This window comes from Budorcas taxicolor, chromosome 10 (assembly GCF_023091745.1).
Source record: "Budorcas taxicolor isolate Tak-1 chromosome 10, Takin1.1, whole genome shotgun sequence".
NCBI lineage: Eukaryota > Metazoa > Chordata > Mammalia > Artiodactyla > Bovidae > Budorcas > Budorcas taxicolor.
This window is the reverse complement of record NC_068919.1, coordinates 23168832-23240920: the sequence shown is the minus strand read 5'-3', so window position 1 is coordinate 23240920 and position 72089 is coordinate 23168832. Positions and strand designations below refer to the sequence as shown.

The 72089-nt window shown below is 39.5% G+C and overlaps 5 gene segments (V, D, J or C); all 5 read left to right on the top strand.

Annotated features, from left to right (window-relative positions):
• The first annotated feature begins 1311 nt into the window (after positions 1 to 1311).
• LOC128054694 (T cell receptor delta variable 1-like) lies at positions 1312 to 1919 on the top strand. The segment is given in 2 exon segments: positions 1312 to 1360; positions 1576 to 1919. Coding segments are annotated over 2 exon segments (393 nt in total).
• Positions 1920 to 16279: 14360 nt separating this feature from the next.
• Positions 16280 to 16902, top strand: LOC128054692 (T cell receptor delta variable 1-like). The segment is given in 2 exon segments: positions 16280 to 16328; positions 16547 to 16902. Coding segments are annotated over 2 exon segments (405 nt in total).
• A 16559-nt stretch (positions 16903 to 33461) lies between these two features.
• On the top strand, positions 33462 to 34654 carry LOC128054691 (T cell receptor alpha variable 26-1-like). The segment is given in 2 exon segments: positions 33462 to 33501; positions 34275 to 34654. Coding segments are annotated over 2 exon segments (420 nt in total).
• Positions 34655 to 45742: 11088 nt separating this feature from the next.
• On the top strand, positions 45743 to 46431 carry LOC128054690 (T cell receptor delta variable 1-like). The segment is given in 2 exon segments: positions 45743 to 45791; positions 45908 to 46431. Coding segments are annotated over 2 exon segments (573 nt in total).
• A 12100-nt stretch (positions 46432 to 58531) lies between these two features.
• Positions 58532 to 59375, top strand: LOC128054689 (T cell receptor delta variable 1-like). The segment is given in 2 exon segments: positions 58532 to 58580; positions 58798 to 59375. Coding segments are annotated over 2 exon segments (627 nt in total).
• Positions 59376 to 72089: the final 12714 nt, after the last annotated feature.

Sequence of the window (72089 nt, the reverse complement as noted above, 5' to 3'; positions counted from 1 at the left end):
TACAAATAATTTCAAGCCCAGGCATTAGCTACCTGCCAGCACTCAGAAGTCAAATGGGACAGAAGAGTAGATGTCCCAGATAAATACAAACTCATCTCCCTGCTTCACTCATTCATGAGTCATTTTGATCTTAAATTCCATGAACTGGCACTGTTTTAGACCTTGCCTGTATGTTTCTTTTCTACTTGTCTATTTGCCTTTGGTTCTTTTACATTAATTCATCCATTACAACATTGAAACCAAATGGAAGATGGACAGCTACATTCCACATGAACATGAAACAGCGCACAGAGCTTCAGTCACCAACTTCTGTGGTATTGACAGGTACTAAGTGCCTGCAGTCTGTAGATACTGAGTTTTGTAGAAGTGCATTATAGCAGTACATCAGAGAAAGATCTGGCATGTTTATCTTAACTTTATTTTACAAAGAGAAATAATAATGAGTGACTGAGAAGTTAGACTGAATACTCTGGACCAATGAGATAAAAAATGTGACATTTGGATGATTCTAGTACACATGATCTAATAAGTACAATTCTACATTTAGAGGCAACAGGATTGAATAGCCTGATTTCCCTCAAAGTCTAATACATAAGACTCAATATCAGATTTCAAAAGAATGATATTTTATTCCAGTTATAATTTCATTTAAATATAAACCATCGAATAGACTCTGAAATTCAGATGAACTAATGTTTTTAAATCATTTCATGTTGAAGTAGTTTTATTTATTGAAAAATCTAAGTAGAGTCCTAGAATTCAGTATATATATAAAAAAAAGATGAGACATTAATTACTTTGGTTAAGATTGCTTTTCACTCAGAAGGCCTAAGATCTGTGAAAGTTTTAAAATAGTCACTAGATTCTGGATGGAGGAAAGTAAGTATAGGCTAAATGAATGACCAATCAGTCAATTACAAGAATGTTTCAGAGGCTATACTAAGTTATATCTTAAACAAGATGGAAAAAATTATTTTACTGAATAAATACCAATGTATGTCAACTTGTTTAACCTTCAGTTTCCCTCAGTTTAAACCTTTAACATTAATTGCTTTCTTCATGCCCCTTTTCAGGATCTGCCAAACTTAATGACCAGGGAAAGACAAGTGGACAAAGTAAAGGTTTGTAGTGAGCCAGACTTTTTCCCATCTGGGTACAGACAAGCTGGTCTATGAACATGACAAACCCCACTTCCTGTCTGGGGGAGGAGCCACACAGGAGCCAGGTGCCGTGTATATGTGCTGTGAGGCACTTAAAGAATTCTTAGCTTGAGGCAGAATTAAACACATTTATGTACAGAATCCGTGCCTCATGCCGCTCTCTAGTCTGCTCTGGGTGTTCCTGGCCTTCACCTTCTCTGGTAGGGATGCTTCCAAACATGGGTGTGCGTGTTCAGGGTGAAAGGACTGCACACAGGCATGTGGAGATTCACAGGGACTTGGGGAGGAAAGGAGAAGTGGGGAAAAGCAGCATCTTATGATTTAAGTTTGGGTTATATATATTTGAGTAGGTCCAAAATTAATTTCTGCATTATTTTGTTCCTATTTCAGCTCTGTTTTCTCACATTTTCCACAGGATCTTGTGTGGCCCAGAAAGTTACTCAAGAACAGTCAGACATAATCAGGCAAGTGGGGCAGTCAGTCATTTTTGACTGTCAGTATGGAATAGGTTGGTTCACCTACTACTACTCCATTTATTGGTATAAGCAGCTTCCCAGGGGACAGATGACTCTCCTTATTCATCAACATTCAGAACACGGGAATGCAGCGAATGGCCGCTACTCTGTAAACTTCCAGAAAGCATATAAATCCATCAGCCTCACCATTTCAGCCTTACAGCTGGAAGACTCTGCAAAGTACTTCTGTGCTCTAAGGGAGCTCTCAAGTACACGTACAAAAAGAGACTATCACAACACTTGAAGTAATGGGAAAAGCTGTACAAAAACCCCAGAGCTTAATAAGAGAGCTCCGCTGCTGCAGGACCCCAGCTGAAATGCACACCTGCAGACCCCAGACAAGAAGTGCTAATCATGTGATTGCTTAATGTGTGGTCTGAATCAGAGAATTTAATTCTAAATTAAAGCTTCTTCTATGTCCAGAGAAACTTTCTACTGTTTACATTCTCCTCTTGAATTTTTGACTAAATTAATCATACAGAACATGTGTAAAATTGTCTAAACTTTTTCCAAAGTTAATTAAAAGTGACAGTTTCACTAAAATACACTAACATCACAAATCTGGGTATAGTTATCTGGAATCGTCATGAAAATAATTTCCTTAGTCCTTTCGTCTTAGACTTGTGTCACTTAAGGTACCATCAGATAAGCAGATCACCAGTGGTGTCAAATAAGAAATTAGTGATGAAGATTAGAACTCAGGCAATTGCTAGATCTGGTGGAAGAGTGTATACAAAGCTGTTATCTTTGTATCTGGTGTTGAGACTGAATTCATTGTTAATCAGCTAGAGAAAAGTTAGGGAGAGACTGAAGCATAGACAAACTGTGACTCATAAGGACATACTAGAACCATGAGGGTAATGGAACCCACGTAGACACACTAAAACATCTATGTCTCACCTCCTTCAGTCTCACAGTAGAGGGTGAGCTTAGGAGAAGTGGGTGTCATTTGGCATACATACGCACTTACTTGGCTACATACATACTTGGCCCAAGACAAACAGAAGATGAGGAGGAGGTCTCGTGGGAAGTGGAGGGGTTGTGAGTCAACAATGAGCTATCAGATCAGGAGGAACACCTGTGAGTAACCATAGTCCCTGGAGCCCCGCACCAACCCAAACATAAAAACTGTGGCTGCTTCATCACAACGACCTTCCTCATGTCACACAAACTTCTTTTGTGGCCAACCCTGCTGCTGCTGCTGCTGCTGCTAAGTCACTTCAGTCGTGTCCAACTCTGTGTGACCCCATAGATGGCAGCCCGCCAGGCTCCCCCATCCCTGGGATTCTCCAGGCAAGAATACGGGAGTGGGTTGCCATTTCCTTCTCCAATGCATGAAAGTGAAAAGGGAAAGTGAAGTCACTCAGTCATGTCAGACTCTTAGAGACCCCATGGACTGCAGCCCACCAGGCTCCTCCATCCATGGGATTTTCCAGGCAAGAGTACTGGAGTGGGGTGCCATTGCCTTATGGGAAGCATATTCTGGGAAAGATACTTCCAGTTAGTTAAGACAGATCAAAGCTGCTACAATGCCCTTTTTGTTAACTTGGCACCCCTCTGTTCCCTCTAACAGCTTTTTAATAAAGACCACAGCAAAACTATGCTTCTTGCTAATGTTGTTGTTGCTGTTCAGTCACTAAATCGTGTCTGATTTTTTGTGATCGCATGGACTGCAGCACACTATCCTGCAGCTCCTCTAGGACTGCGGCTCCTCTATCCTGCCAGGCATGGAAACAGAGAATAACTATAACTGAGGATGAAGGATAATTTATTAAAATTATTAAACTGGAATTTCAAAATGGATGAACTTTATGGAATGTCAGTTATACCTCAGTAGAGTTGCTCAAAATAAAAAAGACTGTTCTGTCTTACCGGTGTCACAGTCCAGGAATAGTGTTATTCAATAAGCACATATTTATTTAAACAGTGCTTCTGTACCCACAGTTTCCCTCAGTTCAGTTTAGTCACTCAGTTGTGTCCAACTCTTTGAGACACCGTGGACTGCAGAACATGAAGCCTCCCTATCCATCATGAACTCATGGAGCTTACTCCAACTCATGAGTTGGTGATGCCATCCAATCTGTCATCCATTTCTGGATGGATGACAGATGTCCATCCATTTCTGTCATCCTCTTCTCCCCTCAGCTTCAATCTTTCCCAGCTTCAGGGTCTTTTCAAATGAGTCAGTAGTTCGCATCAGGCAGCCAAAGTATTGGAGTTTCAGCTTCAGCATCAGTCCTTCCAATGAATATTCAAGACTGATTTCCTTTAGCATGGACTGGTTGGATCTCCTGGCAGTCCAAGGGACTCTCAAGAGTCTTCTCCTACACCAAAATACAAAAGTATCAATTCTTCAGTGCTCAGTTTTCTTTGTAGTCCAACTCTCCCATACATACATGACTACTGTAAAAATCATATCTTTGACTAGACAGACCTTTGTGGGCAAAGGAATGTCTCTGGTTTTTAATAAGCTGTCTAGGTTGGTCATAACTTTTCTTTCAAGAAGCAAGTGTCTTTTAATTTCCTGGCTGCAGTGACCATCTGCAGTGATTTTGGAGTCAAAAAAATAAATAAATAAATAAAGTCAGCCACTGTTTCCACTATTTCCCCATTTATTTTCCATGAAGTGATGGGACCAGATGCCATGATTTTAGTTTTCTGAATGTTGAGCTTTAAGCCAACTTTTTTACTCTCCCTTTTCACCTTCATCAAGAGGCTCTTTAGTTCCTCTTCACTTTCTGCAATAAAGGTGTTGTCATCTGCATATCTGAGGTTATTGATATTTCTCCAAGCAATCTTGATTTCAGCTTGCACTTCTTCCAGTCCAGCATTTCTCATGATGTACTCTGCATATAAGTTAATAAGCAGGGTGACAATAGACAGCCTTGACATACTCCTTTCCCAATTTGGAACCAGTCTATTGTTCCATGTCCAGTTCTAACTGTTGTATCTTGACCTGCATACAGATTTCTCAGGAGGCAGGTCAGCTGGTCTGGTATTCCCATCTCTTTAAGAATTTTCCACAGTTTGTTGTGATCTACACAGTCAAAGGCTTTGGCAGAGTCAATAAAGCAGAAGTAGATGTTTTTCTGGAACTTCTTGGTTTTTCAGTGATCCAGAGGATGTTGGCAATTTGACCTCTGGTTCCTCTGTTTTTTCTAAATCCAGCTTGAGCATCTGGAAGTTCATGGTTCATGTACTGTTGAAGCTTGGCTTTGAGAATTATGAGCAATACTTTGCTAGCATGTGAGATGAGTGCAATTGTGCAGTAGTTTGAACATTCTTTGGCATTGCCTTTCTTTGGGATTGGAATGAAAACTGAGCTTTTCCAGTCCTGTGGCCACTGCTGAGTTTTCCAAATTGCTGGCATATTGAGCACAACACTTTCACAACATCATCTTTTAGGATTTGAAATAGCTCAACTGTAATTCCATCACCTCCATGAGCTTTGTTCGTAGTGATGCTTTCTAAGGCCCACTTGACTTCTCATTCCAGGATGTCTGCCCCTAGGTGAGTGATCACACCATCGTGGTTATCTGGGTTGTGAAGATCATTTTTGTATAGTTCTTCTGTGTATTCTTGCCACCTCTTCTTAATATCTTCTGCTTCTGTTAGGTCCATACCATTTCTGTCATTTATTGCACCCATCTTTGCATGAAATTTTCCCTTGGTATCTCTAATTTTCTTGAAGAGATCTCTAATCTTTCCCATTCTATTGTTTTCCTCTATTTCTTTGCATTGATCACTGAGAAAGGCTTTCTTATCTATCCCTGCTAGTCTTTGAATCTCTGCATTAAATGGGTATATTTTTCCTTTTTTCCTTTGCCTTTCACTTTTCTTCTTTTCATAGCTATTTGTAAGGCCTCCTCAGACATCCATTTTGCTTTTTTGCATTTCTTTTTCTTGGGAATGGTCTTGATTCCTGTCTCCTGTACAATGTCACGAACCTCCATCCATAGTTCATCAGGCACTCTGTCTGTCAGCTCTGATCCCTTGAATCTATTTGTCACTTCCACTGTATAGTCATAAGGGATTTAATTTAGGCCATACTTGAATGGTCTTGTGATTTTTCCTACTTTCTTCAATTTAAGTCTGAATTTGGCAACAAGGAGTTCATGATCTGAGCCACAGTCAGCTCCCAGTCTTGTTTTTGCTGACTGTATAGAGCTCCTCCATCTTTGGCTGCAAAGAATATAATTAGTCTGATTTTGGTATTTACCGTCTGGTGATGTCCATGTGTAGAGTCCTCTCTTGTGTTGTTGGAAGAGATTGTTTGCTATGACCGGTGAGTTCTCGTGGCAAAACTCTGTTAGCCTTTGCCCTGCTTCATTCTGTACTCCAAGGCAAAGTTTGCCTGTTACTCCAGGTATTTCTTGACTTCCTACGTTTGCATTCCAGTCTCCTATAATGGAAAGCACATCTTCTTTGGGTTTTAGTTCTAGAGGGTCTTGTAGGTCTTCATAGAACCATTCAACTTCAGCTTCTTTAGCACTATTGGTCAGGTTGAATGGTTTGTCTTGGATCAAAACAGAGATCATTCTGTCGTTTTTGAAATTGCATCTGAGTACTGCATTTCAGACTCTTTGGTTGACTATGATGGCTACTCCATCTTTCAATACTCACAAAGTGACAAAAAAATCACTCTTTATGTAGGTTCAGTATATATATATATATATATATATATATATATATATATAATTTCAAAGTAAAGTTGTTTAATACTGCAAAATGTTTCAGGCAAGACTGTTGTGAATAGTGTGTTGATTTGTGAGCACCCTTCAGAATCACAGGTGAGTGCATAAGAGATGGGAAAAAAAAAGATCCTGAAAACTCTTGGGAAATATTTCATTTTGCAAAAATCTCTTGCATCCACGCCAGCTAAACAATTAGTTTTTGTTTTTTCTTCCCTAAAATCCTCCACAAATTCCAAATCAGAGTCTGCCTTCTTTGCAATGTTCTTAAAACATGCCCCTCAAGTCCTAACATAATGACCTTTCTATTTCCCACTTTCACTCCACTCCTCTCCAGTCCATTCTGAATTGGTTGAGGTGGGAGGGTGGGACTTCCTGTCACAAAGTAAGGAAGCTGGGTGAGCTGATTGGCTGTAGGAGCAAGAATATTTCTGCATGGACTTATGACATTCACCCCCTCAGGGTTTAGTGAAGTATTTTACAGTGGAAATGTCTCAGTAAGAAGAGGAAGCATCATGAAGAGGCTAGCAGGCACTGTGCTGGGGCTTTTGTTTGCCCAGGTTTGCTGTGAGTTGGGGCTAACCCGCAGGGGACTCTGAAGGATTGACCAGCTTCTGCGTTTTTAAGGGAGAGAGAGGGGCTGACAAGTCCTGCAGACTTTCTATCCTTTTCATCATCTATGGGGATTGGGGAGGGCAGTGCAGTTTCAGGGTTTTGTAGGAGCTAGGATGACCCTCACCTGTGACTACTTCTCTTTCCTCATCAGGTGTGTGAGAAGTGGATGTTGAGCAGAGTCCCCCAGCCCTGAATCTCCAGGAGGGAGTCAACTCCACATATTGGTGTAATTTTTCCACTTCCCCACAGAGTGTGAATTGGTAATAAGAACCCTGGGGGCTGCCTCATTCATCTGGTTTACTTTCCTTTAGGGACAAAACAGGACGGAAGATTAAAGGCCACCACAGTCCCTAGAGAACACCGCAACTCACTGCACATTTTCTCTTCACAGACCACAGACTCAGGCTCTTACTTCTGTGCTGTGCAGCACAGCGCTCCCCAGGCACCTGCAGCGGGTATACACACCCTTCGGGGGCTCAACCCTCCTCCAGCCACAGTCACACCATGAGGCCTCCGTGAGGTCACCATAAGGCATTTGCAAGACTTAGTATTTCTTACCCACATTGGTATAGTTATAACCACAAACACTTTTTAGCCCTACAGATTTGGGATTTGGTCTTTTCCTTCCCAATCTGTATCTCCTTCTGCACTAGAACCTCTAACTTGTAACTAAAAGAATAGCTGATAAGAGGATAGAATTAAAATAAATATTTTCCAAGTATGCTGGACTCCAAAACAGTAAACATTGAAAGCAACTAAAAGAAGAGAGAACTCTCTCCAGTAAATATATTATCCAGCTTGTTTGGGTGTCTCAAGAATGTTCAGGTCTTTCTCACCACGATGTGTCCCATCCTGTGAGTGCAGCAAAGTGAACAGAAAATATTTGCTCAATGTTTAATATGAACTTGATCACTTACAAAATATCTTATAGTTCTGGATGCAAGAAATCTAAAATCTGTTTTGCTGTCTACAGTCAAGGTCTTGGCAGGGTTGTTTCCTTCCAGATTCTCTGAGGAAGAATCTGTTTCCTTTCACTCTGTAGTTTCTGGAAGCCACTTGGATTCTATGGCTCAAGACTCCTTAAATCACTCCAACATCTTACTTCCACCACCATGGCTCCCTCCTCTTACAGAGTCAAATATTTTTCTGACTCTCTCCTATAAAGTACAAAAATTTAATGCACAGGAATCTCAATTAAATAGAGCTGGCAGAAGAGGGGGAGCTCTCCTGACCTGTGGACATCACAGAGGGCAAAGAGAAGATGAAAGAAGCCCCTTCTTCCCTGGTCAGGATGCAGTCAATAGAAAGTTAAGGGCACTCTACTATCACTGTCCCAATTTCCATATCTTCTCTATAAAAGCATTTTCTTTCCTTGTCCAGTGGAGACCTGCATATGGCTCCTCATTGTTCCTGATCTGGAACTTCAGTCCTTTGGTGATCTCAAAAAACTCATCTTTTATGGGGAAAGACCTTGCAGTCTATCATTTGTTCCCTGTTCCTGTGATTCTGCTTTTGTCCTATTTGTTCCTTTGTTTTGCTTTGTTTTTATATATGATATAAAAATTTAAAAAACAGTATTTTTCTTTCTCTGTCTGACTTATTTCACTAAGTTTAACACACTTCATACCTATCCATGTTGTTCCATTTGGCATGATTACTTTCTTTTTTATATTTGATTAATATTCCATTGTGGTGTGTGTGTGTGTGTGTGTGTGTGTCTGTCTGTCTGTGTGTGTGTGTGTGTCTGTGTCTGTGTCTGTGTCTGTGTCTGTGTCTGTGTGTGTATAGATAGATAGTTAGATGAAAGGTCAGTATTTTATCTATCCATTCATCTCTGAATGAACACTTAGCTTGGTTCTGGATCTTGGTTATTGTAAATAATGCTGCTATAAACATTTGGGTGCAGATACCGCTTACTCCTTGGAAGAAAAATTATGACCAACCTAGATAGTATACTCAAAAGCGGAGACATTACTTTGCTGACTAAGGTCCGTCTAGTCAAGGCTATGGTTTTTCCTGTGGTCATGTATGGATGTGAGAGTTGGACTGTGAAGAAGGCTGAGCGCCCAAGAATTGATGCTTTTGAACTGTGGTGTTGGAGAAGACTCTTGAGAGTCCCTTGGACTGCAAGGAGATCCAACCAGTCCATTCTGAAGGAGATCAGCCCTGGGTGTTCATTGGAAGGAATGATGCTAAAGCTGAAACTCCAGTACTTTGGCCACCTCATGCGAAGAGTTGATTCGTTGGAAAAGACTCCGATGCTGGGAGGGATTGGGGGCAGGAGGAGAAGGGGACGACCGAGGATGAGATGGCTGGATGGCATCACTGACTCGATGGATGTGAGTCTGAGTGAACTCCGGGAGTTGGTGATGGACAGGGAGGCCTGGCGTGCTGTGAGTCATGGGGTCACAAAGAGTCGGACACGACTGAGCAACTGAAATGAACTGAACTGAACTGAACCATTTTGAAGAGTTTTTGTTTTCTTTGGATAAATGCCCAGGAGTGGAATTGCTGGATTATATGGTAGTTATATTTTTAGTGTTTTGAGAGGACTCTCCATAATGTTTTCCATAGTAGCTGCAGCAATTTCCAACCCAGCAGCAGTGCACTAGGGTTTCCTCTCCTCTGCCTCCTCACCACACTTGTTATTTTTTTTTCTTTTGATGATAACCAAACTGATAGATGTGAGGTTACACCTCATTTTGACATAGATTTGCTCTTTTTCTGAATATTAGAGACTTTGGGTATCTTCTCATGTACCTGTTGGCTATCTCTTTGGAAAAATGGCTACTCAGGGCCTATGCCCATTCTTCAATCAGACTGTGTTTTTGATATTGAGGTATATGATGTCTTTGTATTTTGGATACTAACCCCTTATTAAAAACATCTACTCCCATTCAGTAGTTTGCCTTTTATTTTTGTTGATGGTTTCTTTGCTGTGCACTAGATTTTAGTTTGATTTGGTCCCGTTTATTTATTTTTGCTTTTGTTGCCCTTGCCTTTGAGACAGAAAAAATTATTGCAAAGAGGAACATCAATGGGCTTACTGTCTATATTTTCTTTTGCGAGTTTTAAGGTTTCAGGTCTTACATTTCAGTCTTTAATACATTTTCAGTTTATATTTGTATATGTTGTGAGAAAATGTTCTAGTTTTGGTCTTTTCCTTGTAGGTGTTCAGTATGGTCAACACCACTTACTGAAGAAACTTGTCTTTTCCCCATTTTAAGAAGCTGGATAAAGTAATTCAGAGTAATATCTCTGTATGGCCACAGAGGGGCAACGCTGCTTCAGAGAAGATTGACTTTTGTCTCACATACACAGCGAAGAAGGCAATGGCGCCCCACTCCCGTACTCTTGCCTGGAAAATCCCATGGACAGAGGAGCCTGGTAGGCTGCAGTCCATGGGGTCGCTAAGAGTCGGACACGACTAAGCGACTTCACTTTCCCTTTTCACTTTCATGCACTGGAGAAGGAAATGGCAGCCCACTCCAGTGTTCTTGTCTGGAGAATCCCAGGGACAGAGGAGCCTGGTGGGCTGCCGTATATGAAGTTGCACAGAGTCGGACACGACTGAAGTGACTTAGCAGCACATACACAAATTCTTCAAGGAGCCAGAAAGGATCCTTTAAATATCAAATGTTTATCTCCAAATTTGCTTCAGTTTACATCTCTCAATCCTGTATGTATGTAGGTATCCATCCATCCACCTAAATAGTATCTGTGTATATTTTATTCTAACAGTCTGAAAATATGTTTCTGAAAATTAATATTTCTTTAAACAATATGTTTTGTCCTCTCAGATTAAGGCTACATTAGTTTCTCTAATATAAATTTATAATATTTTCAGCCAGATACATCCCAAATCATACTGAGTTAATCAGTGCCAGAATTCCCTTACCCTATTCTTTACTAAGAAATCTAGTGGTGGCATAAGTTCCAGTTCAAGCAGCTCCTCCATCAGAACTACTCTCTGACTGAGCCCAGAAGTGAGGCCATTATCATTTTCTTGGATGCATCATATAGAAACACATTTCTCTTTAGTGGGTTTTATCTGAATGTACTTGAGTATTGGGAGTGGGTAGGCTGAAGATTGCTACTTCTGTCTCTTTCTGGAGTGAGACCCAAGTATGACCATTTAGTAGGCACGAGTAAATATATATTGAAGACATGCATGAATGAGTGAATAAATGAAAGAGAAAACATACCAAAAATTCAACAAACAATAAAACTTCCCCTTAGAGAGCTGGAGTAGATGGGATTAGATTGAGGAGTGGGAATGGTTATCATTGTCTCCTTTTGAACCGTGATTATGTTTTTCTTTAATAGTGTCTGAGATGACATCAAATACAGAGACCACAAACTCTTCTTTGTGCTTAAAAAAAAATGAGCTCCTTAATTTCTGTCTCTATCCCCTGATACGTTGACATCAGAAGCCAAATTGACTCTTCACATTTTTGAATTTTGCCTGTGAGGATAATGTGTAACTCAGGATGAGAACTACCAAAAATATTTCTTTACTGAATGATCATAGTCTCATATTGTCTGCATTCTGCAGAATTATCCTAGCCAGTCTTATCCATTTGGAGATCAAATGTCTTCCAGAACAGATTATTCCAATGCTCCTCAGTTTATTTTCTCCATGCATATTCTTGGAAACATTTTATTTGCCTGATTTATATTTTAGAAGAAATATAAATTGAAATTGATCTAATTATATTTTATTAATTCTTAGGATCATGTAAAGTGTGGAAACATTGAGTGACCGTGTTAAAATTTAAGTTCCATCAGGGCAAAACGACTATGTATCATTATGTTCTGCTCCATAAGCTTTGCTTGAATGATACATTATGCCCCTTGTGTATTTGCAATAGACTTTAATTAGTATTTGTAATAAAAAAGAAATACCCTGTAATGCTAATCTTGTGAAATCATGGGAGGCCCTCTCTTCCCTATTGTAGACTAATCCTATTCCTATTAAAACATCAAACTCTCCTGATATATGATTTTTAACCTTCTAGGAGGTGTGAGGAAAAGGAAGAAGGAGATAGAGTGAGAGAAATTCTAACCTGGTCTTCATGCTTGTAAGGGGGGCATTTCTGATTCCCAATTAATTTGAATTTTGGTGATTCTAAATTAGCACTGAATGAGAACTAGTACTTTTGAGAGAGATAGGTTTGAGGAAAGCACTAATGAAAGGGTGGGACCTGCTGAAAGAATAAAAATAGGTGTTAGCGTAAAGTTAGAGTTCTAACTGGCTGAGAAGAGAAGAGGACCTGGAGTTGCCACTGAGCACTGGGGCCAGAAACAATGGACAAGACACTGGGAGCATCACTTTTGGTTTTGTGGCTTCAACTTCATTTTGATTCTGTGAGTTGTGAAGGAGAAAACCTAGGATATCTCATTAATTAGGAGGACTGAGAAAATGGGGTTACAAATAAATTCATGCAGATATTCTTAACAAAGAAATATATTTTATGGAATTAATGGCTTTTATCTCTTTAAGCAGGGGTAAATGGACAACAGAAGGAAAAAAGTGACCAACAGCAGGTGAAACAGAGCCCTCGATCTCTGACAGTCCAGGAAGGAGAGATTTCCATTCTGAACTGTGATTATGAGAACAGTTTGTTTGACTACTTCCCGTGGTACTGACAATATCCTGGTAAAGGCCCTGCATTCTTGATAGCCATACGTTCAGTTGTGAATGAAATGGAAGATGGAAGACACAGTTTTCCTCAATAAGAGTGCCAAACATCTCTCATTGCACATCACAACTTCCCAGCCTGGAGACTCAGCCACCTACTTCTGTGCAGCAAGTGCACAGTGCTCCCCAGACACCTGGAGCCTGTACCCAGATCTGCAGCCAAGGCTCCAGACACACCCTGCAGTGCAGATGAAATACATACACAGACACACAATTTGTTTGTGCATAAAAAGTCTTAATATATTTAGGAAAACTGACATTATATAGAATTTATTTTTTGACCCAAATGGAAATGATATGGAAAATTAAGTGCAAAGAGACGTCTCTAGAAACTCCCAATATGTATTTGATATATATTTAAAACCTATAACTTTAAAACAACCCTAGGTTAAAGAAACAATTACACTCTGTATAATAGGCTCCAGTTTCATCCGCCTCATTAGAACTGATTCAAACGCGTTCTTTTTAATAGCTGAGAAATATTCCATTGTGTATATGTACCACAATTTTTCTTATCCATTCATCTGCCAATGGACATCTAGGTTGCTTCCATGTCCTAGCTATTGTAAACAGTGCTGCGATGAACATTGGGGTACACATGTCTCTTTCAATTCTGGAGCTCATAGTTTTATGAGCAAATGAGATTAGGACAATTGGATATTCTTGGGAAACAATTGAAACTTGACCTAAATATCACACCTTGTACAAAATTTGAGTATAGTCTCAAAGTGAACCATACATCCAAGTATAAAATGTAACATTACAAATCTTTTAGGAAAAACATAGAAGAATATCTTCATGACCTATGTCTGGACAAAAAGACTTTTGACATGACACCAAAAGCACAATCCATTAAAAAAACTATTTCATCAAAATTAAAAATGTTTGCTCTGTAAAAGACATTATTAAGAGAAAGGAAAAGATAAATCACAGAATGGCAGGAAATATTTGTAAATACATTTTCATCAAAAGACCGCATTCAGAATTCAATGAACTCTCTGAACTCAGCAAGAAGAAAGCAAACAGTCCAGTTGAAACCTGGACAAAAGATTCACACAGACACTTTACCAAAAAGCTATCTGGTAATGAAATAAGAATATAAAGAGATGGTTAGCATTATTAGTAATTAGGGAAATGCAAATTAAGCCACAAAGAGATAACACATCACATTTCTCACAGGCTAAAATTAAAACTACTAACAATGCCAAGTTCTGGCAAAACTGCAGAGAAATTGGATCACTCATACATTGCTGGTGGGTGAATGGTCCAGCCATTCTGGAAAAAAGTTCAGCAGTTTCACCTGAACTTAAATATGCACTTACCTTATAGCTCAGCAATGACACTCCTGGGTATTTATGCTTGAAAATGAAAAACTTATATTCATACAAAATTTGTACATGAATATTCATAGCAGCTCTATTTCTGATTATCAAAAACTGGAAACCAGCCAAGTGTTCTTCACTGGGTGAATAGACAAACAAATCCACTGTAATACATCTGTACAATGACATATTATGTATAGATTTTTTTCAACTTGCAGTAGAGTTGTGTCTCAATAAACCAATTTCAGTTGAGAGGATCATAAATTGAAAATGCATTTAATATACCTAACCCACTGAATTGAGTCTAACTTAAAGGTGCTCCACACTGACATTAACCTACAGCTGGGAGAAATCATCTAACACAAAGTCTATTTTATATTAAAGTGTTGAAAATCTCATATCATTTATTGAGTACTGTACTGAAAGCGGGGCTTCCCAGGTGGCTCTAATGGATAAAGAACCTGCCTGCTAAAGCAGGAGACATAAGAGATGCAGGTTAAATCCCTGGATCAGGAAGATCCCCTGGAGGAGGGCACAGCACCACACTTCAGTATTCTTGCCTGGAGAATCCCATGGACAGAGGAACCTGGTGGGCTACAGTCCATACAATCTCAAAGAGTCGGACACAACTGCAGGAACACACACACACTAAAAGTAAAAAACGAATGGTTGTATGAGTACAGAGTGAATGTAAGTATGTCAGTTGTTTACTCTCATGATCTCAGGGCTGGCCAGGAGCTCAGCTCACTGCTGTTGCCCAGAATCACCAGGAAATATTATACCACATGTTGCTAGCATTGGGAAAGCTCATATTTAAAAATTCAAAGTATGGTTTCTACTTTCTACTGAAAGTTCATCACTTTCTTGCCACTGTAAGGTAAAAAAATCCAAAGTCAACTCATCATAAGATAGTGACAGTCTTTAGTGGTTAAAAGAATCAGACTACTGATACATACAATAGCCTAGATGGGGGGTCCTTGGTGGCTCAGTGGTAAAAATCCGCCAACCAAGCAGGAGACATGGGTTTGATCTCTGGGTCAAGAAGATGCCCTGGAGAAGGAAAAGGCAACTCACTCCAATATTCATGCCTGGGAAATTCCATAGACAGAGGAGCCTGGTGGGCTACAGTACATGGGGTCACAAAAGAGTCAGAAAGGACTTAGAGATTAAACAACAATAGCCTAGATGGAGGTCAGGACGTTATGCTGAATGAAAAAGTAGTCAATCTCAGAGGCCACGTGGTTTATGATTACACTTATTGGATTGTTATGATGCTTACATAGTGTGATTTTGCTTAAACAACATTCTCAAAGGCACAAAATATAAAGATGAAAAGGAGATGAGTAGCTAGCAGGGTTATAAAGAGTTGCAGGAATGGGGAGGTTATTCAAAGAGGATTTCTTTAGAGAGATGAAACAATTTTGTGTCATGATTTCAGTGGTGATACAAGAACTTATACATGTGATAAAATTTCTTAGAGCGATGTATGAAAACATAAGAGAGTATATCAAAATTGATGTATAAGGTTATGATATTTTGCTAAAATTGTATTAATATCAATTTCTTGATACATATGAAATCAATATCAGATTTCAAAAGAATAATATTTTATTCTGGTTATAATTTCATTTAAATATAAACCACTGAACAGGCTCTGAAATTCAGATGGGCTGATTTTCTTAAATCATTTCATGTTGCAGTAATTTTATTTATTGAAAAATCTAAGTATAGCCTTGGAACTCAGTAAAAAAAAACAAGAGACACATTCATTATTTTGGATAAGATTGTTTTTCTTCCAGAAGGCCTAAGATCTGTGAATGTTTTAAAACAGTTAGTAGATTCTGGTCAGAGAAAAGTTAGTATAGGCTAAATGAATGACCAATCAGTAAATTTCAAGAAAGTTTCGTAGGCTATATAAAATTACATTTTAAACAGGATGGCAAATAATTTTAATAATTACCAATGTATGTCAACTTGTTTAATCTTTAGTTCCCCTCAATTCAAATCTTTAATATTAATTGCCTTTTTCAAGCCCTGCCAAATTTAATGACTAGGAAAACACGAGTAGACAAAGTAAAAGTTTGTGGTGAGCCAAACTTTTTTCCATCTGAGCACAGACCAGCTGGTCTAGGAACATGACAAATGGCACTTCCTGCCTGGGGGAGGAGCCACACAGGAACCAGGTACTGTGTATATGTGCTGCCAGGCACTTACAGACACTGAAATCTTAGCTTGAGGCAGAATAAGACACATTTGTGCAGGGAATCCATGCCTCATGCTGCTCTCCAGTCTGCTCTGGGTGTTCCTGGCCTTCACCTTCTCTGGTAGGGATGCTTCCAAACATGGGTGCACGTGTTCAGGGTGAAAGTCCTGCACACAGACGCGTGGTGCTTCACAGGGACTTGGGGAGGAAAGGAAGACTGGGGAAAAGCAAGCGTCTTAGGATTTCAGTTTGGTTTGTAAATATTTAGGTCCAAAATAGGTCTAATTTCTACATTATTTTGTTCACTATTTCAGCTCTGTTTTCTTCTTTTTTCCACAGGATCTGGTGTGGCCCAGAGTGTTACTCAAGACCAGCCAGACATACTCAGTGAAGTGGGGAAAACAGTCACCCTGAACTGTCGGTATGAAACAAGTTGGGACATGTTCCACTACTACATTTTTTGGTACAAGCAGCTTCCCAGTGGACAGATGACTTATCTTATTCGTCAGCATTCAGATGATGGGAATGCAAGGGACGGCCGCTACTCTGTAAACTTCCAGAAAGCTCATAAGTCCATCAGCCTCACCATTTCAGCCTTAGAGCTGGAAGATTCTGCAAAGTACTTCTGTGTTCTCAGAGTATCACAGTGCTTGAAGTATTATGAAAGGCTGAACAAAAACCCCAGAACTAAATAAAAGAGAGACGCCCTGCTGCAGGACCCCAGCTGAAATGCACACCTGCAGACCCAGACAAGAAATGGTAGTCCTGCAGTTGCTTCATCTGTAGTCTGGATCAGAAGATTTAATTATAAATAAAAGCTTCTTTGATTTCATTTGGAAGCAGGTGTCCAGAGTGACTGTCGACTAATATGTTCTCCTCTTGAATTCTTGACTTTAACTCAATCATACAGAAGATGTGTAAAGTTGTCTAAAGCTGTAAACTTGCTCCATAATAAAGTGACAGTTTCACTAAAATACACTCTCATCACAAATCTGGGTATAGTTCTCATGAATCATCAAGAAAATCATTTCCTTAGTCCTTTCTTCTTAGACTTGTGTCACTTAAGGTACAGTCAGAGAAGCAGAACCACTAGTGGTGTCTGTTGAATAAGAAATTAGTTATCAAGATTAGAATTCAGGCAATTGCTAGGTCTGGTAGAAGAGTGTATACAAAGCTGTTATCTTTGTATCTGGTGTTGAGACTGAATTTAGTGTTAGTTGGTTGGAGTAACATTTGTAGAAGAACATTGGATAGAGACTGAAGCGTGGACGAACTGTGACTCACAATGACATACTAGAACCATGAAGATGATGGAGCCCACAATGATACACTAAAACTTGTCTATGTCTCACCTCCTCCGTTTCACAGTAGTGGGTGACCTTAGGAGAGGTAGGTGTCATATGGCATCATGCTTACATACATACTTGGACAAAGACAAAGAGAAGATGAGGAGGAGATTTGGTTGGAAGTGAAGGAGTTCTGAGTCAACAATAAAATGAGCTATCAGATCAGCAGTAACACGTGTGAGTAACCATAGTCCCTGGAGCCCTGCACCAAATGCCCAAACACAAAAACTATGGCTGCTTCATCACAACTATCTTCCAAATGTTAGGCAAGTTCCTTTGGTGGCCAACCCTAAGTCAGAACAATATGGGAAGCACATTCTGGGAAAGATGTTTCAGTTAGTTAAGATAGATCAAAGCTGCTATTTGGCAACTTGTCATCCATCTGTACACTTTGAACCACTTTTGAATAAGGACAATTGGAAAGCTATGCCTCTTGCTCATGTTGTTGTTGCTGTTCAGTCACTAAGTCGTGTCTGACTGTGACTCCATGGACTGCAGTTCACCAGGCTTCTCTATCTTCCACTATCTCCCAGAGTGTGCTCAAATTCAAGTCCATTGATTTGGTGGTACCATACAATCGTCTCATCCTCTGCTGCCCTCTTCTTTTTTGCCTTCAGTCTTTCCCAGCATCAGGCTTGGTCTTCTCCAATGAGTTGGCTTTTCTCACTGAGTGGGCTAAAGTATTGGAGTTTCAGCTTCAGCATCAGTCCTTCAAATGAATATTCAGAGTTGATTTCCTTCGGGATTGACTACTTTGATCTCCTTGCAGTCCAAGGGACTCTCAAAAGTCTTCTCCAGCACCACACTTCTTGCAATTATGATGCAGTAATTCCTCACTCAATCCAAAATTTTCTAGCCATATCCTTCAAAGATTAGAGCAAGTTCATTTATCCATTTGTAGGTGATGTTACTTTATCTTCTAGCTAGTCACACTCTCCCGCTGAATCCTGTATCTTCACTACTGAGATAAAATAAGATATAAGATTGAGTTATGTTAACATTCCTTTCTTATGTTACTACATGCAGGAAAATAGGAGAGGGGAGTTAAAATTGGTTAATTAGTTCTTAGTTCAGTCGCTCAGTCGTGTCCGACTCTTTATGACCTATGGACTGTAGTCCTCCAGGCTCCTCCATCCATGGGAGTTTTCAGGCAAGAATACTGGAGTGGGTTGCCATTTCCTTCTCCAGGGGATCTTCCTGACCCAGGGATAGAACCGGGGTCTCCCGCATTACAAGGAGACTCTTTACCGTCTGAGCCAACCAGGGAATCCCAGGGAATAGACTATTTAGCCAAATAGATATATATTGCGGTTCTTACTATGCTACCTACCATATGTGTGACCTCAAGTTAGTTGCTCGATCTCTTTCAGCTTTAGTTTTCTTATTTGTAAGTTGGAAATAATATCTCTATTGCATATCTTTTCTATTAGAATAGTGTGCAGAAAGATAATTTAACACACAGCATTTGTGCACATTTATAAATTGGTGATTTGAAAGTTTATAAATTTTATTGAAATTTTATATAAAAGATTCCTAACCAAAGTGTGCTTCCTGCTTCATTTGCAATCCCAATCTCTCTCAAGTTGAATAACAGCAGTCCATCCCAAGGCAACCCAATTCTGAAAGGTTGTCAGCTTTCTTTGCATTGTGAGCACATAAGAGATATCCACAATGTTTGTGAAGCTGGTCTCAAGAAAGCAGTGTTTGAGTCCTCATTTTGAATCACAGGAATTTGATTCTAGGGCAGAAATGGTGTATTTCTAGCACATGTATGTGGTCTCTTTTCTGGCTGGGCAACAAGATCCATACCTGAAGCAGAATGTTCCACAGACCTAGGCTGCAGAACTTTCCTCTGTTGAGGATACTTGATCAGAATAAATGGAGAGGAGCACTTTGCCAGCCTCATTACTGATCCTGTGGCTTCATCCAGCCCGGCATTTCACATGCTGTACTCTGCATATAAGTTAAATAAGCAGGGTGACAATAGACAGCCTTGATGTGCTCCTTTCCCGATTTGAACCAGTCCATGTCCAGTTCCATGTCCAATACTCACTGTTGCTTCTTGACCTGCAAACAGATTTCTCAGGAGGAATGTTATGTGGTCTGGCATTCCCATCTCTTTCAGAATTTCCCATGGTTTGTTGTGATCCACACAGTCAAAGGCTTTGGCATAGTCGATAAAGCAGATGTTTTTCTGGAACTCTCTTGCTTTTTCTATATTTCAGCTGATGTTGGCAATTTGATCTGGCTCCTCTGCCTTTTCTAAATACAGCATGAACATCTGAAAGTTCATAGTTCACATATTGTTGAAGCCTGGCTTGGAGAATTCTGAGCATTACTTTGCTAGCATGTGAGATGAGTGCAATTGTGCAATAGTTCAGACATTCTTCAGCATTGCCTTTCTTTGGGATTGGAATGAAAACTGACTTTTTCCAGTGCTGTGGCCACTGCTGAGTTTTCCAAATTTGCTGGCATACTGAGTGCAGCACTTTCCCAGCATTATCTTTTAAGATTTGAAATAGCTCAACTGGAATTCCATTGCCTCCACTGGCTTTGTTCGTATCGCTGCTTCCTAAGGCCCACTTGACTTCATATTCCAGGATGTCTGGCTCTAGGTGAGTGATCACATCATCATGGCTTTCTGCCTCATGAAGATCTCTTCTGTATAGTTCCTCTGTGTATTCTTGATACCTTTTCTTAATATCTTCTGCTTCTGTTAGGTCTATATCATTTCTGTCCTTTATTGTGCCCATCTTTGCATGAAATGTTCCCTTAGTAACTCTAATTTTGTTGAAGAGATATCTAGTCTTTCCCATTCTACTGTTTTCCTCTATTTCTTTTCATTGATCAATGAGGAGGGCTTTCTTATCTCTCTTTGCTCTTCTTTGGAGCTTTGCATTCAAATGCTCCTTTTCTCCTTTGCCTTTCTCTTCTCTTCTTTTCTCAGCTATCTGTAAGCTCTCCTCAGACAAACATTTTGCCTATACTCTAATAAAAAGTTTAAACACAGAAAGCAAATGGTGTTTTAAATGGGATGGCAAAATAATTGTCCTGAATATGTATCAGTGAATGACACCTAGTTTCTTCCTCAATTCCCTCAGCTTAAACCTTTATTACTAACTGCTTTTTCAACACCCTCCCCCCTTTCAGGATCAGCCTAACTTAACTGCCAGTGAAAGAAAAATAGACAAAGTAAAAGTCTGTGGTGAGCCAGATGTTTTTCTCATCTGTACACAGACCACATGATGTATGAATATGACAAACATCACTTCCTGTTTGAAGCAGTCATACAAGAACTGAGGTATTATGTATATATGCTGCCAGGCACACAAAAACACTGGACTCTCAGCTTGAGGCAAAACTGAGCACATTTGTGTAGGGGAATTCATGCCTCATGCTGCTCTCCAATCTGCTTTGGGTGTTCCTGGTCTCCACCTTCTCTGGTAGGGATGCTTCCAAACATGGATGCGAGTGTTCAGGGTGAAAGGACTGCACACAGGCACGTGGTGTTTCACAGGACTTGAGGAAAGGAGGATTGGGGAAAAGCAAGCATCTTATGATTTCAGTGTGTTTTTTAGGAGGGTGATCTGAAATGAGTCTAGTTCCTACACTATTTTGTTCACTGTTTCATCTCTGTTTTCTGATTTTTCCCACAGGATCTGGTATAGCCCAGAAAGTTATTCAAGATCAACCAGACATATTCACTCAGATTGGAGAGGCAGTCACCGTGAACTGTCGGTGTGAAGCAAGTTGGAGCAGTTACAACATTTTTTGGTATAAGCAACCCCCCAGTGGAGAGATGATTTTCCTTACAAGGGATGGCCACTACTCTATAAACTTTCAGAGATCACGTAAATCCTCCAGCCTCACCATTTCAACCTTACAACTGGAAGATTCTGCAAAGTACTCCTGTGCTCTCTTTGAATTCACAGTGCCCGAGGTAATGGAAAAAGCTGAACAAAAGCCCCAGAGCTTAATAAGAGAGAGCCCCTCTGCTGTAGGACCACAGCTGAGATACACACCTGTAGATCCTAGACAAGAAATGGTACTCCTGTGGTTGCTCCATCTGTGGTCTGCATCAGAGGATTTAATTCTAAATAAAATTTCCTTCCATGACATATGGAAGCAGGTGTCCAGAGTAACTCTCTACTGATAACATTCTCCTCTTGAATTTTGGACTTTAAATCAACCACACAAAATATGTGTAAAGTTGTCTAAATTTGAAAACTTGTGCCACAATAATATAAAATGATAGTTTCACCTAAAGATCCTGACATCACAAATCTGGGTCTAGAATCTGAAATCATCGTGAAAATAATTTTCTTAGTCCTTTCCTTTTAGGGCTTCCCGGACACTAGGGGTAAAGAACTCACTTGCTAATGCAGGAGACATTAGAGACACAGATTTGATCCCTGGTTTGGGAAGATCCCCCGGGGGAGGGCACGGCCACCCACTAAAATATTCTTGCCTGGAGAATGCTTTGGACAGAGGAAGTTGGTGGGCTACAGTCCATGGGGTTGCAAAGAGTCAGACATGACTGAAGCGACTTATCATACAGTCTTCTTAGACATCATGTCAGGGCCCATTCAGAGGAGAAACACCAGTGATGTATAGAAAGAGATTAGTTATAAGGATTATTCACAGGCAGGGGCTAGAGCTGGTGGAAGAGTCTATAAAAGCTATTATATTTGTATTTGATTTGAGCTTGAGATCACTGTAAGTCAACTAAAGTACCACTTATGAAGGAAAGTTGGATGTGGCAACTGGACAAATTGTAGACCAACTGTGGACAAACTGGAAAGAGCATGGACAGACTGTGACATGTACATGAGGACAATGGAACCCACAAGACATACTAAAACTCGTCTTTCTCTTGCCTTCTTCAGGCTCACAGTAATGGGTGAACTTCAGAAGTTTGCCATCATGTTACATGCATACTTGGTCAAAGACAGAGAACATGAGTAAGAGATCTGGTGGGAGGCTGAGGAGTTGTGAGTCAACAGTAAGTTGAACTAGCAGACCAGCAGCAACATTTTGAGTTGCCATAGTCTCTGGAGCCCTGAACCAATCTGCAGAACCTAGAAACATGACTACTTCATCACACGTACCTCCCAAATCTTACATAAATCTCTTTCATGGCCAACCATAACCCAGAACAATATAGGGAAGCAAATTCTGGGAAATAGATGAAGTTGAGACAGTACAAATCCACCATAATAGCTTAACTAGTTAGCTTCCCTCCTTGTTAACTAAGCATTCATCATTACCTCTTTGAACACCACAACTTTGAATAAGGACCACAGGAAAACTAAGCTTCCTGTTAATATGATGCAATTATCCTTTTTCAGCCCAAACAAGCTCTCTCCTTCAAAGAGAATACCAAGTTCATTTATCTATTTAAGGGTGATATTCTTTCCTCTTCTAGCTGAATCACACTCTCCAATTGACCCTGTATCTTTACTACAGAGATACAATGAGATATAAGATTAACTTGTAGCAGCACATTTTCTGTTACCAGAGGCAGGCAAAGAGGAGAGGGAAGCTAAAAATGGCTAATGTATATATAAATATATTCATCTGCAATGAAAATAATTTCACAAATATTCTAGGTTGTGTTACTGCAAATGACCACAAGATTGTAACTGGTATTTATAACTACTTCGTCCATTACCCATTCCATTATCTCTTAGCAGAGCAAAAACCTCTACTCACTGTTGTACTTGATTTCCTATAAAACAAGCTTCTTATTCAGGAGCAATGCTGTGCAGAAAGTCATAAAGATGAATAAGGAATTCTGTTAGTTGACCGCTGTGGTTTTGGCAGAAGTTTGCAAGGTGTTGAAGACAAATTCAAGGGTCTATTTTAGTGGAAAAAAATCGTGTTAATATGCAGGGGAAATTGATATGTTGTATTCCAGGAAACATCATTAAGAACAATACTTGTCTTCTCATCACAAGCAATAGCAATGAAAAAAGGAAAGCATTTGTAAAGTTTTTAAATAAAACAAACAAAACTTTCAAGGAAGCTTCTAATGAGCATGAAAGCATATTTTTAAATTGTCTTTTTAATCAAAAAAGCACTGCTAGGGGAAATTAACAATAACACAATAATAGTGGGAGACTTTAATACCCCACTCACACCTATGGATAGATCAACTAAACAGAAAATTAACAAAGAAACACAAACTTTAAATGATACAATAGACCAGTTAGACCTAATTGATGTCTATAGGACATTTCACCCCAAAACAATGAATTTCACCTTTTTCTCAAGTGCTCACGGAACCTTTTCCAGGATAGATCACATTCTGGGCCATAAATCTAGCCTTGGTAAATTCAAAAAAACTGAAATCATTCCAAGCATCTTTTCTGACCACAATGCAGTAAGATTAGATCTCAATTACAGGAGAAAAACTTAAAAATTCTAACATATGGAGGCTGAACAACACGCTTCTGAATAACCAACAAATCACAGAAGAAATCAAAAAAGAAATCAAAATATGCATAGAAATGAATGAAAATGAAAACACAACAACCCAAAACCTGTGGGACACTGTAAAAGCAGTGCTAAGGGGAAAGTTCATAGCAATACAGGCATACCTTAAGAAACAAGAAAAAAGTCAAATAAATAACCTAACTCTACACCTAAAGCAACTAGAAAAGTAAGAAATGAAGAACCCCAGGGTTAGTAGAAGGAAAGACATCTTAAAAATTAGGGCAGAAATAAATGCAGAAGAAACAAAAGATGCTGGGAGCCACCATGGGAGATCCCACCCATGACACAGGTCATGCGGAGAAGACCTGACAGGCAAAGGCAGGTCAGGATTCGAGAGACTCCCTAGACCTGCTCGAGCATCTACCTCAAAAACCAGAATCTGTCTATCTTACTATTTTGTGCCTTTCACCAACTCTTCTGACATTAACAGGGGGCTATCCTTGACCACATTTCTCTGGAGAAAATCAAACTTAGGGCTCTAGCTAATAAGTCTCTTGGACATGAAAGGAATATTTCAATTCAAACCCCCCTGTTAGCATTCTAGCTTGTCTGACAGGTTTATCCAGACTCTTGCAGCTATGCATATGATTATTCACAGCTTCCCAACTGTGAGAGGCATGGGAAGCCTAAAAATATAGAGCCTTTCAAAGAGTTAAAAACTATTAGAGTAGTGCTGGTGTAGGATTTCACTGTTGAGCCAATGCTTGCTGCCAAGTTTCCATATCTCTTATCCATTGTGCACCTGGGAGTGCATTAGTTAACATAGTTGGAATTAAAAAAAAAAAAAACAAAACAAGAAGCAGCCTTGAAATTAACCGTATCAGACCTTTGAGCTAATTGGTTCTTTCTTTGTTGTAACTCACTGCACCTTTACTCTGTGAGAAATGTAACTCTGTTTAATACTTTCTGAGGCTGACACAGATTAGAAATATAAAGAAAAAACATTTCAAGGGAAAATAAGTTTTCTGGTTGAGCAGCCTTTATCAAAAGAGGGTCATAAAATGTTCACAGGCTTCCAAGGCCAGAAGATAATGTACACAACATTGTTTATGGGAAAGGTATGCAGAAAAAAATCCTGGTTTTAATAAAGACAAAACAGATGTAATGTTTGGGCTGACACTGTATGACTTTGCATCTTTCATTTCCCTCTATGTACAAGTCAAGATATAAAAGTCCTTTTTGAAAATAAAGTTACAGGCCTTGCTCACCAAAGAAGCTTGGTCTCCTCGTGTCTTTCTTTTTCTTTCTTTCTTTCTCTCTTTTACTCTGTTCTTCAGGCTGATCCCTTGGAGCATAGAGGCTCTCTGTGTTCACTTATCTGCCTGGGCTTCTAAGACCTGAATGGGAAGGTGCTGTGTGTCTTCACTCCCTTGGGAGACTGGGAGGGCACCTGCGGCCTACATGAACAGAGCAAGCCCCTTGTCTTGGGGCTTTATTGGCTTTCTGTGTAAACAAAGGAATATCAGCTTCTATTCTTTCCTCTCTCATTCATTCATTCATTCATTCATTTGCCAATGCTGTTTCTCCTGAGGGTTCTGCTGGATCCTGCGGGGGCTGGACCCCAGCAAAAAGAGACCATAGAAAAAATCAACAAAGCTGAAAGCTGGTTCTTTGAAGGATAAATAAAATTGATAAAACATTAGCCAGACTCATCAAGAAACAAAGGGAGAAAAATCAAATCAGTAATATTAGAAATGAAAATGAAGAGATCACAACAGACAACACAGAAATACAAAGGATCATAAGAGACTACTATCAGCAATTATATGCCAATAATATGGACAACATGGAAGAAATGGACAAATTCTTAGGAAAGTACAATTTCCAAAACTGAACCAGGAAGAAATAGAAAATCTTGACAGACCCATCACAAGCACAGAAATTGAAACTGTAATCAGAAATCTTTCAGCAAACAAAAACCCAGGTCCAGACGGCTTCACAGCTGAATTCTACCAAAAATTTCGAGAAGAGCTAACACCTATCCTACTCAAACTCTTCCAGAAAATTTCAGAGGAAGGTAAACTTCCAAACTCATTCTATGAGGCCACCATCACCCTAATACCAAAACCTGACAAAGACGCCACAAAAAAAGAAAACTACAGGCCAATATCACTGATGAACATAGATGCAAAAATCCTTAACAAAATTCTAGCAATCAGAATCCAACAACACATTAAAAAGATCATACACCATGACCAAGTGGGCTTTCTCCCAGGGATGCAAGGATTCTTCAATATCCACAAATCAATTAATGTTATTCACCACATTAACAAATTGAAAAATAAAAGCCATATGATTATCTCAATAGATGCAGAGAAGGCCTTTGACAAAATTCAATATCCATTTATGATAAAAACTCTCCAGAAAGCAGGAATAGAAGGAACATACCTCAACATAATAAAAGCTGTGTAGGACAAACTCTCAGCAAACATGATCCTCAGTGGTGAAAAATTGAAAGCATTTCCCCTAAAGTCAGGAACAAGACAAGGGTGCCCACTGTCACCACTACCATTCAACATAGTTCTGGAAGTTTTGGCCACAGCAATCAGAGCAGAAAAAGAAATAAAATGAATCCAAATTGGAAAAGAAGAAGTAAAACTGTCACTGTTTGCAGATGACATGATCCTCTACATAGAAAACCCTAAAGACTCCACCAGAAGATTACTAGAGCTAATCAATGAATATAGTAAAGTTTCAGGATATAAAATCAACACTCAGAAATCCCTTGCATTCCTATACACTAATAATGAGAAAGCAGAAAAAGAAATTAAGGAAACAATTCCATTCACCATTGCAATGAAAAGAATAAAATACTTAGGAACATATCTGCCTAAAGAAACTAAAGACCTATGTATATAAAACTATAAAACACTGATGAAAGAAATCAAAGAGGACAATAATAGATGGAGAAATATACCATGTTCATGGATTGGAAGAATCAATATAGTGAAAATGAGTATACTACCCAAAGCAATCTACAGATTCAATGCAATCCACATCAAGCTACCAGCGGTATTTTTCCAGAGCTAGAACAAAGAATTTCACAATTTGTATGGAAATACAAAAAACCTCAAATAGCCAAAGGAATCTTGAGAAAGAAGAATGGAACTGGAGGAATCAACCTGCCTGACTTCAGGCTCTACTACAAAGCCACAGTCATCAAGATAGTATGGTACTGGCACAAAGACAGAAATATAGATTAATGGAACAAAATAGAAAGCCCAGAGATAAATCCACACACCTATGGACACCTTATCTTCGACAAAGGAGGTAAGAATATACAATGGAGTAAAGACAATCTCTTTTACAAGTGGTGCTGGGGAAACTGGTCAACCACTTGTAAAAGAATGAAACTAGATCACTTTCTAACACCATACACAAAAATAAACTCAAAATGGATCAAAGATCTAAACATAAGACCATAAACTATAAAACTCCTAGAGGAGAACATAGGCAAAACACTCTCCGACATAAATCACAGCAGGATCCTCTACGACCCACCTTCCAGAATACTGGAAATAAAAGCAAAAATAAACAAATGGGATCTAATTAAAATGAAAAGCTTCTGCACAACAATGGAAACTATAAGCAAGGTGAAAAGACAGTCTTCAGAATGAGAGAAAATAATAGCAAATGAAGCAACTGACAAACAGCTAATCTCAAAAATATACAAGCATTTGGGAAATGAAGATCATGGCATCCGGTCCCATCACTTCATGGGAAATAGATGGGGAATCAATGGAAATAGCGTCAGATTTTATTTTGGGGGGCTCCCAAATCACTGCAGATGGTGACTGCAGCTGTGAAATTAAAAGACGCTTACTCCTTGGAAGAAAAGTTATGACCAACTAGATAGCATATTCAAAAGCAGAGACATTACTTTGCCAACTAAGGTCCGTCTAGTCAAGGCTATGGTTTTTCCTGTGGTCATGTATGGATGTGAGAGTTGGACTGTGAAGAAAGCTGAGCACCGAAGAATTGATACTTTTGAACTGTGGTGTTGGAGAAGACTCTTGAGAGTCCCTTGGACTTCAAGGAGATCCAAGCAGTCCGTTCCTAAGGAGATCAACCCTGGGATTTCTTTGGAAGGAATGATGCTAAAGCTGAAACTCCAGTACTTTGGCCACCTCATGCGAAGCGTTGACTCATTGGAAAAGACTTTGATGGTGGGAGGGATTGGGGGCAGGAGGAGAAGGGGACGAGAGAGGATGAGATGGCTGGATGGCATCGCTGACTCGATGAACGTGAATATGAGTGAACTCCGGGAGTTGATGATGGACAAGGAGGCCTAGCGTGCTGTGATTCATGGGGTCGCAAAGGGTCGGACACGACTGAGCGACTGAACTGTACTGAAGTGAACACATATATATGGAATTTAGAAAGATGGTAATGATAACCCTGTATGTGAGACAGCAAAAGAGACACAGATGCATAGAACAGTCTTTTTGGACTCTGTGGGATTGGGAGAGGGAGAGGGTGGGATTATTTGGGAGAATGGCATTGAAACATGTATAATATCATATAAGAAATGAATCGCCAGTCTATGTTTGATGCAAGATACAGGATGCTTGGGGCTGGTGCACTGGGAAGAGCCAGAGACAATGGTATGGGGAGGGAGGTGGGAGGGGGGTTCAGGATTGGAAACACGTGTACACCTGTGGTGGATTCATGTTGATGTATGGCAAAACCAATACAGTATTGCAAAGTAAAATTTAAAAAAAAATTTTTTTTAAGTAAAAAAAAAAAAAAAGCACTGCTAAGAGCTTCCCTTGTAGCTCAGTCGGTAAAGAATTTGCCTGCAGTGCAGGAAACCCGGGTTCGATCCCTGGGTTGGGAAGATGCCCTGGAAAAGGAAATGGCAACCCACTCCAGTATCCTTGCCTGGAAAATCTCATGGACAGAGGAACCTGGTGGATTGCAGTCCATGGGGTCGCAAAGATTCTGGCACGACTGAGTGACTAACACACACAAGAGAGTGGAAAGCCAGTGTCAGTCTGGAAGGCTAAATGTGCAATACAGATTACTGAAAAAGGCATCAAATGCAGAATATATTGAAAGCTCATAAATCAAAAAAGAAGTGAAAATTGTCACTTCTTAGTCATTAATAAGAATGACTTATTAAGTCATTAAGAATGGCAAAATCTTGGGGATCCAATTCAGAAATATTATATGCAATAGCTAGTAAACATGCAAGGTGTCCTTCATTTCACTATTTTTACAGAAATCAAAGTCAAACCTCACCTGTTCCATCTGTGTCTTTTCAGCACCCTGAGTGTATCAATGTGGCTAGCTGGCCATCACACCAAAAGAATAAGGAAAAACAATGACTATCTCCAGGAAAACAAGTGATTTAATAAATTTTCTAGAAGCGTCCTTTACTGAACAGATGTGGAGTTGAAAAATCAGGTCACAGGCCTGGACATTAATGGAAAGGAGGTTTTAATAGAATATAGAAAGTTGGTATTTATTGAGCTTACTATATGTCAGGCACTGTAGGATGTATTTCCGATTCATTATCTAATTTAAATATCAAAACCCTATGAGACAGATTTTACTGTTCCAGTTTTTTTAATCTTTGAGAAATGAGTCATAACTTTCCTAACTGTGCAAAGCATCTTAAACTTTTATTGTCATCCTGAGTGTACGATTTAGAGGGCTCCTTGGAGATTTGGGTATGAGGAAGCACTTGACCCAGAACAGGGTGACTGGATGTCTCAGTGATGGTGATATGATGGGTTTAAACTGGAACCTAAAGGAATCTATGAAGAACAGTTCTATGAAGATCTACAAGACCTTCTAGAAATACCACCAAAAAAAAGATGTCCTTTTTATCATAGGGGATTGGAATGGAAACATAGGAAGTTAAGAGATACCTGGAGTAACAGGCAAGTTTGGCCTTGGAGTACAAAATGAAGCAGGGAAGGGCTAATAGAGTTTTGCCAAGAAAACACACTGGTCATAGAAAACACCCTCTTCCAACAACGCAAGAGCCCACCCTACACAGGAATATCACCAGAGGGTTAATACAGAAATCAAATTGATTATATTCTTTGCAGTCAAAGATGGAGAAACTCTACACAGCAAAAACAAGATCTGGAGCTGACTGTGGCTCAGATCATGAGCTCATTATTGCAAAATTCAGGCTTAAGCTGAAGAAAGTAGGGAAAACCACTAGACCATTCACTGGATCATAGAAAAAGCAAAGGAATTCCAAAAAAACAGCTACTTCTGCTTTGTTGACTCTGCTAAAGCCTTTGACTGTGTGGATCAAAACAAACTGGAAAATTCTTAAATAGATAGGAATACCAGACCACCTGACCTGCCTCCTGAGAAACCTGTGTGCAGGTCAAGAAGCAACAGTTAGAACCAGACATGGAACAAAAAACTGATTCAAAATTGGGAAAGGAGTACATCAAGGCTGTATACTGTCACCCTGCTTATTTAAATTATATGCAGAGCACATCATGTGAAATGCTGGGTTGGATGAATCGCAAGCTGGAATCAAGATTACCAGGAGAAATACCAACAACCTCACATATGCAGATAATACCACTCTAATGGCAGAAAGAGAAGAATAACTAAAGAGCCTCTTGATGAGAGTGAAGGAGGACAGTGACAAACTCAACATTCAAAAAACTAAGATCATGGCATCTGGGGTCCCAACACTTAATGCAAATAGATGGGGAAAAGTGGAAGCAGTGATAGATTTTATTTTCTTGGGCTTCAAAATCACTGCAGAAGATGACTGCATCCATGGTATTAAAAGACACTTGCTCCATGGAAGGAAAGCTATGACAAACCTAGACAGCATATTAAAAACCAAAGACATCACTTTGCCAACAAAGTTCCACAGAGTTGAAGCTATGGTTTTCCAGTAGTCATACTGATGTGAGAGTTGGACCCTAAAGAAGGCCGAGTGCAGAAGAATTGAGGCTTTCTAATTGTGGTGCTACGGAAGACCTTTGAGAGTTTCTTGGACAGCAAAGAGATCAAACCGGTTAAACCTTAAGGAAATCAACCTAGAATATTCATCAGAAAGACTGATGCTGAAGCTGAAGTTCCAATACTTTGGCCACCTGATGTAAAGAGCTGACTCATTGGAAAAGACCCTGATGCTGGGAAAGATTTAGGGCAGGAGAAGAAGGGGGTGACAGAGGATGAGATGAGCATCCACACAATGGACATGGGCTCAAACAAACTCTTGGAGATAGAGAAGGACAAGAAATTGTGGTGTGCTGCAGTCCATGGGATTGGAAAGAGTCAGACATGACTTAGAGACTGAACAACAGCGCTTCCAGCAAGTATTTATGAATATTTGTTGAATGAACAAAGCATGATTATTGTAACATTACTTCTATGTCTTCAGTATAATTTTCCCCCATGCTAGACCTGGATTTATTGTTTATAGTCTATTGTTCATTGTTCACAATAATAACATTCTGTTTATACTATCGGAGTCTTTTATTTGGCATGCATCCCATAAAATTGGAAGATTGTTTTCACAGTAATTTAAACAGCTGTTTAACGTAATTTCTCATCAAATTCATGAATAACAATTCATCAGCTCACTCAGAAACCATGTAATTCTTGAGTGCCTGCTATGTATCAAACTCATAAATATTGAATTACAAGAGCTTTGAAGTAAATTTTAAATATAGGAAGGTTAGAGACAGATGAAAAAGAGATCAACAAATGAGAATCTTATGACTGCAGAGGCCTGGTATGCTGCTGTTCATGGGGTTACAAAGAGTTGGACATGACTGAGCGACTGAACTGAACTGAACTGAAACCAGTCAGAGATAATTAAAACCTTCCATGGGGTATTTAGGACCAAGAAAATACAGATGAGTACAGAGGTATTACAAGTAAGATGTGTGTACTCTGTGGTAAGTTGCTTCAATTGTGTCTAACTCTGTGAGTCATGGACTGTAGCCCACCAGGCTCCTCTGTCCAGTGGATTCTCCAGGCAAGAATATTGAAGTGGGTTACTAAGCCCTTCTCTAGGGGATCTTCCTGATCCAGGGATTGAACATGGATCTCTTAAGTCTCCTGCATTGGCAGGTGAGTTCTTTACCACTCGCGCTGCTTGGGAAGCCCGTTTACCTTCAAATCTGAGCAGCTTTTCAAAAAGTTCCTTGCTGACTTTTGGTGGGGGTTTGGCTCTGCAGTTCTTCTATTCAGTCACAAGAGGGGGCTGACTCATCTGAAAACAGTGTTTCTTTCTGGGTGAAAGGGAGGGAAATTTGTTTTCCATTGATCTGCCAAAAAAAGGAAAAATGATACGCTTTCATCTTCTTTAGATAACTTGAGCTTTTTATATGTGTGTGGTCAAGGATTTAGGGGATAAGGAAATGGCAACCCACTCCAGTGTTCTTGCCTGAAGAATCCCAGAGACGGCGGAACCTGGTGGGCTGCCGTCTATGGGGTCGCACAGAGTCGGACACGACTGAAGCGACTTAGCAGCAGCAGCAGCAGCAGCAGCAGCAGCAGCAGCAGCAGCAGCAGCCGAATAGCCTATGCCCTTTCCATGTACCTCCCTAAAACCTACTTCCCATTTCCCTGCTCTGATTATTATTATTATTATTTTCTATTCCTTATACCCTTTTTTCTCTCCTCCAACTTTTTATACCACTCACACCCACCTCCACCTCACCCCCACCTACTTTGCCTTTCTTTCTGTCTATTCCTCTGCCTTAGCATCCTGCTATACAACACCCACAAGCATCAGCATAGGGAACATGAGGATTTTGGACCACTGTTTAAGGAGGATGAGGTGAACACCATCTATATCATCAGTATATTAAGAACAGATGCATGAAAAATGTCTACCTAGATGGTGATAGATGCATGATTCCAAGAACACTTACAAGAACTCCAAGCTCCAGGATGTGTAGCTTTTAGTCTCAATGTTATTAATTTTTCTGTCTCCCAGAGCACATCACTGCCTGCTTTTGAATCTCCCATACATTTTCTGGAATGTGGATGGAAATTTTCATTATCTTACTACACAGAGCTCAGTACATTTTTCTGTAATTAAATATTATGCTCTGCAAGCTTCATGGAGCATCAGCCAATTTCTTAAGAAACATAATAGACCAATGGTTGTGCATAGACACATCTTGGTGATTGGTATTCCTTTTCCCGAGGCAGACATTAAACTTCAGAGATGATTGCACTGTGAGCTGGGGAGGTTTCACCATCTTTTGGGGACATGACTAAAACATGGGAGGAAGACCTAGATAAGAAAATGCTTGATCATTGGCTGAGAAGATCCTGGCAACAACACAGTGGTATCTGCACTCGTTGTAAGTCTTTACTAACAGCTGTTGCCTCTGTTCTCTAGAACCTCCTTAAGCCAAGGATCAGACCCAAGCCTGAGCTCTGAGCCCACGATCCTGGTTTGTCCCTGAAGTATGAGGCTGGTGACTGGAGTAACAGTGTTTCTGACCTTGGGTAAGTGTTCTGTGTCTACAAGGGATGCCTTTGAGGGCAAAGGGCCACAAAGTTATTTGCTCTCTACTCCTCTCCATGTGCTTTATTCAGCATTATAGTGATGGAATTGAGAACTGATCTATGGATTTGCTAGGGAACACAAACTTCTACATGACAGGTTAAACCATGGCTATGATTCCAGAAGAGTCCTTAGCAGTAAGCAGGTTGTAGGAAATCTCTGGGTTTAGTGAGCCAAGGACCCATGGAACAAAGCCTAGGGATCTCTGATTCTTGCCACGAATCTTTGGTCTCCATAGTTTTGTTGTTTTTCAGTCACTAAGTTGTATCCAACTTACAACCAAATGGACGGCAGTGTGCCAGGCTCCTCTGTCCTCTATTATCTCCTGGAATATGCTCAAATTCATGCCCATTGGGACAGTGACACTGTTTAACCACCTCATCCTCCACCACCCCCTTCTCTTTTTGTCTTCAATTTTTCCCAGCATCAGGGTATTTTTCAATGAGTCAGCTCTTCTCATCAGGTGTACAAATGATTAGAGCTCCAGTTTCAGCATCAGTCCTTCCAATGAACATTTAAGCTTCATTTCCTTTGGGATAACTGGTTTGATCTTCTTGCAGTCCAATATTGAACACCAATAATATTTTTCCAGGACAAAAAACAGAAGCACAGGAGTAGGGGGTAGGGCCAGACAGTTATCAGAGGGTTATGCCCTTGATCCATAGAATTACGCTTATTTGTGCTCTGGAACTAATTTGATTTCTTAACCCACCAGGAACTGTGATTGATGCTAAGACCACCCAGCCCAGCTCTATGGATTGTGCTGAAGAAGATGTAACTCTGCCTTGTAACCACTCTACCATTAGTGGAAATGAGTATATACATTGGTATCGGCACAATCCCAATCAGAGTCCACAGTATGTCATTCATGGCTTACGAGGCACAGTGAACAGCAGCATGGCCTCTCTGCACATAGCTCCAGACAGAAAGTCCAGCACCTTGGCCCTGCCCCAGGTCACCCTGAGAGACACCGCTGTGTACTACTGCATCGTGAGAGAGGCACACTGGGACAGACGGGGCTGCATCTGTGCAGTATCTCTCTTGTTTCAAGAAGGGGGGACACAGCAGGGAGAGCAGTCACGAGAGCAAACCTAGAGTCATCTAGAAGGCGAGTCAGAGAGCAGTAAAAGATGAGGAAAATGAAGGGAAGGAGAAGGGAGGAAGATGGATAAAGAAAAGAAGAAAAAGACAAGGAAGAAGTGCATCATTGGTTGATGTGGCTGAGAATTTTTGGAATTATGGGACTACTAAGAATCCTAATTGCAACATAGAAATAAAGTGAGAAACCTTAGCAATTCTTCATAGTTCTTTCTCATGTCAATAAAATGTTGGTTCCAGTGTGTTAGTCTTAACCTAAAAGTGAGAAAAATACAAATAATTCTCCTGTTCCAAAGTTTTCTTTCATGTCCGACTCTTTGAGACCTCAAGAACTGTAGCCTGCCAGGCTTCTCTGTCCTTGGGATTTTCCAGGGAAGAATACTGGAGTGGGTTGCCATTTCCTCCAGAAGATCTTCCCGATCCAGGGATCAAATCTGGTCTCCATTGTCTCCTGCATTGTAGGAGGATTCTTTACCACTGTGCCACCTGGGAAGTGGTCCAATTCATTCTTTATAACGCTAGCGTAGTACTCTGAAATGTTCTATTATTAATTATGTTTACCTTAATAAGTATTTGTTTCTATTACTGTGCTATCTTAAAGAGTGTTGTCTTTATACAACTTTGTAGATTGACTTTTGTATATATGGGGACATGTCTATTGTAATGAAATTTCTGAACTGGAATGGCTATTTTCAAAACAAGGTGCATTTAAAATTTTTTTGATAAAGTGACAACTTTCCATTCAAACGGTATAAACAATTATACTTCAACCAACAGGGAGTGAGAAGGTGTACTTTGCACCCTCTAAAAACTGAGAATTACCAGCCTTTTTCATTTTAACAATCCAAATGTACTTTCTCTATAGACATTTTACTGATCCCTAGTGCTTTCGAGCAACTTTTTCTCTGTATATCGGCACTGTGTCATTCAACCTTGTTCATACGCTTGTTCCTATCTTTTGACCATTTTTTTCCATTAAGATAACTTTATTTTTGTTTGCTAGAATTATTTTGATATCTTACACGATATTTTGACTTTCATATTTACTTGTATGTTTTATTCTAACATACTATCTTTATTTTTTTAAATGATGTTGTCTTTATTTGTTACACTGTCAAATCTATCAAAAATTTATTTCTTTTTAGCTTTAAAATCAGTGTCTTTTAGAAAGCCCTAAATGTATCTTTTAATACTCATTACCATTTAGGGAGTTATTCTGAGATCTATGTTACCTCTTAGAAAGCTAAGCCTCAAAAAGATTTTGAAAGTTGCCTATCTTTGTCTTAATATGTCTTAGACTGACTGTTATATTTATTTTTAAATCTGCTAATGTCAAGCTCCAAAATCTCAGCATGTGTAGTTCAATCTGGCCTTACTGAAAGCAACAGTAAGAAGAAAGCCCTGAAGTAATGAGTCAACTGGAAAGTCAGTGTAATGAATCACAATTCCCATAGCTGACGGTGATATACATTTTAGGGCAAAATGTCAAGTGTTAGAATAAAAAGCATATGTTGTGACTCAAGAAAAGCAATGATCCTTAATTCTGTAAAGAGACATGCTAGTCCTTTAAATATCCAAACAGCAGTAGAAATATTTTTTACTGATTGTAGTGGGATTTTGAAACATCCTTAGCTCCTTATTAGCCACACATTTTCCCCAAGAGAAAAAATATAGAGGAAATTAGAGCACAAGACAGAGAAAGTAATAGGGAGGCATTCTGGCCTTGATGTGAACGGCATCACTACCATAATATTCTTGGATCATCAAAAAGACTGAGAAATCTGTCCTGCTGCATAGGACGTGTACCTAAACATATATTGCTGTGTTTGTCTTTTGCAAATTGCTTTGATTTGTGAGTCAGAGATGAAGGAACAGATACTTGTACTCAATCTTGGAAAGTATAATGAGAGGTGCTGTAGCATTTTCCTAATATCAGCATATCCCTCCAGTCATTTTTTTCACTCATTTCCTCCTCTTCATGGACTTTGAGCTCACTTTTTGTTTCCTTACTTCACTTTTCCTGAAACATATCTTTTCATTCCTTTTGTTTATTAAAGTATTCTCAGTAATCAGCATAGTACCCAACAAATAGTGTTCAATAAATATTTATTGAGTAAAGAAATATTTATGACTGATGTTACTAATAATGCTAGTTACTATAATGCTAGCATAATAATGCTAGTTCAGTTCAGTTCAGTTCAGTTCAGTCACTCAGTCATGTCTGACTCTTTGCGACCCCATGAAGTGCAGCATGCCAAGCCTCCCTGTCCATCACCAACTCCTGGAGTCCACCCAAACCCATGTCCATTGAGTCGGTGATGCCATCCAACCATCTCATCCTCTGTTGTCCCCTTCTCTTCCTGCACTCAATGTTTCCCAGCATCAGGGTCTTCTCAAATGAGTCAGCTCTTTGCATCAGGTGGCCAAAGCTTTGGAGTTTCAGCTTCAAAATTAGTCCTACCAATGAACACCCAGGACTAATCTCCTTTAGGATGGACTGGTTGGATCTCCTTGCAGTCCAAGGGACTCTCAAGAGTCTTCTCCAACTCCATAGTTCAAAAGCATCAATTCTTTGGCGCTCATTGCTAGGGAGGCAATAAAATATTGAAAGGGTGAGTTATATCTTTTTAAAAATAGAAGTGAGAGTCAATATCACACGGATTTCACAATGAAGACAGGGGTATATTTGAAAATACTTATTCATTCATAAACTCATTAATCCTATCCTTCTATTTCCCTTTCTTTTCCTTCCACCCTCCCTCTCTCTTTTCCTTCTTTCTTCTCTTTACTCCTCTTTCTTATCATTGTTAGTGAAATAGGTCCCAAAGTACTTTGTTAAGGTCTTCCTGTGAAACTTTAGTTTATTCCAACACAAAATTCTTCCATTAAAATTCCCAATACATTCTCATAAAGTGGTTGGCACCAGATATTTTGAAAGATTTACATTGCGCTTAACTCATTCCCCCAGTGAAGCAGGGAATTCTCCTAATTTTAGAAAAATGGATACAAAAAATAGGTATTTGGATATCAACTGGTATTCTCATTCATGCCATCTTCCAGAACTATAAGCCAAGAAAGGTGTTAAAAGTCCATATGGTATTTCAGCAACCCATGGCCATTGGAAACTCAGTGCTTGCCAACCCAAACGTGGTGAACAGATTTTAAAAAGCCTTTTCTTATTCCTGTTTTTTCATCTTCATTCAGAAATAATCCTTACCAATAAAAAAAAATAATGTGCTATCCTTATACCAAATGTGTCCTGCTTTAAAACCTTCTGCCAAATCTTTAGAAATTGCAGAAATAATGAGTGCTGTTTAATAGAACTGTCATTAGTTCCATCACTAATTCTACCAACAGAGATTCACCATGAGCAGATGATCTCACGAGAAAAATAACAGGAGTTAGGAACGTGAAGCTCCATTCGCACACTGTGTCTTTTAACTGTTTTTCCCTACAACTAATACATTAATAAATTGAATCAGGAAGAGACTGTTAGCAGTGCACACTGAGGATTCTAACGTTTTGCAAATTTTACCTGTTTGCACATCTGAGGAACTGAATCTAAAGTAAGAAGAATATCTAATTCATTTGTTACACTAGAATTGCATAAAACAGGCAACATACTAAGCGATTCTCAGATTAACTAATAACAAGTGTACACACAATTCAGCACATGGAAAGAAAGCATCCTGAGCACAAAGAGGAGGAGAAAACTTCTGAAAATAATTCATTTTAGTAATTAGAACGAAAGTTTAGAAAACTGCATCATCCAAGTAATAAATATGTGATAACTACAAAACGTTTAAAAAAATTCTAAAAACAGAAGAAAAACTGAAATAAAGGAGAATGATATAAGCAGATGGAGAGGGTGACACAGTAAAATTTTGTGGTAAAATTAATACTGAAATTGTATTACACTAAGAATTGGAAAACATTTGCCTTTATGCACCAAGGATAAATGATTTTCATTTCAATAAGTGACATTTCATCATTTTTCCTATGGAAAAGTATATTATGGTCTTCAGATCTTATATAAATAGCAGTCAGAGTGCAGATCTGAGTATAAGAATAACGTATGAAGTTAATGGAAAAAATACAAAACTTTTTCATTACTTTGTGCTAGGTACACATTTCTTAAACAAGACACAAACATGGCTAAGCATCAAAACTAGTCTATATTCATATATACATTCATTTTTTGTGTCACTTTCTGTATTGCAGAGATGGGCACAACATTGTAAACCAACTACCCTTCATTAAAAAACTGATGTATATTAAAATTGCCGTTAAAAGTATTCAAGAGTTTGAACGATAGCTAGAAAATCTATTAAAGGGTAACTAGTGAATATATTTACAGCATTATGTTACCAAAGTTAATATTATTAATTATAAAAATATTATATTAGCAAATATTAGCTATAAATATATTATCATACTATCAAAGGACTCATTTTGATTTCAAAATATCTCCTTCAAATCAACAAGAAAACAAACAAATTGATAGAAAAGACAAAAGTCTGTAGTAGGCATTTGACAATAGAAGATGGTCAAATGGTCAATAAACATGTCATTCCCATAAGGTGCATAAGCTGACATAAAATCAGAATACTGTTATAAATGGGCCAGTATCATAAAGGGAGCTCTGAAGGGCTGGTAATGCTGTTTCTTGATCTGAGTGCTGGTTATAAGGATGTTGCTTATGTGAAAATTTACCATGCTATACCCTTATATTACATTTTCTTATATGAATATAAAACTCCAATGAAAACTAAAATGATACATGATGATCTCTTATTAATTATTAGTCATAAGGTGACAAACTAAAACTAAAATTTCAGGTGCTTTCATTATAGTTTTCCTTTCTGTTACTGAAATATTTAGGTAAGAACATACTTGTGAAAGAAGCATGACTTCTGACCATGTGTAAGCATTGATTTTCTATTAATAGATCACAGATGAGAAATGTGTCATTTGTCTTTTTCATCTATCTGAGGTACAAATGTGTGATTTGACCTTTGGTATCAGGACTTCCCTGGTGGCTCAGTGGTAAAGAATCCAACTGCAACAGGAACCTCAGGAACCTCCGGTTCAATCCCTGGGTCAGGAAGATCCCCTGGAGAAGGGCATGACAACCCACTCCAGTATTCTTGCCTGGAGAATCCCATGGACAGAGGAACTGGAGGGCTACAGTACATAGGGTCAGAAAGAGTCAGACATGACTGAAGTGACTTTGTACATAGGCAACGCATGTAGTATCGAGGTACCAACACTTTGACATTTGGCATTATTAGGAAAAGTAGAAAACTCTAGTGAATAGGAAAGGGTGATAAATCCCTCAAGATGCTTACATCTTATTGATTACAACAGAGTTCAAGCTGATCCCAAGCTATAAAAGTCTGGGGAAGTTATGCATTTTTCTCTAGGAACATTGTTAACAAACAGAATATTAGGATTCTGGTAAGGATGAAGAAGTAAATCTACTTGTAGACAGTGAACAGTACCTGCCATATCCTTAGATGTTAAAGGGCTCCTGAAACACTGTGGCATGCTATGCAGTCAATGAGATTTATTAGCCAACATCTTTATCATTAACATTATCCCAGAATCTGGTGCTTGGTTCCTGTTTGCCATAATAATAGATGAGGAAGTTCATCTTGTCTTTGGACTTCAAAGTCTGGTGAAATGGAAGAGAGAGGAACATTTATAAAGGAGCTTTGGAATGATTATCTTTGCACTCCATTTTAGTTAAGGAAGCAATAGCCTCTGTGAGAATCCCTTCTCCATGGCCTTAACTAAAAACTGACCCATATAATATATTTCTCTCTCTTGTGGTTGCTCCTCAGTCTCCCTCATCTAAAACATTTTGAATTTAGAGATGGGAGCAGCATTCTCTTCACAACCACACCCATGCAAAAATAGACTCTTGTCTTTGCTCTTAATCTCAAACAGAGCCCTCAATCACTGACAGTCCAGGAAAGAGAGATTTCCATTCTGAACTGTACTTATGAGAAGAGTGCATTTGACTACTTCCCATGGACTTCCCTGGTGGCTCAGACAGTAAAGGGTCTGCCTACAATGCGGGAGACCCCAGTTTGATCCCTGGGTTGGGAAGATCCCCTGGAGAAAGAAATGGCAACCCACTCCAGTATTCTTGCCTGGAGAATCCCATAGACAGAGGCGCCTGGTGGGCTATATTCCATAGGGTCACAAAGAGCTGGATATGACTGAGCACGCAAGGAATATTAAATGAAGGGTATCAGCAACACCCTGGTTAAGGCACTGCACTCTTGATAACCATATGTTTGGTTGTGAATAAAAAGGAAGACTCACAGTTCCCCTCAATAAGAGTGTCAAACAGCCTTCACTGCACATCACAACTTCCTAGCCTGGGGACTCAGCCACCTACTTCTGTGCAGAAATATACTCACAGACACACACACACATCAGTGTATGCATAAAAAGTTTTAATATATTTAAGAAAATTGAAATTATATAGAATTTATTCTTTGCTCAAAAGTGGAATTGACTTAGAAAATCAATAGCAAAATGATATCTTTAGAAATCCCCAAATATTTGAAATTGAGGCATTAAAATTTAGAATAACCCATAGGCTAAAGAAATAATTACTTGGCTATTAGAAAATATTGTGAAAGAAAATATAGTGAGAACATATACATATAAATGTTATGAGATACAGCTAATATACATAGGAGGAATTTCTCTTTAAATACCTATACTACTAAAGAAAAAGGCTGCAAAACAATTATCTAAGCTTTTAGCAAAACAGATAGAAAAAGAAGAACAAATTACAACTAATATAAACTGAAATAAGAAAATAATAAAAATGTCAAATTGGTAAAACAGAAATAAAATAATAGAAATAACCATGAGACACAAAGTTAATTTTGCTAAAATGATTAATAAACTATATTCCTAGGTAGAATTATCATGGTGAAAAAAGAGAAAACACAAATTAGAAATATAAAGAATGAAAAAGTAAACAATAGATGCTGCAGTGTTAAAAGGATAGAGTCCCTCTGCTGTCCACCTGAAACTATCACAATGTTGCTAATTGGTTATACTCCAATACAAGATAAAAAGTTCAATAAAAAGACATAATAAAAAAAAAATTAACAGGATAATGCTACTGTTCATCCCAAGTGGGGATATGACAAAGTGGGGAAATCTGATTTTTTGGCAAAGGTGCAATGACTATTCAATGGAGAAATGATAGTCTTATGAGCAAATGATTTAGGGACAATTGGATATTCCTAGGCAAATAACTGAATCTTGGCCTAAATACCACACCTTATACAAAAATTTGAGGACAATCACAAAATGGACCATACGTCCAAGTGTAAAATCTAAAACTATAAATCTTTTTGAAAAAAAAAATCTTCAGGACCAAGTGTTGGACAAAATGATTTTTGTCATGACATCAAAGCACAGTCAGTAAAAAATAAAATATTTCATCAAGAGTAAAAATGCTTGTTCTGTGAAAGATACTATTAAGAGAATGAAAAAGACAAACCACAAAATGGCAGGAAATATTTTCACAATGTATTTTCATCAAAGGATGGTATTTGGAATACAATGACTGTCTAAACTCAGCAGGAAGAAAATAAGTAGTCCAACTGGAAAACGGTTCACCCAGACATTTTGTGGAAGAGCTATGTGCTAGGGAAATAAGCATGTAATCAGATGTTCAACATCATTAACCATCAGGGAAATGCAAATTAAAACCACAATGAAATACCACTCCACATCTTTCTTAATGGCTAAAATGAAAAATAATGATGATACCAAGTTCTGGCAATAATGTAGAGAAATTGGATCACTCATACATTGCTGGTGGATAAATGGAACAGTCATTCTGGAAGACAGCTTAGCAGTTCCACATAAACTTAAATATTCACTCACCTTACAATTCAGCAATCACACTCCTTTATGGGCATTTATAATGGAATAATGAAAAACTTATGCTACACAAAACTGGAACCCAGCCAAATGTTCTTCACTGTGTGAATAGATAAATATGCTGTAGTACACCCATTCAGTACAATATTATTTATAGATCTATCTCAACTTGCTGTAAGGTTAAGTCTAAACAAACCATTTTAAGTTGAAAATGTGGTAAGTGGAAAAGGCATATAATATACTTAACCTACTGTGCATCAGAGTTTTGCCTGGCTTAATCTTAAAGGTGTTGTACTGAAAGTGAAAAACAGAATGGCTGTATGGATACAGAATGGTTGTAAGTGGGTCAGTTGTTTACCCTCATGATCCCAGGGTTGACTGACAGCTCAGTTTGCTATTGCTGCCCAGCATCACTAGAGAATGTCATACAGCATGTTGCTAGCATGGGAAAAGATAAAAATTAAAAATACAAAGTATGGTTTCTAGGGAGAGCATATATAGGTTTCTCACTACCGTACCATGAAAAATCTTAAGTCAATTTATCACAAGTTGGGGACAGTCTATAGTGATTAAAAGAAACATACTATGATACTGGATGCTTGGGGCTGGTGCACTGAGACGACCCAGAGGGATGGTATGTGGAGGGAGCAGAGAGGGGGCTCAGGATGGGGAACACATGTATACCTGTGGCTGATTCATGTTGATGTATGGCAAAACCAATACAATATTGTAAAGTTATTAACCTTCAATTAAAGTAAATAAATTTATTTTTTAAAAAACATACTATTGATTCATACAACAGTCTAGATGGATCTCAATGCTGAGTGAAAAAAAGTATCTCAGAAGACTACATGATATGTGATTACACACCATATTATTACAATTGCATGCATAATGTATGAACTTACTTATACAGCATTCTCAAAAGGACAAAATATAGAGATGAAAAGATCAGTAGTTGCTAGGAGTTATCATGAGTTACAGGGGTGGAGACACTGTGAAAGTGGTTTATTCTAGAGAGATGGAACAATTTTGCATCATGATTTTAGTGGTGGTACAAAATCCTATACCTGTGATAAAATTTCAGAGCTATGCATAAAAAAGAGTGTATATAAAGCTGATATATCAGATCATCTGTATTTTAGTAATACTTTATCAATACCAATTTCTGGTATATACATAATGTCTATAATTATATATGCTACAATACAATATCATGCTGCCGCCCAGTTGCTGTGGACATTCATGATCTCTTCTACTTAAGTACAAGCAGGTTTGGTGATGCAAACCAGGGCATCAGCTGCCTGTCAGCACTCAGAGGTGAAATGGACCGAGGCGATGTCTCAACTAAACGTGCACTCTCCTCCATGCATCAGTCATTAACAACACCACTCAAGCAACTTAAAAGCAAGGAGTTGGCACCGTTTTAGGGACCTTGTCTGTACTTTCTTTTCTACTATTTGTTTGCCTTTGGTTCTTTTATATTAATGCATCCATTAAAATGGTAACCAAATGGAAAATTCACAGCTACATTCAAATGAACAGGTAACAGTTTACAAAATTTCAGTCATTACCTTCTGTGCTGTAGAGGTATAGTGTATGCTTACAGTCTGTAGATACCAAGTTTTGTTGGAGTGCATTATAGTATTATGGCACAGAAAGAACCGACATGCTTATTTTAATTTTACTTAACAAAAAGAAAAATAACAAGCAACTAGCTAGTGAGACTAAACACTTTGGGCAAGTGGGACAGAAAAAAATAACATGAGAACAATTCTAAAACACATGATCTAAGAAGTACAATTCTACTTGTGCAAGGAATGGGACTGAATTTCCAGATCCCCTTAAAGTCTGATAAATAAGACTCAATATCAAGTTTCAGAAGAATAATTATTTTATTCTTGTTATAAATTCATACAAACATAAAAAAGAGAATAGACTCTGAAAGAAGAACTGATATTTTATCATTTGATGTCGAAATGATTTTATGTATTGAAAAAACCAAGTAGAGCACTAAAACCTATAAAAAAAAATACGTTAAAAATTTTGGATAAGACTGCCTTTCAACCAAAAGGGCCAAAAGTCTGTGAGTTTTTAAATAAAGTATTTAGATTTTGGATGGAGAAATGTAAGTACAGGCTAAATGAATGACTAGTAAATAAGTAGATTATAAGAAGGGTTCATTGCTTATACTAAATCTCATTTTAGGTCTGCTCATTTTGTTACAAACAGCATTATTTCATTCTTTTTCATGGCTGAGCAATTTCACTGTGGGGTTTCCCCAGTGGCTCTGTGGTAAAGAATCCACCTGCCAAGCAGGACATGTGGGTTCGATTCCTGACTCAGGAAGATCCCTGGAAAAGGAAATGGTGCCCCACTCCAGTATCTTGCCTGGGAAATCCCATGGAAAGACGAGCCAACAGGATAGAGTCCATGGATCCCAAAGAGTCAGACGCTGCTTAGTGACTAAAGAACAACAATAATAAAACTGTACATAAAAGTAACACAGTTTATTCATTCCTCTGTCATTTGAAAAGACCCTAATGCTGAGAAAGATTGAGTGCAGGAGAAGAGGACAACAGAGGATGAGATGGTTGGATGGCATCACCGACTCAGTGGACATAGGTTTGGGTGGACTCCTGGAGTTGGTGATGGACAGGGAGGCCTGGCATGCTGCAGTTCATGGGGTCGCAAAGAGTCAGACACGACTGAGCAACTGAACTGAACTGTCAAAGTACATTTCATTTTGCTTTAACCAAACACCAATAAAAATGTAAAACAAACAAACAAACAAAAATCCTATATTAAATGGGATGGCAACATTATTCTGTGGAATAATTATAAGTGAAAATCAACTTGTTTGTTCTTTAGTTCCACTCAGTTCAAACCTTTAAAATAATTGCTTTTGCAAAGCCCCCTTTCAGGCTCAGCCTAATTTTATTACTTGTGAAAAAAAATATAGACAAAGAAAGGTTTGTGGTGAGCTAGACTTTTTTTCCTGTCTGTGCACAGACCATGTTACCTATGAACATGACAAACCCCACTTCCTGTTTGAAGGAGTCACACAGGAACCGGACACTATGTATATGCGCTGCCAGGCACACAAAGACACTGAACTCTCAGCTTGAGGCTGAACTAGGCACATTTGTGCAGGGGAATCCATGCCTCATGCTGCTCTCCAGTCTTCCGTGGGTGTTCCTGGCCTTCATCTTCTCCGGTAGGTATTCTAAAAGAGAAGCAAGCATCTTATGATTTCAGCTTGGCTTTTTTTTTAGTCTAATTCCTATACTATTTTATTCACTGCTCCATCTCTGTTTTCTGATTTCCCCACAGGATCCAGTGTAGCCCAGAGAGTTACTCAAGACCAGCCAGACATTTCCAGTCAAGTTGGGGAGGTAGTCACACTGAGCTGTCGATATGAGACAATTCAGAGCCGTTACAACATGTTTTGGTACAAACAACTTCCCAGTGGAGAGATGATTTACCTTATTGGTCAGGGTTCTTCTAGCCAGAATGCAAGGTATGGCCGCTACTCTGTAAATTTACAGAGATCACGTAAATCCATCAGCCTCACGATTTCAGACTTACAGCTGGAAGACTCTGCAAAGTACTTCTGCGCTCTCTGGGAACTCACAGTGCTTGAAGTAATAGGAAAAGCTGAACAAAAACCCCAGAGCTTAATAAGAGAGAGCCCCACTGCTGCAGGACCCAGGCTGAAATACACACCTGCAGACCCCAGACAAGAAATGGTAGTCCTGCGGTTGCTTCATCTGTGGTCTGGATCAGAAGATTTAATTCTAAATAAAAGCTCCTTCTATGTCATATGGAAGCAGGTGCCTAAAGTAACTTTCTACTGAAACATTCTCCTCCTGAATTTTTGACTTTAAATCAGCCACACAGAACATGTGCAAAAGTTGTCTAAATTTGAAAACTTGTCCCGTAAAAATATAGAATGGCAGTTTCACCTAAAGAGGCTTACATCACAAATCTGGATCTAGAAGCTGAAATTGTCATGAAAATCATCTCCTAGTCCTTTCCCCTCAGACTTCGTGTCGGGGCACAATCAGAGGAGAACCACCAGTGACGTAGAGTAAGAGATAAGTTATAAGGATTAGAACACAGGCAATGGCTAGAGCTGGTGGAAGAGTTCATAAAAACTGTTATATCTGCATTTGGTGTTGAGTTGAATTCACGCTAAGTCAACTAGAGTAACATTTGTGAAGGAAAGTTGGATGTGGACAAAAGCACGGACAAACTGTGGCAGGTATGGAAATATATGAGGACAATGGAACCCACAAGACACTCTAAAACTTGTCTTTCTCTAACCTCCTTAGCGCTCACAGTAGTGGGTGAACTTCAGAAGTGGATGTCATTTGCCATCATGCTACATGCATACTTGGTCTAATACAAAGAGAACATGAGTAAGATATCTGGTGGAAGGTCGAGGCATTTTAAGTCAACAATAAATTGAACTATCAGAGCAGCAGCAACAGTGTGTATTGCCATAGTGCCTGGAGCCCCACACCAACCTGAGGAACATAGAAACATGCTACTTCATCATCAAGTGAAGTCGCTCAGTCATGTCCAACTCTTTGCGACCCCATGAGCAGTAGCCTGCACCAGGCTCCTCCATCCATGGGATTTTCTAGGCAAGAGTACTCGAGTGGGTTGCCATTTCCTTCTCCAGGGAATCTTCCTGACCCAGGGATCGAACCCAGGTCTCCCGCATTGTAGACAGACGCTTTACCATCTGAGCCACCAGCGAAGTGGTGGCTTACTTACTTCATCATAACTATCTTCCAAAACTTACACGAATCTCTTTCATGGCCAACCCTAACCCAGAACAATACAGGGAAGTAAATCCTGGGAAATAGATTTTCAAATTGTTAAGTTGACACAGTAGAAACCTACCATAACAGCTTAACTGGTTAACTTCCCTCCTTGTTAACTAGGCATTCATCAGCACCTCTTTGAATAACACAGCTTTCTAATAAAGACCACAGGAAAACTATGCTTCCTGTTAATACGAAGCAATTATTCTTCATTCAACCAAAACAAGCTGTCTCCTTCGAAGAGAATACCAAGTTCATTTATCCATTTAAGATTCTTTCCTCTTCTAGCTAAATCACACTCTCCCACTGAATACTGTATCTGAACTACTAAGATACAATGAGATAAAGATTAATTTGTAGTGGCATATTTTATGTTATGACAGGCAGACAAACAGGAGAGGGAAGTTAAAAATGGTTACTGTATACATAAATATATTCATATAAAATGAAAATAATTTTATAACTACTATAGCTTTTGTTACTGCAAATGACCACATGATTGTAACTAGGATTTATCACTACCTCAATCCATTACCCACTCCATAAGCTCTTTATCATAACAAGAACCTCCACTCACTATTGTACTTGACTTCCTATAGCTGCTTATTCAGGAGCATTGCTATGAGGAAAGTAATAAAGATGAATAAGAAATTCTGCAAGTCAACCAGTATGGTTTTAGCAGAAGTTTGCAAGGCACTGAAGACAAATCCAAGGGTCTACTTTAGTGAGAAAAAAATCTTGTTAATACTCATAGGAAATTGCTGCATTGTATTCTGGGAAATATCATTAAGACTGATACCTGACTATCATCACAAGCAACAGCAGTCACAAAGGAAAGAAAGCATTTATAAATTTTCTAAAGAAACCAAACAAATAAAACTTGCAAGGGAGATTCTTATGAGCATGAAGTATATTTATAAATTGCTTTTTTTTTTTTTGTCATTGTTGAAAATCACTGCTAAGAGAGTGGAAAGTCAACGCCAGCTTGGAAAGCAATATATGAAAAAGAAATTTCTGAAAAAGGAATCAAATGCAGACTATATTAAAAGCTCATAAATCAATAAGAAGAGAAAACAGTTAACCAGAGTGGCAAAATCTTAGAGATCCAAATCAAAAATATTATATCCAACAGGTACTAAGCATGATTTTACTATTTTTAGGAAAACCAAAATCAAACCTCACCTCTTTCATCTATGTCTTTTCAGCACCCTGAGCGGATCAATGTATCAATGTAGCTAGTTGTATATGATATCAAAAGGATAAAGGAAAAATAATGACTGTCTCCAGGAAAATTAGAGATTAAGTAAATGTCCTAGAAGCTTCCATCCCTGAACTGATGTTGGGGGGGCGGGTAGGGTCAGGGGGAAGCAGATCACAGATCTGGACACCGAAGGAAAGGCAAGTTTTAGTAAAATAAAGTTAATATTTACTCAACTTACTATATGTCAGGGACTGCAGAATGCATTTCTGATTCATTATCTAATCTAAATATCAAAACCCTATGAGACAGGTTTTATTGTTCCAATGCTTGTAATCTTTGGGAAATGAGACATGCATAACTTTCCAAACTGTGAAAAATGTCTCAAACTTTATTGTCATCTAGAGGGTACCATTTAGAGGGCTCCTTGGAGAAGATTTGGGTATGAGGAATCCACTTGACCCAGAACAGGATGAATGGATGTTTCAGTGATGGTGACACTATGGTCAAAATGGAACCTAAAGAGATCTATGAGGAATGGTTCTATCAAAATCTGCAATACCTTGTCGAATTGACACCAAAAAAACATGCTCTTTTCATCACAGGGGATTAGAATGCAAACTCAGGAAGCAATGCAAACTTATCTCAGGCAAGTCTGAACTTGGAGTACGAAATTAAGCAGGGCAAAGGCTAATACAGTTTTGCCAAGAAAACACACTAGTCATAGCAAATATCCTCTTCCAACAACACAAGAGACCATCTACACTTGAATATCACCAGATGGTTAATACAGAAATAAGATTGGTTATATTCCTTGCAGCCGAAGATGGAGAGACACTTTCAGTTCAGTTCAGTCGCTCAGTCATGTCCGACTCTTTGCAAACCCATGAACTGCAGCACTCCAGGCCTCCCTGTTCATCACCAACTCCCAGAGTCCACCCAAACCCATGTCCATTGAGTCAGTGATGCCATCCAGCCTTCTCATGCTCTGTTGGCCCCTTCTCCTGCCCTCAGTCTTTCCCAGCATCAGGGTCTTTTCCAACGAGTCAGCTCTTCACATCATGTGGCCAAAGTATTGTAGTTTCAGCTTCAACATCAGTCCTACCAATGAACATCCAGATTGGTCTCCTTTATAATGGACTGGTTGGATCTCCTTGCAGTCCAAGGGACTCTCAAGAGTCTTCTCAAATACCACAGTTTCAAAGCATCAATTCTTTGGCACTCAGCTTTCCTTATAGTCCAACTCTCACATCCATACATGACCACTGGCAAAACCATAGCCTTGACTAGACGGACCTTTGTTGGCAAAGTAATGTCTCTGCTTTTCAATATGCTATCTAGGTTGGTCATAACTTTCCTTCCTTCCCTTAAGCGTCTTTTTAATTTCATGGATGCAGTCATCATCTGCAGTGATTTTGGAGCCCAAGAAAATAAAGTCTGACACTGTTTCCACTGTTTCCCCATCTGTTTGCCATGAAGTGATGGGACCGGATGCATGATCTTAGTTTTCTGAATGTTGAGCTTTAAGTCAACATTTTCACTCTCCTCTTTCATTTTCATCAATAGGCTCTTTAGTTCTTCTTCGCTTTCTGTCATAAGCGTGGTATCAACTGAATATTTGAGGTTATTGATATTTCTCCCAGCAATCTTGATTCCAGTTTGTGCTTCATCCAGCCCAGCATTTCACATAATGTACTCTGCATATAAGTTAAATACGCAAGGTGACAGTATACAGCCTTGACGTATTCCTTTTCCTATTTGGAACCAGTCTGTTGTTCCATGTCCAGTTCTAACTGTTGCTTTCTGACCTGCGTATAGGTTTCTCAAGAGGCAGGTCAGGTGGTCTGGTATTCCCATCTCTCTCAGAATTTTCCACAGTTTATTGTGATCCACACAGTCAAAGGCTTTGGCATAGTCAGTAAAGCAGAAGTAGACGTTTTTCTGGAAATTTCTTGCTTTTTTCGATGATCCTCAGATGTTGGCAATTTGATCTCTGGTTCCTCTGCCTTTTCTAAAGCCAGCTTGAACATCTGGATGTTCATGGTTCACATATCAATGAAGCCTGGCTTGGAGAATTTTAAGCATCACTTTACTAGCGTGGGAGATGAGCCTTTACAGTCAGCAAAAACAAGATCTGGAGCTGACTGTGGTCAGATCATGGGCTCCTTGTTTTAAAATTCAGGTTTACATTGAAGAAAGGCTGGAGAACCACTAGGCCATTTATGTACGACCTAAATCAAATCCCTTAATTTAAATAATTTAAACAGTATTCAACATAACATTTTTATTAAATTCAATAAATTCATTGGCTCATTCAGCAAACAGACAATTCTTGAGCACCTAGTCTGTACCAACCTCTCTTATAAACATTTGAATTATATGGGCTTTTGAGTAAATTTTAAATATGGGAATGTTGGATACAAATGAAAATTAAAGAGATCAAGAAGTGAAAATCATATGACTGCAATAAAGCAATCAAAGATAGTTAAAACCTTCTATAGAGTGTTTAGGACTACAGATGAGTACAGAGGTATTACAAATAAGATGTGTGTGTTGTGTGGTAAGTCGCTTCAGTCATGTCTGACCCTGTGAATGCATGGTCTATAGCCCCGCAGGCTCCCTTGTCCAAAGGATTCTCCAGGCACAAATATTGGAGTGGGTTGCCATGCCCTTCTCCAGGCGATCTTCTCAATCCAGGGATTGAAACTGTGTCTCTTAAGTCTCCTGCATTGGCAGGTGATTTCTTTACTAGAGTCACCTGAAGTGAAAGTGAAAGTCGCTCAGTCATGTCTGACTCTGTGAACCTATGGACCGTAGTCCATGGAATTCTCCAGGGCAGAATACTAGAGTGGGTAGCCTGTCCCTTCTCCAGTGTATCTTCCCAATCCAAGAATCGAACCAGGGTCTCCTACACTGCAGGTGGGTTTTACCAGCTGAACCATCAGGGAGTTACCTGGGAAGCCTATTTACATTCAAATCTGAGGAACTTTTCAAATAGTTGCTTGTTGACTTTGGGTCTGGGTTTAGCTCTCCAGTTCTATTATTCAGTCACAAGAGGGGGCTGCTTCATCTGAAAACTGTTTCTGGGAGAAGGGAAGGGAAATTTGTTTTCCATTGATGTGCCAAAAAAAGGAAAAATGACATGCTTTCATCTTCTGTAGACAACTTGTGCTTTATTATCCCTTGTTGAATGTGTTTGGTCAAGGATTCAAGGGATCTTAGCCCAATAGCCTAAGCCTTTTCCATGTACCTCCTTCAACACTTCTTTCCCATTTCCCTGCTCTGATTATCCCTTCACCTCTCTATTCCTTAAAATCTTTTTCCCCGCCTCCAGTTGTTTTTTTTTTTGTTTTTTTGTTTTTTTTTTTTACCACTCAAAACTCATCTCCACCCGAATCGCACTTGGTTTGCCTTTCTTTCTATTACTCTGCCTTAGCATCCTTGCTGCACAACAGCCGCAAGCATTGGCATAGGGAATATGAAGATTATGGACCAAGGAGGATGAGGTGAACACCATCTATGTCAATCAGTTAGTATATTAAGAACAGATGCATGAAAAATGTCTACCTAGATGGCGATAGACGCATGATTCCAAGAACACTTACAAAAGCTCTGAGTTCCAGGATGTGTAGCTTTTAGTCTCAATGTTAATCTTTCCACCTCCCAGACCACATCCTACTTTTGAACCTCCCAAAGATTTTCTGAAACATGGCTAGGAATTTTCATCATCTTACAACACAGAGCTCAGTGCATTTTTCTGGGATTAAATACTGCATTCCACAAGCTTCTTGGAGCATCAGCCAATTTCTTAAGAAACAAATGATAGATCAATGGTTGTGCATAGATACATCACTGTGATTGGTGTTCCTTTGCCAGAACCAGACATTTAACTTCACAGATGACTGCACACTGAGCTGGGAATGTTTCACCATCTTTGGGGGACATGACTAAAATAGGGGAGGAAGACCTAGATAAGGAACTGCTTGATCACTGGCTGAGAAGGTCCTGGCAACAACACAGTGGTATCTGCTGCACTGGTTGTGAGTCTTTACCAACAGCTGTTGCCTCTGTTCTCTGGAACCTCCTTAAGCCAAGGATCAGACACAAGTCTGAGCTCTGAGCCCGTGGTCCTAGCTTCTCCTTGAAGTATGAGGCTGGTGATGGAGTAACTGTGTTTCTGACCTTGGGTAAGTGTTATGTCTACAAGGGGTGACTTGAGGGCAAAGGGCCACACAGTTACCTGCTCTCTGCTCCTCTCCCTGTACTGTATTCAGCATTACAGGGATGGAACCGAGAAATGGTTGGCAGGTTTGCTAAAGAGGACAGATTTCTACATGACAGGTCAAATCATGGCCGTGATTCCGGACGAGTCCTTAGCAGTAAGCAGGTTGTAGGAAATCTCTCGGTCTATTGAGCCAACAACCCATGGAACAAAGCCTATGGATCTCTGATTCTTGCCACGTCTTTGGTCTCTATAATTTTGTTGTTGTTCAGTCACTAAGTTGTATGCAACATTTTACGTACAAGGATGGCAGTATGCCAGGCTCCTCTGTCCTCCACTATCTCCTGGAGTATGCTCAAATTCATGTCCATTAGGCGATAATGCTGTTTAACCATCTCACCCTCTGCAGCCCCCTTCTCCTTTTGCCTTCAATCTTTCCCAGAATCAGGATATTTTCCAATGAGTCGGGTCTTATCATCAAGTGAACAAAGTATTGGAACTTCGGTTTCAGCATCAGTCCTTCCAATGAATATTTAGGGTTCATTTCCTTTAGATTGACTGGCTTGATCTCCTTGTAGTCCAGTAATGAACACCAATAATATTTTTGCAGGACATAAATAGAAACACTGGAGTAGGGGTTAGAGCCAGACAATTATGAGAGGGTTATGACTTTGATCCGTAGAATTACACTGATTTGTGCTCTGGAGCTAACTTGATTTCTTAACCCCATAGGGACTGTGATTGATGCTAAGACCACCCAGCCCAGCTCCATGGATTGTGCTGAAGGAGAGGATATAAACCTGCCTTGTAATAACTATACCGTTGGTGGAAATGACTATATACATACATATCAGCAAAATCCCAATCAGAGCCCACAGTATGTCATTCATGGCTTATGAAGCACCGTGAACAACAGCATGGCCTCTCTAAACACAGCTTCCGACAGCACCTTGGTCCTGCCCCAGATCACCCTGAGAGACGCCGCTGTGTACTACTGCGTCCTGACAGAAGCACACTGGGACAGACGGGGCTGCACCTGTGCAGTATCTCTGGTGGCCAGAAGGGGGGACACATCGAGGGGAGCAGTCACGAGAGCAAATCCAGAGTCATCTAGAAGGAGAGTCAGAGAGCAGTAAGAGACGAGGATAATGAAGGGAAGGAAAGGGAAGAAGACGGATAAAGAAAAGGTGAAAAGGAGGACAAGGAAGTGGGGCTTCATTGGTTGATGTGGCTGAGAAGTATTATACGGCTACTAAGAATCTAATTGCAACACAGAAATCAAGTGAGAAGCATTAACAGTTTGTCATGGTTCTTTCTTGCGTCAATAAAATGTTGGTTCCAGTGTGTTAGTCTCAAGCTGAAAGTGAGAAAAATACAAACAATTCTCCTGTTCCAAAGGCTTCTTTTATGTGCAGCCTCAAGAACTGTAGCCTGCCAGGCTCCTCTGTCCAAGGGATTTTTCAGGCAAGAATACTGGAGTGGGTTGCCATTTCTTCCTCCATGGGATCATCCTGACCCAGGGATCAGACCTGGTCTTTTTTGTCTCCAGCACTGCAGGCAGATTATTTAATACTGTGCCACCTGGAAGTGGTCCAGTTCATTCTTTACAATGTCCATGTAGTACTCTGAGACATTCTGTCATTACTTGCTTTTCCATTAATAAATAATTGTTTCTATTGCTGTGCTATCATAAAGAGTGTTGTCTTTATATATCTTTGTAATTCATTTTTGTATCTACGGGGGCATCTCTATTATAATATATTTCTGAAACTAGAATGGCTATTCATAAAACAAGGTGCTTTTATAATTTTTTTGAAAACTGATAACTTGCCATTCATGTGGTATAAACAATTATATTTCAGCTAACAGGGAGAAGGTGCAGTTTGCATCCTCTAAAAATTAAGAAATACCAGTATTTTTCATTTTAACAATCTAAATAAACTTTATTGAGAGTCATTTTACTGGTCCTGGGGCTTCCTACAGAGTTCCAAGGAATAGCAAGGAGAGATAAGGGAGCCCGCCTCAGTGATCAATGAAAAGAAATAGAGGAAAACAACAGAATAGGAAAGACTAGAGATCTCTTCAAGAAAATTAGAGATACCAAGGGGATATTAAATGCAAAGATGGGCACAATAAAGGACAGAAATGGTATATATCTAACAGAAGCAGAAGATGTTAAGAAGAGGTGGCAAGAATACACAAAAGAACTATACAAAAAAGATCTTCATGACCCAGACAACCATGATGGTGTGATCACTCACCTAGAGCCAGACATCTTGGCTAAGTGGTCCTTAGAAAGCATCGCTATGAACGAGCCAGTGGAGGTGATGGAATTCCAGTTGAGCTCTTTCAAATCCTAAAAGATGATGCTGTGAAAGTGCTGCATTCAATATGCCAGCAAATTTGGAAAACTCAGCAGTGGCCACAGGACTGGAAAAGGCCAGTTTTCATCCCAATCCCAAAGAAAGACAAGGCCGAAGAACATTCAAACTACCACACAATTGTACTCATCTCACATGCTAGCAAAGTAATGCTCAAAAGTCTCCAAGACAGACTTCAACAGTACATGAACTATGAACTTCCAGATGTTCAAGCTGAATTTAGAAAAGGCAGACGAGCCAGAGATCAAATTGCCAACATCAGCTAAAACATCAAAAAAGAGAGTTCCAGAAAAACATCTACTTCTGCTTTATTGACTATGCCAAAGCCTTTGATTGTGTGGATCACAATAAACTGTGGGAAATTTTGAAAGAGATAGGAATACCAGGCCACCTTACCTGCCTCCTGAGAAATCTGCATGCAGGTCAAGAAGCAACAGTTAGAACTGGACATGGACTGGTTCAAATTGGGAAAGGCTGTCTATTGTCACCCTGCTTATTTAACTTATATGCATAGTATGTCATGTGAAATGCTGGGCTGGATGAAGCACAAACTGGAATCAAGATTGCCGGGAGAAATATCAGTAACATCAGATATGCAGATGACACAACCCTTATGGCGGAAAGAGAAGAAGAACTAAAGAGCCTCTTGATGAAAGTGAAAGAGGAGAGTGAAAAAGTTGGCTTAAACTACAACATTCAGAAACTAAGATCATGTCATCCAGCCCCATCACTTCATGGCAAATAGATGGGGGAATAGTGGAAACAGTGACAGACTTCATTTTCTTGGGCTCCAAATCACTGTAGATGATGACTGCAGCCATGAAATTAAAAGACACTTGTTCCTTGGAAGAAAAGCTATGACCAACCTATACAGCATACTAAAAAGCAGAGACATTACTTTGCCAACAAAGGTCTTTCTAATCAAAGCTATTGTTTTTCCAGTAGTCATGTATGGATGTGAGAATAGGACTATAAAGAAAGCTGAGCGCCAAAGATTTGATGCTTTGGAACTTTTGTGTTAGAGAAGACTCTTGAGAGTCCCTTGGACTGCAAGGAGACCAAGCCAGTCAGTCCTAAAGGAAATCAGTCCTGAATATTCACTGGAAGGACTTATGCTGAAACTGAAGCCCCAATACTTTGGCCACCTGATGGGAAGAACTGATTCATTGGAAAAGACCCTGATGCTGGGAAACATTGAAGGTGGAAGAAGGGGATGACAGAGGATGAGATGGTTGGATGGCATCACTGACTTGGTGGACATGATTTTGAGTAAGTTCCAGGAGTTGGTGATGGACAGGAAAGCCTGGCATGCTGCAGCCCATGAGGTCACAAAGAGTCAGACACGACTAAGTGACCGAGCTGAACTGAACATCCATACAATAAAATATAATTTATAGATCTATTTCAACTTGCAATAGGATTAAGTCTCAATAAACCATTTTAAGTTGAAAATATCAGTAAGTGGAAAATGCATTGAATATACTTACCCTACTGTGAGTCAGAGCTTCGCCTGGCCTACCTTAAAGGTATTATACTGAAAGTGAAAAACACAATGGTTGTATGGATACAGAATGGTTGTAAGTGTATCAGTTGTTTACCCTCCTGTTCCTGGGTCTGACTGAGAGCTCAGCTCACTGTTGCTACCAAGAACCATCAGAGGATGTAATACAGCATGCTGCTAGCATGGAGAAAGATCAAAACTCAAAATTCAAAGTATGGTTTGTAGTGAATGCATACATAACTTTCTCTAAACCAGAAAGTCAAAAATCCTAAGTTGATTCATCCTAAGTTAGAGACAGTCTATTGTGATTAAAAGAAACAGAGTATTGCTACACCCGATAGCCTAGATGGATCTCAATGCTGAGTGAAAAGAAAAAGTCAATCTCAGAAGACTACATGGTAGATGATTACACTTAACATATCTTTATGATTGTATACATAATGTATGAGCTTACTTATATAGAATTCTCATAAAGACAAAATATAGAGATGAAAAGATCAGCATCTGCTAGCAGTCATCACCAGTTGCAGGGATGGGGAGGGTGTGAAAATGGTTGTCTTTAGAGAGATGGAACAATTCTGTATCATGATTTTAGTGGTGGTACAAAAACCTACACCTGTGACAAAATTTCATAGAGCTATGCATAAAAAAGAGTGCATATAAAGCTGAGGTATCAGGTTATCATTTGTATTTTAGCAATATTTTAGAGCTCTAAAACCTAGGAAAAATTTCGTTAAAATTTTTGAATAAGATTGCCTTTCTCCAAGGCCAAAGTCTGTGAATTTTTAAATACAGTAATTAGAGTTTGGATGGAGAAATGTAAGCATAGGCTAAATGAATGACTAGTAAGTAAATAGATTACAAGAAGTGTTCATAGCTAATATTACATCTTATTTTAGGTCTGTTCATGTTGCTGCAGATGACATTATTTTGTTCTTTTTCATGGCTGAGTGCTTTCATTGTGGGTTTTTCCTGGTAGCCCTGTAGTAAAGAATCTGCTTGCCAAGCAGGAGATGTGGGTTCAATCCCTGGGTCAGGTATAGCCCCTGGAGAAGGAAGTGGCACCCCACTCCAGTATTTTTGCTTGAGAAATTCCATGAACAAAGGAGCCTAATGGGCTAAAGTCCATGGGGTCACAGAGTCGGACAGGACTTAGCAACTCAAGAGCAACAATAATTTCTTTTCTTTTTTTTTTTTAGTTTTTTATTTTTTTAATTTTAAAATCTTTAATTCTTACAGGCATTCCCAAGCATGAACCCCTCTCCATTGTACACATGTACCACACGTTTATCCATTCCTCTGTCCATGGACATTTCATTTTGTTGTAACAAAACATTGTAAACCAATTATACCCCAGTAAAAATTAAAAAAACAAATCCTACTTTAGATGGGATGGCAAAATTATTCTGTTGAATAATCATCAATGAATGTCAACTTGTTTGTTCTTCAATACCCCTCAGCTCAAATCTTTACTAATATCTGCTTTTGCAAAGTCCTCTTTCAGGCTCAAACTGAAGCAGGGTCTCCTGCATTTCAGGCAGATTCTTTACCAACTAGTTACCAGGGAAGCCCTTTTTTCAGACTCAGTGTAATTTAATTACCAGTGAAAGAAAAATAGACAAAGTAAAGGTTTGTGGTGAATCACACTTTTTTTCCCATCTGTGCACAGACGACGTTACCTTGAACATGACAAACCCCACTTCCTGTTTGAAGGAGTCACACAGGAACCAGGTACTATGTATACGTGCTGCCAGGCACACAGAGACACTGAACTCTCAGCTTGAGGCAGACTGAGCACATTTGTTCAGGGGAATCCATGCCTCATGCCTCTCTCCAGTCTGCTCTGGGTGCTCCTGGCCTTCACCTTCTCTGGTAGGGATGCTTCCAAGCATGGGTGTGAGTGTTCAGGGTGAAAGGACTGCACACAGGCGCGTGGAGCTTCACAGGGACTTGGGGAGGAAAGGAGGATTGTTGAAAAGCAAGCGTCTTATAATTTCAGTTTGGTTTTTATTTTGGAGACCTAAATGAGTCTAATTCCTACACTATTTAATTCACTGCTTCATCTATGTTTTCTGATTTTTTTCCACAGGATCTGGTGTGGCCCAGAAAGTTACTCAAGACCAGCCAGACATATCCAGTCAAGTTGGGGAGTCAGCCACCATGAACTGTCAGTATGAGACAAGTTGGAGCAGCTATAACATTTTTTGGTATAAGCAACTTCCCCGTGGAGAGATGATTTACCTTATTGGTCAGAATTCTTATAGCCCGAATGCAAGGGATGGCCGCTACTCCATAAATTTTCAGAGATCACGTAAAGCCATCAGCCTCATTATCTCAGCCTTAAATCTGGAAGACTCTGCAAAGTATTTCTGTGCTCTTTGGGAACTCACAGTGGTTGAAGTGATAGGAAAAGCTGAACAAAAACTCCTGAGCTGGATAAGAGAGAAGACCCCCTCCCCCACAACCCCACTCCCTCCCACCCCTGCTGCAGCACTACCGCCAAAATACACACCTGCAGACCCCAGACAAGAAATGATAGTCCTGTGCTTGTTTCATCTGTGGTCTGGATCAGAAGATTTAATACTAAAAGAAAGCTCCTTCCATGTCATTTGGAAGCAGGTGTCCAGGGTAACTGTCTACTGCTATATCCTCATCTTGAATTTTTGACTTTTAAGTCAACCATCCAGAGCATGTGTAAAGTTGTCTAAATTGGAAAACTTTCCCCATAAGAATATAAAATGACAGTTTCACCTAAAGATCCTCATATCACAAATCTGGGTCTAGAAGCTGAAATCGTCATGAAAATCATTTCCTTAGTCCTTTCCTCTCAGATTTTGTGTCGGGGCACAATCAGAGAAGGGGAACCACTAGTGACGTAGACTGAGAGATAAGTTATAAGGGTTAGAACACAGGCAGTAGCTAGGGCTGGTGGAAGAGTCCATAAAAACTGTTGTATTTGTATTTGGTGTTGAGTCTTCACTCTAAGTCAACTAGAGTAACATTTGTGAAGGAGAGTTGGATGAGGACAACTTTGGAGAAACTGTGACATGTATGGAAGTATATGAGGACAGTGGAACCCGCAAGACACGCTAAAACTTGTCTGTCTCTTACCTCCTTCAGTCTCACAGTGGTGGGTGACCTTCAGGAGAAGTGGATGTCATTCGCCATCATGCTACATGCATACTTGGTCTAATACAAAGAGAACATGAGTAAGAGATCTGATGGGAGGTAGAGGAGTTGTGAGTCAATAACAAGTTGAACTATCAGATCAGCAGCAACATTATGTATTGCCATAGTCCCTGGAGCTCTACACCAACCTGCGGAACATAAAAATATGGCTGCTTCATCACAAGTACCTTCCAAAACTCACACAAATCGCTTTCATGGCCAAGCCTACTCCAGAACAAAAAGGGAAGCAAATTCGAGGAAATAGATTTCCAGATAGTTAAGCTGAAACAGTACAAAGCTACCATAATGCCTTAACTAGTTAACTTCCCTCCTTGTTAACTAGGTATTCATCGGTACCTCCTCGAACAACACAACTTTCTAATAAGGACAACAGGAAAATTATGCTTCCTGTTAATATGATGCAATTATTTCTTCAATCAACCAAAGCAACCTCTCTCCCTCAAAGAGAATACCAAGTTCATTTATCCATTTAGGGGTGATGCTCTTTCCTCTGATAGCTGAATCAGAGGATCCATTGAATTCTTTACCTTGACTACTGAGATACAAGGAGATACAAATTAACTTGTAGTAGCACATTTTATGCTACTACAGACAGGAAAACTGGAGATGGAAGTTAAAAATGGTTAATGTATACATAAATCTATTCATATAAAATGAAAGTAACTTCATAACTATTATATTTTTTGTTACTGCAAATGGCCACATGGTTGTAACTGGTATTTATAACTACCTCATGTATTACCTATTCTATAATCTCTTTGCTCATAGCAAGAATCTCCACTCACTGCTGTACTTAACTTCATATAAATAAGCTCCTTATTCAGGAATAACACTATATGGAAGTGGTGGGAGGAGGGGATGAGTTTGGAAAGTAGGTCACAGAAGTGGACTTTGAAGGAAAGGTATTCTTTAGTAGAATAAAGAAAGTTGATATTTATTGAGCTTACTATAATATAGTAAGGCATGGGATGAATTTACAATCCATTATCTAATCTGAGTGTTAAAACCCTATGAGACAGGTTTTATTGTTCCATATCTTTTAATCTTTGAGAAGTGAGACATAACCTTTCTAACTGTGAAAAGTGTCCCAAACTTTTATTGTCATCCAGAGTGTACCATCTTAGAGGGCTCCTTAAGAGAAAGTTTGGGTATGGAGAGGCACTTGGATCTAAGACAAGGCGGCTGGATGTCTCAATGATGGTGACATTATACTAGTTTAAACTGGAAACTAAAGGCAACTAGGAAAGAAGATGGTAAACCTAGGTACAAACTGCCCCAGGATCAGTAGATGAGGAAATCATCCACTATCCAGTTAAGTGCTAAACGCTTTAGCAAGTTTGTTAGTTGCAGTGTGCCTGGAAAAACAAGAGGCTACAGGAAAAGAGGAGATATTACTCCTTAAACACTCCAAGCATCTTGCATATCAAGACCTGTGCCCGTTGCCTTTGCCCTCTCTGCTGTGATGCTATCCCTCAAAACATTTACATGGTGCACCTCTGAAAACTCAAATGTCACGCCTTCGTGAATACTTTATCTTAATGTTACTATTTGCATTCCCAGAGAATCAGGCTCCAGCGACTGCGTAGCAAGAATGAAAGGGAAAACACTGCCACCTGGTGTCCTGCTAAATATTTTGTGAGGCTGACACTGGGCACCTTGCTGCCTTCTAGTAATCATGGATTAAACTGCGGGCAAACCTAGTCAGTTGTTTTAATGTACCTGGAGAATCCCATGGAATGAAGAGCCTGAGTGGCTACAGTCCAGAGGTTTCAAAGACAGAGGCTGAGCAAGTACGCATGCACGCTAGTCAAAACAGGGGCTGCCATTGTTGAACCAAAGTCAGTAAACGTCTCAATGCAGAAATCACAGGAGATGAGAAGATTCGGGACAACCGGCTGGTTTTTAATCTTTGCCTACCAGATGTGAAAATGATCCACTTCGAATTGACATATATTGGTTTGGCTAAAAAGTATCTTCATGTTTTCTTGTAACATCTTACATGCCATGATTTTTGGCTGGCAAGTAATAGGCTACCTTGGAGAGGAAGCTCAGAATAATTGCACAAAGGGTTTTCTTTTTTCCTTCTTCTTCTGGTAAGTGAAATAGTTTCTACTGCTCTGTCCTTTCTTGTAATATAGTATAGAAATATTCTGAGAATGGAAGCAAGACTCAAAAATGGGGAAAAAATTAAGCAATCATAGCAAACACTGCTGGGTATATTCATTCCAACAACAACATCTCAATCTCTCAATATAACACCCTAATGAACTGATTTTCCCTGAACAGAAAGAACATGATAGACCATGGAAACTTATGAAAATACATGAAATCTACCATTTAAACTGTCAAATATACCTCAAAAAATATTAAGCTCTATCTTGTGTATAGACTCCTTTGCAATTTGAAAGTTTGGCTCCCAAATCCTCAACGTTCTGTGCATTGCTTGCATCTGACTGAGTGCCCATGCTAGGGAAAGTGTTGTGCGAGGTGATTTTCAGGTGTGTTCTCACTCGCTTCTTATCCTAACCCTTCAAGGTTGGGTCCACGCTACTTTAGGGAGGCAATGTAACAGTGCTTGAGATGGAAGACTTGGATTATGTTTCTAGACCTACCACTCATTAGTTGAGTGATCTTGGGAGTATCACTTAATTATTTTTATGCTTCAGTTTCCTCATATCTGCAATGTGGATATTGAAAGAATCTACCATGCAGGGTTGTTAGGAGAAGTGAATGAGATGATGAATGCCAATGTGAGCCCAGTGCCCAGCAGAAGGATACTGACTATTCACAGAAATGGAAATTGAACATGAGAGAGGTTCAATACCTTGCCTGGTGTTGCAGAGTAAGTGTCAGCGTGGAGCCCTCCCTCCATACCTTACTTAGAGCACAGGCCTTTCCTCATCCCAAGAGTAACTCTCTATCTTAATACAGTATTGTATTGTCCTTAAAGTGCTTATCCAGTGCAGTGGGTGCTGTGCTGGCTTGATTCTTGATCGGGGAGCTAAGATCCCACATGCCCTGTCCCCACCCCCCCAAAAATTAAAAAACCCAGAAGCAATATTGTAACAAATTCAATAAAGTCTTTAAAAACGATTGACATCAAGAAAATTCTTTTTAAAAAAAGAAAGAAAATCAACAAAGACTTCTATTATTGTTAAAACATATAACCTCTGACATTTAAAACATTTACAGAATATTACGAACGTAGGGGCATGACAAATTCCAAACACGATATGCTCCATACCAAATAGATAAGTGTTCTAATTCTTACTATGCCACTTCCCTGATATCTCACCTTGAGTTAATCACTCAAACTTTTTGAGCTACCATTTTTGTTATTTGTAAATTAGAAGTAATACTCACTCTATTGTGTGATTTTCATATTAGAATAATGTACATGAAGCAAAAGAAAATTCAGCACATTATGTGGGTGAACATTTCTATTTGGGGAATTTGAAAGTTTTAAAAATTTTGTTTAAAATACATATAAAGATTCTTAACCAAAGCAGGATTCATGTCACATATTACCATCCCACTCTCTCAAGTTGAATAGTAGCAGTCCCTGATTAAGCAGCCCACTTCTGAAAGGTTGTCAGTTCTCTTTGTGTGGTGAGCTCATCTCAATGTTTGTGAAGTTGGTCTCAAGAAAGCAGTGTTTGATCCCTCATTTTGAACCACAGGCAACTGATTCTAGGGCAGAAATGGTTGGTGTGTTTCTAGCACATGTATGTGGTCTTGTCTCTGATTGGTTGGGCAACCAGGTACAGAAACCTATTTTCTGAAGCAGCATGTTTCACAGATCTAGGCTGCAGAACGTTCCTCTGCTGAGGATACTTGATCAGGATAAATGGAGAGGAACCCTTTACCAGCCTCATGGCTGATCTTGTGGCTTCATCTTGGCCGTAAGTCCTGGGGCTGCTGAAGACATTCTGAACAATCTGGGTGGTGATGGGGAAGGAGGGAGATGCAGTCAGGCACCTCAAGACTCTAATATTTGGGAATGTGTGAAGGCAATGAACACTGTAGAGAAATCAGTTTCTGTGTGTGACCTTGTCTTTCTGAACAGGAGTGAGCAGCCTCTTGACTGTGGAGCAGCGTCCTCCCTTGCTGTGGGTTCAGGAAGGAGAGAGCACCAATTTCACCTGCAGTTTCCCTTCCAGCTCTTTCTCTGCTTTACACTGGTACATATGGGAACCTGCAAAGGGCCTCAAGAACCTGTTTGTAATAAGTGTAAATGGGGATGAAAAGAAGCAAGGACGAGTGAGAGTCACTCTGAATACTAAGGAGAGCTACAGCTCCATGTACATCAGAGGATCCCAGCCTGAAGACTCAGCCACCTACCTCTGTGCCCCCACACAGTGCCACTAAGCCCCCTGCAGCCCATACCCAAACCCGTGCCTGCTGCTGCTCTGGGACCAGCGTTGAGGAAGAGCCATTGTCGGGAGGAAAAGGGAAATTCAATGAAAGACAGCGTTTTCAGTAATCAGGGGGAAATATAAACATAGATAAACAGGCATTCCAGTCACTGTAGCTCCCTCAACTAACTGGACTGTTCCTAAACATCACTAGTCTCCACTACCACCAGTATACTGGCCATATCATTGGTTCCAATTCCTAGGCTCCTCTTTTCCTGTGATTCCAAGTAAACTAGATAGTTTTCAAACCTATCTAAAATAATATGGTTATTCCTGGGTAATATTTACCCTTCACTATTGCTCCATCCTAAGAGCTAGTCTTTATGGTATTTCCTTATATGCATGAATGTAATATGGGGATATGCTGTCTCACACATCTGGCATGGAAGTCTGCATGGTTTATACCAGAACAGTCAATTCTGTCTCATTTAACTCGTTGGAGATTTTGGTTTGCTTTAGTTCAAACTTCCCGCTACATGAATATCTGTATGTCATTTCTTTACTGTGTGGTTGTTTGCATTTTTAAAAATCACTGTGATATCTGGAAGAAGCATTGATAGGGGAAACTCACTACTCAACTTGGTCTCTCCCCCAGTTTATATTGTAACTGTGATAATGAATAAGTAACTGAACTGCAGGATCTGAGTTTCTTACTTAGTAATTTCCAGGTATATGAAGCTGATCAATTATCTGATCCTGTGCTCATTTTGCAGATTTCCAAATAACCCACCAGTTTAATACCATATTGGGCTTCTCTGATGGCTCAGACCGTAAAGAATCTGCCCACAATTAGGAGAGCCCTATTCAATCCCTGGGTCAGGAAGATCCCCTGGAGGAGAGAATGGCTACCCATTCCAGTATTCTTGCCTGGATAATTCCATGGGCAGAGGTGCCTGGTGGGCTATCATCCATGGAGTCACAAAGGGTTGGACACGACTGAGTGACTAACACTCTCACTTAATTCCGCATTGGTGCTTTGCTGCTGCTTAGTCGCTTCAGGTGTGTCCAACTCTGCGTGACGCTATGGACGGTAGCCCGCCAGGCTCCTCTGGCACAGGCTGCTAATTCTGGGGTCTTTCCGGGGTTTGCATCTGGGCCTCTTCATCTTATAGCTTATGCTTTCAGGTTTCTCCCCACCATACACAATAGTAATTAATATCAAGCCTCTGTCCAGCCTCCTGAAGTATGGTGCTATTGTGCTCTCTCTCTTTCATAAATTCATATTTTAGAAGATTTATTAGTGTCATTATGTTTAGGAAAGATAATACATATTATAAAAACAATACTGGTTTGCATACAAATCCCTCAGACCAAAACTATTTAAGAGATGTTCATGTGAAAGAATTCTTTTTCAAAGATCATTCACAAGGCAGTAATGAATCTATTTGTCCATCAGATTGGATATAGTTGAACCCATTTTGCTATATGAATGTGCATAGAACTGGAAGGTAGAGCACAGAAGTGAGTGAGGTGAACCTGTAGTTCATTGTACAGTAGTGTTAATGGAATTAAACAACGTGCAAAAAAAGAGCTGCTGGTCGACTTCCCAAACTGGATCTTCAACATTATTGGCCTAAAGATCAATGGAAGAAATTTCTAATACTATCAGTGAAGACCCTGTGTTTTAGCTAACTCTGAATTGGCAGAAACAAAAAGCACAGAGAAAAAGCAGGGGCAAAATTTGTCTATACTGTGTGTTGCTGCGACACAGTGCTTCATGTATTTTTCATACCAAAGAACATATAGAAATTGATTACATTTGTACAGCACTTCAGTATAGAATGCTGCTTGAAACTGACCTGTGATTCCACATTCCCTGGGTTCTTCCTCACCTTAGAAGGTAAGGAGATAAAGCACTTTGCACACACATAATCAATTCCTGGATGCAGCGGCACATAACTTGGAAAATCTACTGTTATAAACATGGGGAAAATGTAAACATGGAAATGAGATTCCTTAAAAAATACCTGTGTCTTTATGAAAGTCATATGTAACCAAGCAAACATGCGCCAAACTTTTCAGTTTCTTTGGGTTCTCAAATGGATTTGATATTGAAAATATTCTGTTTGTTGTGTTACTTATAGAGACACAGATCTGACCTCTTAAATAGTCCCTCATTTTTTAAAGTCACATGGAGTGAGAAGAATGAATGAAATATAAAAATCAAATTGAACAAGGAAAGCTCACATCTCCCTGTTTACTGTAGGGCCCCAACATGAGCAACCAACCACCTGCTCCTGTTCTGTGGGGCCCAAGGCTCTTATCACCTGAGCTGCTGCTGCTGCTAAGTCACTTCAGTCGTGTCCAAGTCTGTGCGAACCCATAGATGGCAGACCACCAGGATCTCCCGTCCCTGGGATTCTCCAGGCAAGAACACTGAAGTGGGTTGCCATTTCCTTCTCCAATGCATGAAAGTGAAAAGTGAAAGTGAAGTCGCTCAGTCATGTCTGACTCTTAGCAACCCCATGGACTGCAGCCCACCAGGCTCCTCTGTCCATGGGATTTTCCAGGCAAGAGTACTGGAGTGGGTTGCCATTGCCTTCTCCTATCACACCTGATCATCACCAGCTAATCTTCTCTGCTAAGGCAGGAGCACTCAGACCACAAGCGAAATGAAGTTTGGTGAAACAGACAGATGTTTCAGGTCCAGCTCTTAGAGACAATCAGAAATCAGAGAGAGGAAAAGCGCACTTTGTTCTTGCTAATATCTCACAAGTCTTCAACAGGATTCTCTTCATGGGCTTTAGTGTCACTGTGTTTTGCTGCACAACAAACCACCTCAAAACTTACTGTTTAATTATCTCATGATACCTCTGCTCAGTGCTGTGAAAGGGGGCTCAGTTGCACTGGAATCCCTCAATTTACTCACTTAATTACTGCGGTTGACTGCAAGCTGAGGCTCAGCTGAAATCTCAGAGGCCCGGGCTCATCTCTCCTTTAGACGTTCTCAGGACTGATTATGGCCCATGCATGTGGTCTCTCTGTGCCCCTGAGGAAGCTGGGCATCCTACACTGTGCCTCGGGGCTTCCAAAACCACAGAAGTGCCAATTGCCAAAGAGTCGCCACCTCTCGCCTCAGAACTGGCATGATGTGAATTTCTGCTCATCTGTTTACTACAGTAAGTCATGCAGACAGCCTGGCTTCAGTGTGTACGGGGGCTACACAAGGTCCCAGATATCAGGGAGCAGGGTCACTGGAGGTAATTTTGACCACTAGTTTCCACGTGAGCTGATAGAATAAATACATTCCTTGTGGCAAACTGGCACCAGGGCGCTAATGAAGCACATAGACCTTAATAACCATCAAGGTCATGTCAGTTTACTTCTCAAATAGCACCCACATCCACTTCCTCATCTCTATACTCCTTGCAGCTCCCCTAATCCAAGCATTTAGCATCTTTGACTTAGATAACTGCAAAGGCCTCTTCACTCTCTTCCTGCCTTTATTCTCAACTCTTTGAATCTGACTTCTACATGACCACAGAGTTTATATATATATATGAGAAGGAAATGGCAACCCATTCCAGTATTCTTGCCTGGGAAATCCCATGGACAGAGGAGGCTGGCGTGCTGCAGTTCATGGGGTCACAAAGAATTGGACATGACTTACCGACTGAACAACAATAACAACAATAATAATAACAATAACATATAAAGTTAGTTTGCTTCCTGCTCATCTTTGGATAATGAAGAACCATTAGAAATTGTAAAGATCAAATGTTGTATTAAGAATTACAAGGCAATGTACAATTTTTCCCTGAGTTTCTTCTAGTTTTCTCATTCACCCTTTTCTGCCACATACTCTAGATGTACATCAGCCACTTTAAAATAAAACCATTTATGCTAGTATTAAGCTCTTTCCTTAATGTGAACCTTTGCAGATACTGTCCTCTTTGGTCAGAATGGTTTTTCCCAAATACTTGTTTAAAACATTTATATGTACTCAACCTTTACAGCCCAATGCAGCAACGTAATTTCTTTTTTTAAAAAAATATAAATTTATCTATTTTAATTGGAGGTTAATTACTTTACAATATTGTATTGGTTTTGTGAAATCTTAGAGGATAATATTGCTAACTTTTAATTATAAATATTCTTGAATCTGTTCCCCTCTTAAGATGGTTGACAAGAATATTTGCTACTGAGGGCCATCTTATATTTATATTCATTCAAACTGTTTCCTACGAGGCATGAAGAGATTCCTTTTAGTCCACAAACCAAAGCATGGTCAGGTTCCCTTCTTTTCATTTAGCAAATATCTCCTTCACAGCACAAGACCTGGAGATGGGCTATGGCAAATACGATGGTGTGAGCTGGGAAAGGGCAACCTTCTCGAGTGGGTAACTATTCTGTCTTGGTTTACATCCTTCTGTGTAAACTGCGGTAGGGCTCCTGATCTGCATGAAGACCAGGAAACTTGTATAGCATCCCCGAGTGCTGCTCCAGACCCATTGCTCTTTTAGGGTGGGAGTGGAGCCTTCACCAACATAGCGTTCCTAGATTTGTCTTCATTTGGAGTTCAAATCCAACATGCCTGAAAAGGAAAAGTTATCCCAATGATGTGCATTTCAAAGAGCTTTGTTAACTCATGGGATTTTCCTTTTCCATTACATCCTAAACCTGCTTCCCGTTTTGTTTCTATATATAAAGTAATTCAGATTCAGATTTACTTTTGACTTTAAAGAAGTTTTGAGATGTCTACCATTTATATAACTGCATGGCAACAGTTCAAAGACATTAAAGATCCTATAGTGAGTTAGAAGGTGGGCCCCAAAATATACATTCACATCCTAATCCATGGAAACTGTGAATGTGAACTTATTTAACACAGAAACTTTATAAATGTATGAGAAAAGGGTATCAAAATCCAATCATACTGGATTGTCTTGGTGGGGCCTCAATCCAGTGACAAGTGTCCTTTTATGAGACACACAGGTGAGAAGGCCTTGTGAGGTCTTCTCGATGGAGGAGGAGGCTGGAGGTATACAGTCACTAGCAAAGGAGGACCTGGAGCCACGAGAAGCCAGAAGAGGCAAGGAAAGATTCTCTCCTCATTTGGAAGGAGTCTGTTCCTGCTGACACCTTGTTGTCAGACTTCTGACCTCCAGATTGTAGGGAACCAATTCTTGCTTTTTGGAGCCATCAAATTTGTGATAATTTGTAATGGCAGAACAAGGGCTACTGGGGCTCACACAGTTTTCCAAAGGTGACATTTCTAAATAGCTACAAGCAACTCCTGATTGTTTACATTCATGGAAGGGCATTTTTAGATTAAATTAAAGAGTAATTAATTAAATTACTCTTTGGGACATTTGCATTCAAATTCTCACACAAGTAAACATGCACATTTATTTATCATTCAACAAATGTGTGAGTAACCACTATTTACCAGGTATTACTGGATCAGCAGTTTTTGATCCAGTCACAGAGGGGCAGCATCTGCAAACACAGACACTCCCTGGGGGAGATGGGCGGGTAATGAGGTAGTAAGTCTGACTGGCTGTCTTGAATTGTAGTCACTCCTTTCTATTTTCTTTCCTAAAGGCAGTAGAGACTACATTTCTATAGGTCTGGAAGAAGCTGATGCAAGGGAAATCCTTTTAGGAGCAGGCAGATTCAGCAACTCTTTCTGAAGAGGAAGAAAAGGGAGATGCTACTGTTAGCACCAGTGTTGATCTTATGGATACAAATATCAGGTGAGTTTGATTCCTCCCAGCAAATTCAGCACAGAGGAATCTTATCTGCAGGCAACTGCAGGAGTGGGATTTTCTGACTGAAAGCAGGATGTTGAGAAAAACATAACAACTAAAATGTGGGAGATAGAGGGAGTTGGGGAAGGAGACACGGAAAGAAGGAGAAAATACACAAGAAGAATGAAAGAGACCATTACAGCTGAGAGAATAAACATCTAATGAGACTTTCTCTGTTACTTCTCATTGCTTTTCTGAACAGAAATGAATGGACAACAGATAAAGCATTTTCCTGAATTCTTGCTTCTGCAAGAAGGGGAGAACTTCACCACATACTGCAATTCCTCAAGCACATTTTACAACTTACAGTGGTATAAGCAGAGGCCTGGGGGAAGTCCTGTCTTCTTGATGATATTAACTAAGCCTGGAGAAGCGAAGACGGAGCAGAGACTGACAGGTCGGCTTGGAGAGACCAGACAGCACAGCTCCCTGCACCTCGCTGCTGCCCAGCTCTCAGATGCAGGAACCTACTTCTGTGCAGAGGCACAGTGCTCTGGAAGCACCTGCTGTCTGTCCCCAAACCTCACTGTGGGCTCCAGCGGTCTCTCCTCATCTCTCCTCAGAGCAGGGGCCAGAGAAAGCTGAAGTCATGATGTCTATGAGGATTGAATTTTAATAATAAAAAAAAATCCCCAGATTCAGTGTCACTGAAAAATTCTGTCAAACATTGAAGAGGAATTAGCATGAATTATACACAGTTTCTTGCAGACAATAGAAAGAAAATAATTCTTCACTCATTTAATGAGGCTAATATCACCCTGATGCCAAAATCAGACAAAGACCATAAAGAACTGAAAACTACAGGGAAATATCTTTTATCTAGAAGATAGACACAAATTTCTGAAAATATTTTACCAAGTAAAGTTCATTGATATGTAAAATGAGTAATATACCAAGCACAAATGTAATTTCTTTCAAGGGTGCAAAACACTTTAATATTGAAAATCAATGGATAGAATTCACATTAGCAGGGTAGAAAAGAAGAATCATATCATCATATTAATCTAGTCAGAGAAAAAGGATTTGCAAAAATTCAGTAATCAATTATGATGAAAACTCTGAGAATCACAAGAATAGTGGGGAATTTCCTCAATAGCTAATGGTACTCTTACTAGTAAAAGACTATAATTTTCTCTAAGAAAGAGAAAAAAGCCAGAGTGTCCATTCTTGTCCCTTTTTCGGTACAGTGCTAGATGTTGGAGCAAACGCAATAAAGAAAGTAGATGTAACGATCTTATGGAGCTGAAAGAAGAAGTAAAACTGCCACTATTTGCTGGTAACATGATTATCTATGTAGGAAATACAAAGAATATGCCCCTAAATTTATATTAGGGAAATCCAAATTAAAACCACAAAGAGATACCACTTCACATATGTCATAAGGGCTAGAATTAAAAATACCAACAATACCAAGTTCTGGCAAGGATGCAGAGAAGTTGGATCACTCATGCATTGCTGGTGGGTGAATGGCCCAGTCATTCTAGAAAACAGTCTAAGAATTTCAAATACACTTAAATATTCACTTGCTGAATTCTTAATACTGGAAATCAACCAGTGATCTTTACTGAATGAACAGGTAAATATCCTGTAGTACATTCACACAATGAAATATTATTTATACATCTTTCTCAACTTCAAGAGGGTTATTTTGCAACAAATCATTTTAAGTTGAAACAATAGGAAGTCAAAAGTTCATTTAATATGGAAAGGAAATCTAAAAAAGAGTGGAGATAAATATATACATGTAAAACTCATTCACTTTGCTGCACTGCAGAAACTAACATTTTACTCCAATAAAAATCAATTAAAATTTAAAAAAAGAAAATCCATCTAATATATTTAACCTAGCTTCCATTAAATGTGACCAATACTTGCATTAGCCTACAGTGGGGGAAAAATCATCTCACAGTCTATTTTATACTAAAATAATGAAAATCTTATGCTATGCATTAATACTGTCCTGAAAGTGAAAATCAGGATGGTTATATGGGTATGAAATGGCTGTAAATGTGTTAGTTGTTTCCACT